Raw genomic sequence first — 72,089 nt, forward strand, 5'->3', positions numbered from 1 at the left:
GGTGGAATAGGATAATTAATTAGTATCATTGGATATATATTTTTTATTTATAGGCATATTTTAGATTTACTTTAAAATTTCAAAATAAATAACAATTATTAAAATCTCTTGAAACATAGCTAAAATCGAAAGTTTTATTTTCCTCCCAACGAGCAAAGAACAGGCCGCAGGAGTGTCACGGGGTGTCCGTGTCGGACACGCCGTGATATTTTGGAGAGTCAACGCTTCTATAAACTAATTAAAACAACAAAAACAAAAACAAAAACAACAACGGAGAATTGAAGATTGTTATTGATACCAATTTCTTTGGCCACCTTCTTTGAAATCAGCATCGACGCGTCGTTTTTTCTCTTCGCCAAACTTGGTCAGCTTAGACGAAGAAAAAAAGAACACAAGCAGCAAAGCTCCGTACCTTTTATATAAAAGAAATAAACACTTTCTTAGGAAACAAACAGAATCTAAACTGTTTTATTAAAAATAAAAAGGGAAAACTAGAATGAAAAGAAAAAGGCTGACCTGTATCCAACAGCAATGTGAAGGGTCATAACAATGAAACCAGCAAGAACTCCGGAAAGGTCAAGGGATTTTCTTCTGTAAGCTCTAATTGCAATTAAGGAGGAGATTAAAGCTGCGATTAAAGGTTGAATCAGGATTTTTTCCATTTTTGCCCCTGTATTATTGGATGGGTAATGTTTTTTTTTTTTTTTTTTTTAAGGTTGGTTTTTTTTTTTGTTCAGTTTTTTCAGTTCTTAGTTTTCAAAGCATAATCGAATGTGGGAATTGAAGGTGGTTAGGTTAGGGTTAGGGTTAGGGTAGCAGAATTTAGAAGTGAGAAGCCGACGATGTAATATGATATGTTGTGACACTATTGTGAACTTATCGGGCTTTTATTGAGTAGTGAGTAGTGAGTTTTGACTTTCTTGAAAATGATGAAATTTTGCACCGTTGGAAAATGCTAAAAGCCTAAAAGATGTGTGCGTGATTGCTTCTTTATTTTTATTTTCTTTTTCTTTTTGCTTCTTTATTTTTATTTTCTTTTTCTTTTTCTGTTGAACAAAGTTTCTCTTCAAAAATTTCTTGAAAATGATGACATTTTATATTGTTGAAAAATGCTAAAAGCCTAAAAGATGCGTGCGTGATTGCTTCTTTCTTTTTCTTTTTCTTTTGAATAAAATTTATCTCCAAACTAATTAGAGATAATCTTTTCAAACTTCTTATATATCTTTTTTTTTTTTTAATTTTTAAAATCTAACCGTTAAATTTCATATTCCTTATGTTCTTAACTTGTATATCAAATTTCGTTCAAATTGGATATTATTTACTATTCGATCAATAAACTTATTTTTTATACACAATTTTAAATCATAAAAATTTGAAATTTTAACATTTGTTTGATGAGATAGCAATTGATCTTTGATCTTCTTGAAATTTTACATGCATAAAAAATATAATAAGAACATGTAATCTAACGGTTAGATTTTCAAAATCTATACTCAATATAGAGATATATGAGGAGTTTGTAGAGTCTCTCTCCAAACTAGTTTGGGAAGAAACATTGTTCTTTTTTTTTTTTTTTGCTACTATTTCCTATCAGATCGTGGCATTAACCAATGTGCGGCATGCAGGATCGTGTCCTTCATACTTTATATAAAGGGTCCAGTTAATGTGTACCCATAGAGCATACATTCATCATCCATTTTGAGAAAGCTTTTACAAGAAATTGAAAAACTTGTAAAAACAATTATTTACTTTTTCGTTTTTTCATAAAAATTTTCCTAAATTGGTTTACTATTGTGTACCCTAAGGGCACACATTAGTAAATCCTTTATATAAATTTGGAGTATCCAAAAAGAATTATTAATTTATTAAAAGATGATTAAAGCGAGTGGATGAAAATGAAATGAAATCTATTGGGCATAATTTCAAATCTCAACTTTTATAAAAAGGAATTGGGAAAAGGTAACACTATGCCTAAAGGTACTGCCTTAGAAATTTTTTATAGAAAAATTAAAAAAAATTATTAATTTTTTCAACAGATTTTTATATTTCTTATAAAAGTGGTATTAAAATTTGTTCAAAATAGTTTATTAACAAATTTTCCTATGGTACCTATTAACTGTTGTACCCGACCCAAAGAAATAATTTTAATGAGCACCTAACTGATAAGTCTACTTGTAGCTCAACTAATTAGTATCTTTTAGTATTTCTAATAGAGACATTCAATATTCAAATCTCCTCACCCCAACTATTAAATTATTAAAAATATAAATAAGTCTACTAGTCTAGTCTAGTAAGGAATAAAATTTTATAGTTTTTTCTTCATAATTTTTTTTTTAATACAAGATAGAATTTCTATTTTAGCCTAATTTAAGTGTATATGTGTGTGAAGCTCCCTCCTGGATACTTGAACCCCGGTCTTTACCTCTCACACCCTACAAACATTTATACTTGTGGAGTGACCACCGCACCAAGGGTGCACGGCGATTTTTTCATAATTTTTGAAGTCACTTGTAATTGCAAAGCAATAAATGTGATGTTACTAGTGAATTCATGTGAACATGGAGAGAGAATTTGAACCTAAATGTCTTTGTTGAAATACTAGGAGTCATGAAGTGCTAACTATTTGAGTTACAAGACTCTAAGAGCATCTCCAACAATTTCAGCAAATATTTTTGGAGAATGAACAGTGACATTTAGCTTTTACCTACCCACTTTTTCAAATACACTTCCAACAGATTCTCTATCCCATTCTCTATCTCATTTAAATATTATTTCTTCATTCATTGTTTATTCTTTTTTTAATCATCATTTATTCTTTTTTTAACAACTATATTTTTCAATGAAAAATGTTATGTTCACAACATTTTACGTAATACTTTCACAACAAAATTTATGTGGAAAGTTGTTACTAATTCTAATTTGAACCTACCACTGAAATTATTTTTTTACTCGCCAATATTAATTAATAACAATCTGTTACTTAAAATTTATTGTGAAAATATTGTGGTAATATTTTTCTATTAGGATTTTTTTATTTTTTATATTATTTTTCTTCCAACCATTTCATTTTCATCCACGGTTCCTTTCATTTTTTCTTTTTTCTTTTTCTTGTTTTTCTCCTCCACACAAGTGTCCAGCCCTCTTCTTTTTATTTTCTTTTTCACCTCATCAAGAACATTCCAGCATCTCTTTGCTTCACATGAGAGAGAGAGAGAGAGAGAGACAGAGAGAGAGAGAGAGAGAGAGAGAGATCGGCTTGTCGTCCTCCAGCCACTCCAGCCGCCGCTCCAGCCACTGCTCCAGCATCTCCACCGCTGCTGGGTCAGATCAGCTTGTTCTTTCTTTTCTTTTCTTTTTTTTCTTTTTTCATATTTGCTTGTTCTGATTCAACTTTATTTTAAGAATTGGATTTTGTTTTGCGTTTGGATTAATTCTTTTGCTCATGAACAGGTCTCTCTTTTTTTTTTTTTTTGATGATTTCATTTGGTTTATGAGAAAAAAAGAAGCAACAGCAACAGAGTGAATGAGAGAATGAGAGAGAAAAAAAGAAAGGAAGAAGCAACGGAGAGAATGAAAGAGAAAAAGAAATCTGGAGGAGAGCGAAAGAATTAATATAATAAGTAGTTGTTCTAATATTTTATTCAAGAAATTCAATAGCTAATGAACAGTAGCCCATTAGGTCTGATGGGCTACTGTTCATTAGCAAAAAAAAAAAAATTTGAGGAATAGAGAAGCTGTTGGAGCATGAACAGTAGAGATTTGGAGCAAATCTTCTCTATATTTTGGCTATGCATTGACTGTTGGAGATGCTCTAAGTTATGTGAAAGTAATATGTAATATCGTATTAATCACAACTTGTCATTTTAATAGTGATTATAATGGGCTAGACCTAAGATAGGGTCAAATCAAAGGTGCACTGTCTTACCTCATTCCCTATTTGTGCTAGAAAATTTTTGCAGAAAGTAAAGGGTGAAGTAGGTTACAAATATTTTGTTATCCATAATAAGATGATTTTAACATTGAAAAGAATAAGTGGTCATATGAGTGCTAAGAAACTGATAAATAAAAAATAAAAACTGAGTGTTTTGACTTTTGATGTTAAGAAAATACGCATAAAAATATAAAATTATATATAAATAATTTAAACATATTTTTTTGTTATTCTATATATTTGGAGTAGGGTGGGGTAAGACAAAGAGGGGCAATAAAACCTATTCTTGTTCCATAATATTTTCATGTTAGAGAAAACCATATTAGGTAGAGTGAATTTTTGTCTCAATATTTCTCGCAATTAAGTTTTTATTTTATTTATTTTAAAGAGAAAGTTTCAACTTATGGTGCCTGCTTTTGATTATACCTCTTTTATCATTAGATCAAGATACCAATTGGTTTTTTGTTGTAGGTGGGGATTGAATCTTAGATCTCTTATTCAATCATCAAGTATTTTACCAGTTAAGTTAACTAGAACCCACATGCTCGCAATTAAGTTAATTGTTCATTCCTACTAAAAATGTTTCTTGTACGAAATGGTAAATTCACCTATTATGTTAAATTTTCTTATGAATTGCACAAGTTATAGACTTTTTCTTTTTCTTTTTTCTTTTTTTCTTACATTTGCAATCAAACTTACAACTTTTATATACCTTTGGGAGTTAGGAAGATGATAAAATCTCTTTTATTTTCGTTTTACATGTGCAACCAAACTTGATAGCTTTTATAAACCTTTTGGAGTTTAGGAAGATGACAAAATCTCTTTAATTTTCGTTTTACATGTGCAACAACTTGACAGCTTCGTGGGCATATGTGTGTCCATATACTTCCAAGAAAAATTTTCCAATGTTGTTATTCCATTTACTTCCCTCCCGTCTGTGTCCTTTTTACAGGAAATTAATTTTAGTCATTTCGTCAAATTCTAAAATTCGTTTTCTAAAAATAAAATACCAGTATTTCAAAATTTTCCAACTTTCCTAACCTTTCCTGCATTTTCTCAACAATCAAACAGGGAGACATCAAAGTATGAATTCTTTATCTTTATTTTCCTTCAATTCTCATACCAATGAAAAATATAAAATTCAATACCTTTGACTTTTCTTTAATTTTCCTAAATTTTCTCAATGAAACCAAACTACACATTTTAGTTTGGATAAAAATGCATTTAGATCCTCCTAAACTTTAGTTTTACATGTGAAATGAAATGGATCCTCCCATCTCACTGCCAAAAACTAAACGACCGAAATACGTGACATCCACGTGGGACTGATAAAGAGATTGCTTTCTTTACAACTGGGAGAAACACTGATTCCCCACCAGGTCATGTGTTTCATGTGTTTCATGCTGCAAATATGAAACCAGAACTTTTATGCGCAGGGCTTGTATTTGCAGCATGAAACACATGATATTCTTTTCTTTTCTTTTCTTTTTGTCCATGCCCAATAAGGATAGATACGACAGTCATTTCTGTATGATTGATAAGAAACAAATCAGAAAAAGTTAAATTCCTTCCTGATTCTTCAAAAGGGTACTGTAACTGTGTAAGTCTTTACCGAACAATCAAATATGAGGGTAGCGATAGAAGAGAAAATTTCAAGATTTTAACACGTTCAGGACCTCGCTACTGACACTCGAATAAATACACATTGCTAACGCAAAAAATTATAATTACCAAAAAACCACAAAAGTTACTATACACACAATGACACAAAAGATGCTATGAGGATATAGATAATACAGAGAGTAAGGATAGAAAGTCAACCAAATCTTCTTCACCTTCCCCTTCCCCTTCCCCTTCCCCGTCCCCTTCCTCTCCCTCGTCCTGTACCACGAGACCTATCATCATCTCTTTCATAATTAAACATACTCATAAGCAAGTTATCAGCCCCTGCTTCATGACCGCCTCTTTGTACCTGAAAAACAATTTGAAAAATAATTGTATCAAACATTGGAAGAAAACTCAGAGCCCAAAATGAAAATACTACACTGAAAATCTATTACTTAACAACAGAAACAAGACTAAATTATAGAAAGATGCTGACATGAGAATCTTCTAAATCAAATTGGTTTTGAAGCTGCCATGCAAGATCCTCATCACGACTAATGTTTGGAAACCCATCTCTTGTTACAGGCTTTGTCTGTCCTCTTCCCTTTTCCCATTCATCTAGAGTGTAAACAACTGGCTCTTCTTCTTGTTTCCCCTTCCCCCTATGTTTTCTACCTTTATATTGTCGCCCATCCTGGTTTTGGTTGCTCATTTTCTGGCGGAGTTTCTGTGCAGCTGCTTGATTTTGAACAGGGATATATTCCACAACTGTTATAAGACACAAATATTTACATTAGTATGACATACAAAATTTTAAATGCACAAAATGGTCCATTTTCTTCCCATTAGGTAGACGATGTGTCTATTTGCTTTCTTTATGATAAGTTCAATTGAGATTTCAAGACACTATCTCAGTTTTCAGTTCTATTTTATTCTGTAGTTCAGGTAATGAGTCCGTAATATATGATGACCACACAGTAAATGTAGACCATGAGGATCAGAAATTTGGTTTCCTCTACTGCCATATTATTATCAATTTGTAAAACATGACCCTTCCAAACCCAATGACCCTTTTCATCTTCTCATTTATAATAAACTGAATGCATAATGAAACTGCAATCCAAGAGTCCTAAAAAATTGAAGTCACACCTTCTTTGGCTCTTATTTCAGAGCTGCTTGGATTTTCTTCAGCTCTCTCTGTAATGGAAGCCGCATTTGGATTATTATCTGCACTGGTTGCTTTATCAAGGTTTCGCTGCTTTCCAGTTGGCCTAATATTAGTATTTCCAACACCATTAGGCCCAAAGCTTTTGGAAGTAGACCCAGTGTATTCTGCAAAGCAGAATTTTTTTCACCATGAGTTCATATGCAATATGTCTAGCAACTAAAAACAAATTGTAAAGTGTAAACATGGTTTTCAATAATCCATCTAAAGAGTAAATCATTACAACATCAATAATCTAACCAATGTTATACCATACCAGTGGTTGTTTCAGCACTACCTCTCTCTGTAATTGAAGCTGCATTTGGATTATCATGTACACTAGTTGCTTTATCAAGGTTTTGCTGCCTTCCAGTTGGCCTAATATTAGAATTTCTAGCACCATTAGGCCCAAAGCTTTTGGAAGTAGACCCAGTGTATTCTGCAAAGCATAATTTTTTCACCATGAGTTCACATGCAATATGTCTAGCAACTAAAAACAAATTGTAAAGTGAAAACATGGTTTTCAATAATCCATCTAAATAATAAATCATTACAACATCAATAATCTAAACCAGTGGTCGTTTCAGCACTACCTCTCTCTGTAATTGAAGCTGCATTTGGATTATTAGCTGCACTGGTTGCTTTATCAAGGTTTTGCTGCCTTCCTGTTGGCCTAGTATTAGTATTTCTAGCACCATTAGGCCCAAAGCTTTTGGAAGTAGACTCAGCGTATTCTGCAAATCATAATTTTTTCACCATATGTTCATATGCAATATGTCTAGCAACTAAAAACAAATTGTAAAGCGTAAACATGGTTTTCGGTAATCTATCTAAAGAGTAAATCATTACAACAATAATAATCCCAATGTTATACCATAACTGTGGTTGTTTCAGCATTAGCTCTCTCTCTCTCTCTCTCTCTCTCTCTCTCTCTATATATATATATATATATATTTAAGAATACTAGCATATGACTCCAGCCAAATTCACACCTAACATAAAAAACGCAGTTAACACTTATAGTCATGTGAAGGAGAAGGGAAGAAGAATCAATTTGATTTGACTATTAAAAAAATTTTAATTAATTTTCCACTCTGTCAGACCTTCAAAGACGATAGCCAATTCCATCTGCCCACACACAAAACTTGGAAATAGATTACCAGTTTTCAATTTCTCTCTTCCACTTCCCGTAAACCATGTGACTCGAAATCAATCTCTCTCTCTCTCTCTCTCTCTCACCTACCTATGGTGTCTCTCCTCTGAACTCACCTCCGGGGGCACAAGGAGCAGAGAAAGCAATTGAAGAAAGGGAAAAAAAAAACTGAAGAAAATGAAGAAGAATGGTGTTGCTGATCCAGCGAGCTCAAGTTCGATGGTGCTCACTGTAATCTTTTAAGAAATTTCAAACAAATATTGTACTGATCAAGATAACTTTAATGTGTGAAGCACCCCAGAATTAAAACCAATACATTTCCAGTGGTAGATCACACCAGTTCAGGTATGGCATAAAATTTATAACTTTGGTAAGATCCCCTCCCATTGAATCCACCAATTTCCTCCAATTTTTATTGACATGTTGAAGGCCCATGCAATGCATTGCACGGTTTCAATCATAAAATTATAAAATCCAATTTTTATAACTTTGATCTAACCTGGAGGACATGTTTAACATAACTTAACAGCATGTTCGTTTTAAAATCCATAAAATACTCTTTCTTTAGCTTCCACTTCATTTACGTATTTTCATGGAGAACTTTCTTGTTTCAAATTAACATTTTGTCAAGTACACAAGTATAAGCATAATTGATACAACCAACACAAAAGAATGGAACTAAGGCTTACTTCAGTAGAATTTGTTGCATATTTGGTTGCAGCATTACACAAATCAGCCTAACAAAATAACACAAGCCACAAAACATCATAGCACTAGAATTTCATCATACCTCAAGTAATTTTCTTGATTGATTGATGCAATAGACTATTCTTAAAATGTGACGCATTATATTTTCTAGCTAATAACAGAACTTGTGTTCAAATACGAGTTTTGAGCAGATACTTTTCTTGCATACATACTTAAATTTTACCAAACCCTTAGCAAAAAAAAAAAAAAAAATTAATTAATTAATTAATTTAATTTAATTTAACAAACCATAATGGTAAAAGAAATAACTGTGGTAGGGTGGTTCGACTCTACAGTGACTCTATAATGCCAAAAACAAATAACACTTAAATCTGGGACAACCCTTCAAAATACTGGAACAATTCCTAAAAAGTCCAAATTCAAAACTAACTAATAGGTTTTTTCTTACTAGAACTAGGAGAGAAGTACATAAAAAAATCTATTATAAAAATGCTTTGGACACTGACCAGAAGATTTTCCTTGCTGAGCAAATCGATGTGAGGGTGCCCCAATTTGCAACTTCTCAAATGGAGGAGGACCTCCTGTACCACTCTCCTGTGATAGCCTCAATGATGAGCGGGAAAGACCTGAATATTTTTGGCTCATCTTCCATTCTTCATAGAGTGGTTGAACAAGTCCTCCTAATAGAGTTAACACTTTAGGATTCAAGCATACTATACCATTACGTACTACAGCTTTATTTTCCAAACGGACCTGCCAAATAAATTGCAAAAGAAGAGTTAAAACTTGAAATACAATGACCAATTGAAAAAATGTTTCTTGAGTACATATGAACTACTCAATAAAAAAACAGAGATGCTTAACCGTCAAATTAAAATTGGGAACATCAATTGAGACATGTGAGGCCTCAACAAGTAAGGAAATGCCACCTATTCAACAACTTGAACAAGTAATGTCATCAGTGTCTCAACCAATAAGACTAAAACCTTGATCTCACCTTTTTCTCTTGCAAGCAAACAAATCATGTCTATACCATGGCATGATACATGAATCTCTCTCTGCCAAGAATTTCTCAACACCATAATTAAATCCAATCCAGCAGCAAATAAACAAAAACAAACATTAAAATAAGACTCAATTCAACTTTCAACAGACTAAGCAAGGCCCTAAAGAGAGCTCTCCATCAGCCGCAAAATCCCAAATTAGTGCTTGGACACTAGAACTAGCTTTCCATTGCCTATTATAAGTCTTTAAAGGGAGGTTCCAGTTCCATTCCCCATCAACTAGCTCTAGTTAAGGTTAGAGTGCCTGTCAAAATCTTATTCAGCCAAATAATCCAAAATCCATGATCACTAATACATCCATCCACCATTTCTTATCACCATTAGAAATATATTACAAATGTACATGCACAACTTGTACTATTTTACTTCAGTACTTGTCTGGCACAATGTTATGTTCCTCCTCCCTGATGGGCTCATTGTAAAACAACAATTTTTTTTTCCTGATAGCTCATTGTAAACATGTAGTGCTTAAGGCTTTCCATTGTGAACTTAAGCAATCAGACTGAATCACATTAATTCATTCGTGCTTCCACTTTCTCTATTTCCCTCTCCTCTATCACTCTAATTCGCAACATCAATTCTAGCAGTATATAAGGCCCTCTACTTCATCATAAAATCTAATATCACCGAGTCATTCCATAATTGTCACTTGCTTCATCTTCCATAATCACTAATAAACTATGAATTACAACAAGGAATTACTAGTGGACTAGCAGCTAACCAATGAACACAAGTCGGGACAAAACTAGCAAGTTTAGTGCCAATAAAATTTCATGATTTTAGTAAATGTCAGATATATCAATACAGGCTCAATGTAGATGCACACAACTTGTGCTATTGTACCACAGTACTTGTCCAGCATCCTAACGTATACTACAGCTTAAGGTCCCCCAACCGGCTCATTGTAACTTGTAAGTCATCAGGCCAAGCCACATTAATTCATGTGTACTTCCACTCTCTTCTCTCCCTCTCATTCCCAACATCAGGCTTAGCAATATATAAGGCCCTCTACTTCTTCATTATTCCATAATTGTCACTTACATCAATATAAATCTCGCCACAATAATGGGTTGGAAAAGATAGCTCCAAACTTTATCCTTACAACAATGAAATTTACTAGTGGTCTAGCAGATAGCCAAATGAACACAATTAGGTGCCAATAAAATTTAATAATTTAAGTAAAGAATAAAACTGAGAGATTACCTTAGTGCCAGGAACAACGTCGTCGGGGATCGAAGGGATATGAGAGAACTCTATAGCAGTTATCTCAGCGTGTCCATCTGTGAGCCCTAGCCTTAGAAGCCGCTTACTATTTGAACTATGCGAAAATTCCTCAATTGTGCTTTTCGCTATGTCTCTCACTGAAGATATCTGCTCAAATTTCACCAAAATCAAAGCATCAGATTCAGAAATCAATTAACCAAGGTCCTGTTTGGTTTCCGAGAAAACGAGGCTAAAAAAGAAAAATAAATAGTAAAAAAAGAAAAAAAAAAAAAAAAGCGAGTTGCCTGAAGGACTTTGGGACCGAGAATATGAGAGGGCTTGCGAGGGAGAGTCGGGTCGGGTAGGGACTTGGCTCCGAAGGATTTGAGATCCATGTTGGTGAGCTCGGACTCGACTGAATCCACAACCGTAGACATGTCGTCGGCCAAGGCGGAGTGGATCATGATTATAGCTTTCAATTGGTCGATGTCGCCGAGACACCATCCTCGACTTCTTAGCGTTTCTAAAATGATCGAATCCGAATCGGTGGTGGTGGTGGCGGAGGTGGAGGCGGCGGCCGTGGTGGTGTTCTCTTCCATTTTTGTTCTTTTAGCGCCTGCCTGTGCGCTGCGATCCTGGGAATTTGAATCGGAATGTGAAAAGCAGAAAAGGCAAATTCCGTTTGCGAGAAAAAAGTTGTTGTTGGGCTGGGCCGAAGGGAGGTTGATATAGTTTGGGTTTCGAAAAAGGCCCAGATCTGGTTGCTTCATGCAATAGTGCATTAACGAGTGGAATTTGAAAGTTAAAAATTCTTTTATTTCGCTTAGCATGAAATATAATTGTTTTTAAAATTTTATAGAAAATAACTCTATCTCATGTGAACCTAAATAATACAAACAAGTTGCAAACCCGTGCTACGCACGGGAACCTACCATGTTGCGTGGTAGACTCATCTGACTTCAATTTGTATTACAATTTAATGACAAAGTTATTGCTTGAACGTGTAATGACTTATAAAAAATAACTCAAAAATTCAAATATTAAAACTTCTGAAATGACATCTTAGAAATCATTTAAACAAAACAAAATATATATGATCATACGATAAAGAAATATAAGAGAAAGAATGGTTCAATTTAAAAGAATAATTCATGACTATAACAGTAGTGGTACACTCATGCTTATGCCAAGCGCTTATAAGGCATGAGTGGGGTGCTTCTCTTATTGATGTAGGATTGCACTCAAAGTCTTCTCATGTCACATGCAGAACAAAACCATGCGGACTTGGCTCCCCAAAGCGGACAAACAGCTTGTGTGAGAAATTACCCCACAATAACTATTGAAATCTACTGGATAGTTTTTGATATTGCAAAAAAAAGGATCTAAAAAAATATGGATTTTCAAAAATTCCAAAAGGTATAAATTTTTTATAAAAAAATCAAAAGATTCAGAACTTACAAATTATAGAAAAAAAAAAGTATATATGTGACTACATAATAGGAAAATATAATAGAAAGATGTGTTATCCTCAAAAGAATAATTCATGACTATAGTTATTGAAATTTGTCAAATAATTTTAGATATTACAAAATAATAACTAAAAAAATCTAGATGTTAAAACTTTTGTAAGGCCAAAGAATCATAAGATTCACTTCTTACTACTATTGTGTTTTTTTTTTTTTTAATAAAAAGTTTTTCAAAGCATTTCCTAAAAAAAGGTATTTATTATTATTTTTTTAAAATTTTTAGACTACTATTATGTTTTTTTTTTTTTAATAAAAAGTTTTTAAAAGCATTTCTTTAAAAAAAAGACCAATTCCGTTTAAACAAAATACTTGAACCATAAACGACAAAGAATAAATGGCTAAGTAATTGTTTTTAGCTTAAAATAAATAAATAAAATAAAATAAAAAAACCACTTCGGATGCTTGACTATAGTCACATTAAACTTTTTTTATTATAAAAAAACAATGAAAATACACACACACACACACACACACACACACACACACACACATATATATATATATATATATATTTATATTTATATAAAAGTGAAGAGACAAATTTTTTTTAATGGGATACTTCCACACAACAACATGACTAGGAGTAAATGCCAAAACAGAGAGCTAGCAATAGCAACAGTAGTGAATAGAAATGACTTGTATAGTACAAGACGAGGAAAAAATGGCCAATTCGTGCAAGGGAGGTGATGGCAGAGAGCAATTTATTGTACAGTCCAAACTTCCAAGACTTCAGCTTTTCAAAGTTTTTGGGAGTTCCAAACAATGACCAAAGACTTGTGAAATGTTAACAATAAGTCTACTAATCTAAACCACACGTTAACAGTTGTATTTTTGTTTTCTCCCATACAAATTGATGGTATATATCTTTTATTCAACCACCATGTGTTTCATTAAGTCTTTTGGTCTTTGCTGGGAACTTCCACAAGACTTGGGAAGCTATAGTCTTTGTCTTTAACTAGTGTGCGTTTTCAAGGTTGATGAATGATTGCGAAAGCAACGAACAAGAAACTGAAAAGAGAAATAAGAGAGTTTGGGAAGTGAAGAGGAAACTAAGAAGCAAGAGACATTTAGACTAAAAAAATAGAGAATCAATTGAATAAATTCATCTTAGTACAAATACATTATTTATACATAAGAGCTAGGCTTAACTGCTTGCTTCTTAGTTTGAATCTAAAGTTAATTAATAAAAATTTTAATTTACTTTGGATTATGAGGAAACCCTTGATCAAGAAGCAAGCAACATGCTTGCTTCTCGATCATGTGCTTGCTTCTCAATCATGTGTTCCCTCATAAACCCTTTTTTCTAGTTTTATGAATTGCACATCACACTTACCATGGTGAAGTTCTATTTTTCGTTCATAATTGTTCATTATTTGTGAATTTTAATGCATAAAATTGTTTATTAAAAAAAAACTATCATCATTTTAAAAGGAGAAAAAAAACAGTTCATGTAGATCTTGAGGATCGAGAGCTAAACTAAAAATAACTTCATTATATGTTCACTAAATTGATATTTAATTTATTTTTTACTTAAGAAAATATTGTAACATAGAAAATTAATAATTGATAATGACGCTCAATTGCAAAGTCATCTTGTTGAGGACCAAAAAAAAAACCACTAAACAATCTTTTAGATGGAGTTGGACAACACATACCCAAATATTGAAATCCGAAACTTTAATTTTGTAGTAAATAAGCAACAAGCCAAATTCTCAAACCAAATACATAGTTATAATGTATAACCAAATATAATTTAAGTGGTCACTTCAATGTTTGAGTTTTTAAGGACAAATTTCAATTTTCAGAGTTGATTTTTAATTTTTGGGGGGCCAAGAATTTTTTGAAACAAAATTCTCAAATATTACCTATTAATATGTAGAACTATTTTTTTTTTTTTTCTATAAAAAAGTAAAAAAGTAAAAAATAATCCTAGTGCCCTTGGCCCCTTCCGAGTTCCACCACTGATTATTAATGGTATTTTAAAACTAACATAAGTACATTACTGTCCTCAAATATGGAGTTTATTCGACTTTGGTCACTCCACCTTTAAAATATCGATTTTTGTCCCTCTAAAGTCTATTTCAAGTGTAACAATTTAATCTCTTATTTATTTTTCCATCTACGTAACTATTGAATGCAAAAGTACCCCTTATTTTGAGGGGGCTAAAATCGAACTGGCCTCTTATTATAGGGACCAAAGATGCAAGCAAGAAATGTATGGAAAATAGTCATACTGACAAAATTTCCTTTACTAAATTTATAAGATTGGTTTAATTTACCCTAAAAATCAACAATACCGTCTTCGCTGGTAGGATCTGTGACATAACTGTGCACAATTTGAATAGGAATCCTAGTTAAAATGAAATGTTCCCTTAGTTAAGTTAGAGTTTGAGAAAGTATGGACATCATTGTTGTATTTATTCAAACCTCAAAAGGGGAATGCCATTTCATAAAATGTTTCAGAGATATCTTTTCATGAAATATCAAGCCGGCCCCCCCCCCCAACACACCAATAAATAAATAAAAAAGAATGGGAATATCCCCAAAACTCACAAAAGAAAAAAGGATGTGATTTACACCAAGGTCAATCTCGAAGAAAATATAAGCCTAGGCCTCATATGCAGTCTCGCTAAACAAAGCATTGTAAACAACTGTTTGGTATGGCATATTAAGCAACATTTTTCTGTTTTTAAACAATATTACACGTATTTCCACATACTTTTTCATTTACACGTATTTCTAAGAAATACAAACAATTTTACTAGAACAACGTTATCAAACGAGCTCTAATATCTGAAATGATACCATGCTATTTGTGCAAGTTTAACATATCAAAACCTTTTGAGGTCCTGCTTCCAAATCAAGACCAAACACAATGAAGATTCCATCTATATGGAATAGCATACCATGAGGAAGGTTTTACTCTAGAATTACATTCAAGTCCCTTGCCGAGTTTGAACACCTTTCTCACCTCATCTTGAATTTAAAGAAATAGGATTGAATTAAAGAATAAAAATGATAGAAAAAGAACCATTTTGTATACCTGACCAGCTACATTCATGGCCCTCATGACCTCATTCAGACTTTAAAACTACCTTACAAAAACTGCATTGAGATCCGAGAATAGCAGCACCCAAAAGCACAGACTTGTTCCCTCATGGAACAATTATAAGGCAACCTACAACAATCATGAATAAGTAGGCCAATACTTCATATGTATAGATTAATGCTTAAGAGAAGCTAAAATAATGCATCCAAACCTTTCTCATGAATTTCTTCATTTGTTTATTAAACAGAAAATTCTGTATCAGTAGGTCATTTAACTTTGGGACTAAGGCTCGGTGGTTGTTGTCACTAGTGTGGTGGAGAAGGAATTGCAGTCTTTTAATTTATTTAGATTTTGAATTATTACCATTATTATTATTTTGGTGTGTGTATATGCTTATAGGACCACATGTAATATCTCATGTAGGGTTTTCTTACAGCCCTAAGTGTGCTTTCTTGGTCTTTAAGTTAATAGCTCTATTAGGTAATTATAGATTTTGGTTTGATTTCCCATTTTGTCTTGTCTACAATCTACATTTAGGAGAGTTTTACTTGGCAAGCAAGTCTTTTTGACTTAAACAATTGGGAGAGATTAACTCATTTGAGTATTTTAAAGACACATTTGCCTAGGGTTTCTCTAGTCTCTTCTTCTCTTTCTTGCTTGTGGCACTGTTTCTTTTCTCTTCCTAAACTTTTTTCTCAACACACTATTCTTATTGCTACACACTACTATTCTCTGCACGTTGATCTTGTTTACCATTCAACTAAAACTAAACATTGAAATGCCCATACAATCCTATCCATTGAATTTTCCAACAACTATGAATCATCCAATCAACTCTTGTGCAAGTCAAGCTTTTTATTCAGAAATCATTTAGGATAGTTCTGCCAACTTTTTTTTCTTTTTATTAGTAGATTACCCGTGCACCAAATGGGTCTTGAACCCACAAACTCACCCTCCAACTTGTTATAACAAGAGAAGGAACTATCATTGGAGGTAGAACTCACTAGCATGTGCCATGCCAACTTTATCCTCTTTTTGATCACCAATCTCCAAAGTTCAACTTTTTTTTCCAGGAGCACCATAGTGTAATGTTGGCCCAATTAATTGAATAGCTACATCAGGGTCCATTTGGAAGATAAAAGTTAAAGCAACAAAAAGTGTTTTCCCTTCATAATCTCTTTCTAATCCTCCCCACCCCCCCCCCCCCCCCGGACGGCTCCTTTTTCTATTGGTTAAGTTACACACACACTTGGTGGGTCATCAACCCTTGCACTTACAAGGGAAGGAGTTGCTATTTGAGCTATAATTCATTGGCAATTTCCTTCTCAAGCCCTTGCCATATTTCAAGCAAGAGGGAGGACCAAAAGCAGATTAAGGGCTTGTTTGGTTAAGAGGTGTTTAGAGTGATATGATCCAAAACTCATAATTGAGTTATCAAAAAACGTGGGACCCACACAATTTTTTTTGTTTGGCTTGATTTCCTAATCTTGTTTTCATCACTCAAACTCAAAAATTTTGAGTGAGAGTGATGAAAACCGAAAACACCAAATTGGTGTTTTCAGTTTCTGAGATACATAACTCAGTGGCAAGATTGTAAATTTTTTACGTCTGTGGGCCCATATGCATTGATGGCGTTACCTCTCTCTTACTTTATCCTCTCTCTTTCTTCTCCCACTTTTTTCTTTTTCTTTCTTTCTTCGGCTTCTCACTCTCTCTATTTTTTCTTTCTTTCTTCCTTTCTCTGGTTCAGCCTAGTTCCATCACCACCATCAAAGCGAGAGCCTCGAAACACCAAGACCATGATCGCTGGTGTTGGGTTTTGATTTTGTCCCATCAAGTAACGTCTCTTTCCAACCCAGAGATCAAGCTTCGCCGGTGAATCAAATTGAGCCCAGGCCGGATCGTTAGACCTGATGCTTCATAGAGATCAGAAGCTTCACTAGCAAATCGGACTAAGCCAAGACCAGAGATCAAGCTTCGCTGGTGAATCGGACCCAGAGCTCCCCTTTTTTTTTTTCCATCAAACACATTTGGTTGAGGGTTGTTGGTGGGTTTGGATTTTTTATTCATTCGGATTTTTTGGTGGAGGTTGTGGTTGTGTTGAGGGCTGTTGGTGGCGGTGGTTGTGGTTGTGGATTTTTGGGTTTGCCATTGGTGGTGGTGGAGCTGGGTTTGAAGAGCAAAAAAAAAAAAAAAAAAAAAAAAAAAAGAGAGGAACGCGGGTAGCAACCATATTCTTCTGTGTAGTGTCAATGGGTGGGTCCATTATTTTGGCAAAAAGTGAAGTTAAAAACTGAGATACATGATTGAGTTTTGTGACCAAACAAAAGTGTTGGATTTTTTGAGTGATAGTGGAGTTTGAGTTATGAGTTATGGGTTTTGAGTTTGAGTTATGAAAATTGAGACACCTCTAAACCAAACGGGCCCTAGGTCATTCACTTCAGGCTTTAAACTTTCAGATCTTTTAACTTTCTTTAGGACAGGAGCCCAGCCTCCACCTGGCCGAGGGAGTTTCAAAATCATGTTGATGCTTCTGTGGGTTCTATTTCTCTCATAAGTCTAACAATGATGTGATGGAAGGAACTTCCAAAAGAGAAAAAACAAAATTCTAAATTGACTAATGCAGTGCTGCTGTCAATAACTTAATGAGAGATTAGTTGATAAGGTTTGCACTTATGCCAGTCGTTGTAGTTTTGGAATGTGTAACAGGAAATGGACTGCAGCAGCATAACAAGTAAAGGATGACCGACTTTCGACAAGTTAGCCCCAAAATCCTAGGTTCTGGAGAATGGTGATAATGATCTGGAGAGGGATGGGCTTAGATTGCCTGTTAGATCCCAATCTCACATTGGCAATTTTAAAAAATCTTAAAATAAAACTGCACATACCACTCCATCTTCATTTGACTCATTCTTTCTTGAACTTTATTGCTTCTTGAATTTAGAATGTAACTGTTTCAAGGCTACTTTGTATGCCCAAGGTTGATACTTTCCGCTTATTTTTCTAAAAATGTTTTTATTACTTAATTACTTTTTAAGTAATGCAAAATACATGTAAAAGATTAGTCGCCTCAACAATGATGCTTCAGCCTGTCAAATTTTAAACAACACATTATGATCCAAATTCCATAAGATAAATGCTGAACATAAGTTCCAGAAGTGTACCAGACCAGAACGGTCCCCTGACCCCTGGAATGAATAACTTGCTCCTTGATATGGCCATATGGCAGGTAGAAGTTCCACAGACTAACACCATGTGGTGGCATATAGCTTCCATATCACACTCTGAAAATATCATTGTTATAAGAAACATATTACACAAAGTTAAGCTACTAAATCATGCTAATAAGAAATTTTTTTGATAAGCCATGATAACCTTTAGCTTCAGAATCCAAATGTGGCACACTTTCCATTACCCCCACGCCACCAGCATGAGCATCAATCAGTGAAGTTTCAAAATGAATTCCTGCTACAAGACCCAGTTCCTGGAAATTTAAATCACTTATATACATAAGAAATTAGCTACAAATAGGTGTCAATACTAGTATCAAGTTAAATCACCCACCAAAGGCCAGGAAAATAGTGTGACTCATATTTTCTTGCAACTAAATAAATATGTTTTTTTGCTAATGGACCTCAAGTCATGCCACTGTAAATCAATGTGAAATCTTCAGTACGAAATTTCTTGCCTTCACGGCAGCTGGAGTAAGACCAGAACCCAAAAGATGGTCAGGAAAAGCTCCACAGTCCTGTTGACATTATTCATTACCAAGTCACAAACTGCAGCAGAAAATGCAAAGGGTAGAATAAATAATTAAAATTGAAATTTAAAATTTAAAAATAAATTTTTTTATAATGACCAGGCAATAAAAGATTATTGCTATTAATTACTACACTCAAAATTTATGTATAAATTTTTAAAAATCAAGAAAGAAGACCCATTCAAGAAAATCATTATATTATATATATGCTACATGTTATGCTGTCCTGAACTCCCATCACCAAAGAAAATAAGCAAAATGTAAATTAATAAGTAGCCAACAGGCATACCTATCTTAGCATGATGCCCATCTAAAAGATCGCCTAATCCAATCTACTCCCAGAAGCCATCATCCCATCCACAAGCTTCCATATCTCAGGAATCTTTTTCATTAACTTTCTGCATATATCCCTGACCAAGATATGTCCATTTGCACACCATGGTGCACAGACTAAAAGTATCATCTCCTTTTGCCCTAGAATAATCAAAACAAATCCCGATTATCATCAAGTTAAATTCCAAATTGACTTGTACTTAAGAAAGATACCTGAATTTAAAGAAGATTTACTCATGACTGGTAGATTTGAAGTACCTGTATGACAGCCAATCACCCAATTCCATCCAACAAAACACCATTGACCAAGATACTTGCAAATTTTCTTTCACCTATAGAAGCTGAAATATTAGTCTGTATCAGAAAATGTTTAATAGAGAGACATAGAAACAATAAAGAAACCGCAATTAAGCACAATGATTATGGACATGACTTGGGAATGGAAAGTTAGATCTGTTGATAAGCTTATTTTGCAAAAATAACAATGACAAACTGCTTAAGTGACATCTCTTTCAGGAGGCATGCAACAAGAGAATGCATACTCTGCTCCATATTACAAAATAACATAAAAGATGGTCAGTCAAATGCACATGATGTCCAATCAATGCAAGAACAGCATGTAAAATACAGACTGCTTTGCCATTGTCACCCTATCATCATCGTCTCCATGCCTCCAATAACCAAGAGAACCATACGAAACCCAATGAAGATTTCGAGGCTTAAGTAAAATTAAATCAAAGGTTTTTTTTTTTTTTTTTTTTTGTTATGGTCCAGCTAGAGGGTAAAAGAAAATTTTGAGACTGCTATAAGAACAGCTATTAAATAGAACATGATATATATATATATATATATATATGTCAATTAAGGAGGTAACAAAAAATATGATTTTGGATGGGATAGAATGTCGGAAAAGAATAGATGTAATCAACCCTGATTAATGCGTTGAGATCCGTAGCAAATTCCAAAAAGTTTTAGGACTAAGGCAGGCTTGGCTGTTGTTGTATAATTTGAAAGGTTTGTTATCCCCTGCCCTACATCATGTAAAGTTTAGTTGTCAAGTGGCACAACAATGAGCTATTGAAGGGATAATATAAAGCCGAGCAAGAAGAAAAAATTTCTAAATGATACTTCAAATAGTTCTATGACATCAAATTTCAGCCCACTTAAAGAAATGTAATAGGTTGTTGCAAATCAACTTTAAAACCCTAAACATGAAGCAGAGCAGTTGCTAATAGAAATCAAACTACCGTGCAATTTAATAAGAGGCCATAACACAGGACTGTATATTAGGAATTGCATAATATGATTAGTTAGTACCTTTGGTAGACGCTGCCAATTAACTCCGCCTTGTGTTCCCATCAAGAGCGGCAAGCCTCAGTCCCCAGTGTAAAACACAATCTTTGGTACCGTGTTTAAATGGAATTTCAGATGCTTGTCCTGTGTCTCCCATTAAGTCTTCTGGGCAATAAGTACGTTATTCTTCGGCATTAATCTTCTTCTTTTGCTCCTCATCCTTAGCTTAGAGGAATAAAGTAAAGATTTGCAAAGTCAAATAGGAAAACAAAGATTAGAGGAATAAAGCAAAGGTCTTCAAAGTCAAATAGGAAAATAAAGATGGCTTGTGTAGGTTAGCCTGCGGATTGGGAATGGGAAAACAAAGATGACTTGCGTAGGGAAGAGTTCTAGGGAAAGAAGAAGATTTGTCATATAACTGAGGAGAAAGAAAGGAGGTCTGCGTTTAATGAGATTGAGGCTTTTGTATTATCGGTTTTTAAAAGAAAGAAAATCAAAATTTTGATTTATTTTTGTAAAATATTGTTGACTTGAAAAACTGTGGAATTTTTTGAAACTTTGGTTATATATATATATATATATATTTTTTTTTTTTGATAACTCTATCATACACGAAATTAGATAAAGGAAGTTAAAAAATAGTTTTTTAATTTATTTTAAGATTACTATCAAACATAAGAAAGTAAGATAGTTTTTTAGAAAATGCTTTATGAAAAATTATTCATTTTTCATATATATATAAACAAATGAATTGGTTTCTTTGTATTGATACCACTATGATCATGCCAAAATCATGAAATATTAACTATCATATTGGCATGTTAGATGTATTTCATGCAAAAAAAGGCACATTGCTGTGAAGATTTTTCATATGTGTATAGTATTTAAAATATCAAATAATAAGTTTTAAAAATTTGTAAATTCTCAATGGTTTCATTTCTATTGAATACCTCAATTTAGTTTCAAACATAGTCTAGGGTAGATTCAACCAGATGCAAATGTCAAATGTATTATTACATAATACATTGATTGTATTATATATTTTTATCAATACTACTAATAACAAGATTTCCTGTTTGGATTTCATCATTTAGTTAAATAATTCTTAAACTCACTAAAATACCCATATTTTTTAGTTAATTAATTTTAAATTTAAAAACACAATCTAGTTGAAAGATAAATTTACTATTTTTTAAAAAGTTCATAAGTTTTAGGTTTTTTCCTTTTTATGTACAAATAACTAAGAAAAAGAAAACCTCATGTAGAGAAAGATCTTAAGAATTAGGACACTACCTCTATCTTATTTTTAAACATTCACTAAACAGTCTAAACCCAAAATAATAAAAAAATAAAATATAAAAAAGAGTCTCATTGCATGTGTGATGAGGCTAGTATATTTATAATAGGAGCACCCCTACTTTAGAACAAATCTACCATAGTGGCCTAATTGCACTATGCTTCACTCACTCAGCTTATAAGACCTCAAAGAGACTCTATAGAAAACAACTCTCTCTATGACATCACGAACTCTCTCTAGAGAGGAAGAAGCTGAGCTCGCCCGGAGCAACAAAAAGGTTAAAGATTTTAGTCATGCGGAGTTTAACGGCGGATCTCGGGCTTCCTCGCCCACGTTAGAAAACCAAGCCAGAGGCCTCAATACCAAACCATCTTTTAAGGACAAACTGGTGGGGGAAATACCAGGTGCCTTTGCTCAAGCTATCGACTTGACTGACCAAATGGAGGAGGACATAGACTCCGATGATGAGTGTGGAGAGGCCTCCACCCCCGTCCGTGAAGGGCAGGTGAGAATCATGTTGTCTAAAGAACTAAGAAGCACATTCGTGGCCCCTGGTCCAAGGCTGTCAAAGTGAAACTGATTGGGAAAACTATGGGTCTCAACTATATGCAAAGCAGATTGGCGCAACTTTGGAGACCTGAAGGGAGAATGGATTGCATTGATCTCACTTATGGCTTCTTTTTAGTCAAATTCTACTCCAAGGATGATTTAGAGAGGGTGATCAAGAGGGGCCCGTGGTTCATCGGAGACCACTTCCTTTCATTGAGACCGTGGGAGCCGTTTTTCAAGCCGGCGACGGCAAACGTTTCTCTAGTTGCTGCTTGGATCAGGCTTAATGCGCTTCCCATCGAGCTATACGAAACAGAGGTTCTTAAGGAAATTGGTGACTCCATTGGCAAGGTGCTACGGATTGATTCGCATACTGCATTGGAGGCGCGTGGTAGATATGCTAGACTGTGTATCCAAATCGATATCAACAAGCCGCTTGTTAACAACATTCTGATTGGCTGGTTTGAGCAAGTGGTTACTTATGAGGGAATCCATAAGTTGTGTTTTTTGTGTGGCAGAGTTGGGCACAAGATTGAAGCTTGCCCATACACTATTCGCAAGGATAAGGAAAAGGAACCAGAAGCTCCTAGGAAGGAAACCGCAGATGAAGGTAGCGCCGATCTGCAGAATTTGCACGGCGCTGTCACGCACAATGCATGTGAGGCGACGGACGTGGAGGAGCACTACGGTCCGTGGATGTTGGTGAGTAGGAAAGGAAACGGACAGAAAGGGAAAAGGACAGAAAATGGTACTGGGCGTGGGTCAGGAATTTCTGGCAACTCGGCATGGTTTTCCTCTAACCAACTGCCTCCAGTTTTTGCGGAAGGTATGTGCATGCCCGTTGGTGATCATTCATCAAGCAAGAACTTATCGCGTAGGCTTGCCAATCCTAAGTTTGGGGCTGGGTCCAAGAATGGGACGAAATCGTGGGCTTCAAATTCTATTGAAGTTTTGAATTTTAAGGATAGGCCCACTTCTAGTTCAAGCCCAAATTCGGCTAAACTTTCTGTGGATAGTTTTAAGGCAGCAGTGGCTTGTTTAAAGCAAGATAATAGCCCATGTCAGGCTCCCCGTGTTCCCTTAGCCCACCCGTCCTCAATGAAAAGCAAGAAACATTTGGCTAGAAAACTAGCCTCTGTAACTTTACCTATCACAGCCGCCTCTCCATGTGTGGAAAGTTCAGAGAAGAAAATCACTAACCCGCCCCTCACCCAGCCGTCCGCTTCTTGTTTTGTTTCCAACATTATCGTCGGCACCACTTTTGAATTCTCAGCGACTACCAATGTCGAGACCGGATCTTTTGTTAGTAGAGAAAATGATCGGAATCTGCAAATCCAAGCTATCGGAGAGAAGAGTCACGCCGATGAGCACATGGAGTCCGATGAAGGAGTCCAAATTTCTTCCCAGAGCTCAGATAGTAAGTTGGGAGCCTTGTTGAAGTTCATATGGTGTCCGATGGTGGAGGCCTTGCTGAAGATCACATGGTGTCCGATAAGGGAAATGGGGCTGCTCCATTTCTCTAAAATTTGTTCTGTTGTCCTTTTCCTCCAACCCTCCATGAATTTTATTATTTGGAACAGTAGAGGTGTCCTGAAGCCTTATTTTCAGGATCATATCCGTAATTTAGTCCAAGAGCATAATCCGGCAATTCTTGTGGTTATGGAGACGAAGCTAGGGGGTGATAGAGCGAAGGCAATCACTGATAGGTTGCCGTTTGACGGTGCCATCCACACAAATACCATTGGACTCTCTAGTGGTCTATGGCTTCTTTGGAATGCTGACTTAGTAGAAGTGGAATTACTTGCAAAGACAGAGCAGGAAATTCACGTTGAAGTTAAGGTACGAGCTTCTAGACTTACTTGGTTATTTTCTGCTATTTATGCCAGTCCTAAGAGTGAGGAGAGATGTATATTGTGGGAGAATTTAACTAAAGTTGCAGATTTGCATAAGTTGCCATGGGTCATTACTGGTGATTTTAATGAGCAGTTAATTGATGAGGATAAATTCGGAGGTAGAGGCGTTAATATTAATCGATCTCTAGCTTTTAAGGATTGCCTTGATAGATGTAGTATGGTAGATATGGGATTTTCGGGTCCCAAATATACTTGGTCTAATAAGAGAGATATCAGTAAGTTAATTCTTGAAAGGATAGATAGATTTTTTATGAACCCGGATTGGTGCGTCGTTTACCCGAATGCCAGAGTAACCCACCTCCCTAGGTGTCACTTTGATCATTGCCCAGTTCTCATGTAAGACGCACCAGCCAGTATAATCAAGCTCATCAGGCCGTTTCGGTTTCAAGAATTTTGGCTTTCTGACACCTCCTTTCCCAACATTGTTTCCAAAGCTTGGAATGGGAATAGAGATTTATCAGAGTCCATCGATTGTTTCTCTAAAGATGCTTCTGTGTGGAACAAAAACCACTTTGGCAACATCCATCTGAGGAAAAGGAGAATTTTGGCTAGAATTTATGGCACTCAGAAGGCGCTGTCCAATAATCCTAGCTCCTCTCTTATTTGTCTTGAGAAGCGGCTCCTTAGTGAATTGGAAACTATTTTGGACCAAGAGCGTGATATTTGGCTGTTGAAGTCTAGGTTGAACTGGATGATCCAAGGGGATAGGAACATCTCCTTTTACCATGTTTCTACCTTTGCTCGGAGGAAAAGAAATCACATTGCGGCAGTCAAAGATGATAGGGAGGTGTGGCTCACTGAGGATAGGGAGGTTATGGAGCATTTTAGGGCAGGGTTCCATACTTTGTACACCACTGCTCAAGAGATGGTCTCTTGGACCCCCCCTTGTCTATAGTAGTGGCATGTTAAGCTGTCAGAGGAGGTTAAGCAGTCGATTGATGTCATGGTTTCCACATAAGAAATTAAGGAGGCTCTCTGGTCTATGAAACCTTACAAGGCCCCGGGTCCGGATGGGTTACATGCTGGCTTCTACCAAAGGTTTTGGCTTATTGTGGGGGAGTCAGTGAGGAAGGAGGTTGAAAAAGTCTTCACTACTAGGAAAGTTCCCGAGTATCTCAACAACACTCATATTGTTCTCATTCCTAAGATTCAAGGTCCGGAAACTATTGGGAACTACAGACCAATTAGTTTATGCAACTCAGTCTACAAGATAATCACCAAGATTTTAGTTGCCAGAATCAGACCTCATCTAGACAAGCTTGTTTCGCCTTACCAGACTGCTTTCGTCCCAGGAAGGAGAGGTGTTGATATTGTTATTATTGTCCAAGAATTAATTCACACCATTAGGAGAACCAAAGGAAATAGAGGGATCATGGCCATCAAGATCGATTTGGAAAAAGCCTATGATAGAATTGAGTGGAGCTTTATTAGGGAGATGCTCACTCGTTTCAATTTCCCAGAAAACCTCATTAAGCTTATTATGAGTTGTGTTACCACTGTGTCCACTTCCCTGCTCTTGAATGGTGGCAGTCTTGACCCTTTCTTACCCTTAAGAGGTATTAGGCAAGGGGATCCTCTCTCCCTCTACCTATTCATCCTTTGCATGGAGTTTTTGGGGCGTTTAATAGAGGATAAATGTGCTGCCAAGTTATGGACCTCTGTTAAAGCTTCTAGAAGTGGGCCGACTTTTTCACACCTTTTCTTTGCTGACGACTTGGTCCTTTTTGCCAGTGCGACTCTTGAAAATTGTGCTGCCATCAATTCTGTCCTTCAAGATTTTTGCAATAAATCTGGGCAAAAAGTCAGTGAAGCTAAATTCCGTGTTTTCTTTTCTCCTAATATCAACCCGGATCAAAGAGATGTTTTATCTGGCATTTTGGGATTCAGTGCTACTACCAACTTAGGCAAGTATTTGGGTTTTCCTATAAATCACTAAGGGAGGCAGAGGCATGATTTTGGGTTCATTTTGGATAGGGTTAAAAAGAAGCTTGCTGGTTAGAAGGCCAATCTGCTCTCCATGGCGGGTAGAATGGTTCTTATCCAAGCATCAACTTCAGCCATCCCTAGCTATGTAATGTAGAGTAATTATTTACCCAACAAAATCCTCAATGGCATAGATAGAGTCAATAGGAATTTCCTTTGGGGGAGCTTTGAGCACAAAAGGAAAATGCACTGGGTAAACTGGGAAGTAGTTACCAAACCCAAAGAATCAGGTGGTTTGGGGCTTCAATCTGCAAAAGGGAGAAACACGGCTCTCCTAGCTAAACTTAATTGGAGGTTTCACACCGAGAAGGATGCTCTATGGGCCAAAGTTCTCAGATTCAAGTATGGATCAAGGCAGCTGTTAATTTCTAGAAATGAGGCAAAGCTTCCAAGCTCCTCTACCTGGAAAGGCTTGAGAAAAGGTATGGTTGTATTCAAAAAATGGGCTAAATGGGTTCCGGGGTATGAGAGCAGCCTTAATTTTTGGTCGGATTGTTGGTTGAATAGTGGCCCCATCAGTTCTAGCATTCATGGCCCCCTCCCTCTTGATTTGGCTAGCCTCACTTTGAAAGACCTGCGTACTCCATATGGTTGGGATTGGGCTGCCATTCCTTTTGATTTTCCCCCAGATATTAAAGCTGAGATCCAAGCAGTTTCAGTGCCGGTAGCCGCTAGAAGTTGTGATAAGTTGGCTTGGAAATTTTCTGCTAAGGGAAGTTTTGACATGAAGAGTGCTTACCTCTTAGCCACAGATCAAATGGTTGCTGGTTCCTTTTTGGGTTCTTGGAATTGGAAGATTCAAACCTTGCCTAAAATCCAGATGTTCATCTGGAGGTGTATGCATAATAGTGTTGGTGTCAAGGAGTGCTTAGCCAAAAGAGGTATGTCATTAGACATTTTGTGCCCTTTGTGTTTGGAGCATCCTGAATCTATTTCCCAAGCTCTTCGTGATTGTCGCCTTGTGATACCGGTATGGCATCAGTTGGGGTCTCACCACTTAAATACTAATTTCTTTTCTCAAGACTTTAATCTTTGGCTGTCTTCCAATGCTTGTTTAAAGTCTTCTCACACTGTCAAAGGTATTCCTTGGTTCTCCCTTTTTTCTTTTGCCATATGGGCTTTGTGGAAACAGAGGAATTAAGTGGTCTTCAACAACAAAGGTGTCAACCCAAACATCTCTAATGTGATTTTTATGCAAGCCATGGAGTTTGTGCACTGTGTAACTTAACCAAGGTGCAGGAATCGAATGATAGTCAGACAAATCAAATGGGAAAAGCCAGACACGGGTTGGGTCAAGCTCAATACTGATGGGGCTACGGATGTTGCTGCAAGGTCGGCTGGAGGAGGAGGGCTGATTAGGGATGATCAAGGCAATTGGATCATAGGGTTCACTAGAAAAATCGGAAAAGCCAGCAGCTTCTTGGCTGAAACATGGGCTTTGCGTGATGGCTTAATCCTTTGTAAGCAGCTAAAGTTGAATGCTGTTATGGTGGAGCTTGATGCCAAAACTCTTGTTGATGCTCTAAAAAATCCCTCATATGCTAATACTATAGTTTCCTCGCTTTTTGATGACTGTAAACAGCTAGCTTCTCAGATTCCCCATCTCAGTTTCAAGCATATCTATCGCGAAGCTAATAGATGTGCGGATAGATTAGCTTACTTAGGTAGCTGTCAATGTTTAGATTTTAATTCCTTCTTTTGTCCGCCTGTGGACTTGGTGCCTCTTGTTTTGGCTGATTGCCAAGGGATGGTTGTAAACAGGTTTTGTCTTGATCTTTTGTTTTCTCCTTAGTCTTTTAATGAAATTCCTTTTCACCAAAAAAAAAAATATATATATATATATATATTTATATTAGGAAAATGCTAGAACTACAAATTATTTTACAACATTTTTTTACAAACTGCTGATGTAGGTAGTGGTTATTGATAAGTCAAAATATGATGTTAGTGGTAGACTTAGATGAGAACCAATAAGAATTGAAAATATTAATAATTTGTAAAAATATTGTAAAATAATTTGTGGTAGCATTACTCTTTATAAAATGCATTTTAAAATTTTTAATTCTAAAATTATAAGTGGTAATCAATATCAGAACAAATTTCATATTTTAGATGCTCACTGTCTTTTTTGGCAATATTGTACTTCTTTTATTGAATAATGGATTTCAGTGATAAATTTGTCTAAAAAACTATTAATTCTAATTTTAATTTTGATATAGAGAAAAAAGAAGAGTAAAATTTTTACACTCTTAAACTATTAAAAACACAGTAAAACGTATTAATAAAATCTTGAACATTCGAAAAGAGTATAATATTTTAAAAACAATTTTTATTTATTAAAAGTTTGGGCCTTAATTAAATTTGTTATATCTTAATGCATTCTGTCGCCAATCAAATGTCTTTTTTTATAATAAAAAAATTTTAAATGAGAAGCCTTACTTTTTTTATTACAAAATTATTTTGTGCTATATTATAAGACAAATAGATTTAATATATTATATTTGAGGGGGCTTCTTTTATTTGTGATACTTATGTCATTGCCTAAAGGCCCTAAACGACCTAATGGTTGAGCCGCCCCTGGCAATTTGATATGTTTTTGTGGATTTTTATCTTTTTGGGTTATTGAGTTTTGATTTTTGTGGGTTCTATTTGATTTGTGTTTGATGATCTTTGATTAATGGGTTTGAAATTGTGGGTCTGCTGATCTTTCGATATATGGGTTTGATTCTTTGATCTGTGAGTTGGTTGAGTGAGTCTTTGATTTGTGGAGAAAAATTGATTGCCCTGCACCACACCAGTAGAGAAAAACCGCATCGCTGTAGGTTGGAAAACCAACCTGTGTGCAATAGTGCTGATTTTGGGAAAACCAATCCCAACGGTTCAATGAAAATTTTGGGCAAAATCTGAACCAATCGAACTATGCACACCTTCAATCACAATGCTATTAGGTAGGCAACCAAGGCTGCAAATTTCCAATCCACAATCCATGACACTTGCAATCTTCTATTTATTTGCAATCCACAATCCATGGACTAGTTCACAACTTATTACGCTAGGCCTCTTTTTGTATGACCCTGGGGACCCAAACCCATCAACCTCATCCCTCTCTGGGCCTTTGTTGATGCTTATGGACAAGTTCCTCTTGTTCTCCCTTCTATTATGTGATTTTGTTTCAAGTTTCAACAGATTTATCCTTCTTTACCCAAAAAAATCACAAAATGTTATCACTGATGCACAGTTAAAATATATATATATATATATAGAGAGATTTATTAACGTGTGTCCTTAGGACATATATTAATAATCTATTTTAGAGAATTTTTTATAAAAAAACGAAAAAATAATTCACTAATTTAACAATTTTTTCAATTTTTCATGAAAACATTTGCAAAATAAATGCCAGACATATATATATATATATATATATATTTTTAATGAATGAATGTACTACGGAAGGGTCAAGAGATAAAATGGTTTTTTTTTTTTAATGAGTATTTTTATTATTATTATTTTTATAATGAATTAAAATGGCCATTATCTACTTTTTATATTGCCGACAGTGTTATCTAGTTTTTATTATCTACTATTACGAGTTACGACGGTCACATCCGAAATCGGTAGATGGGATGATGGGACAGACATTTCCGAATGGTCACATCAGAATTTGATAAAATTATAATTTAGAAGTAATGTTAGGAATATTGGTACAAATTTGTTCCACAACTCAGTATAATGATTGATAAGAATGTGTTCTATATGATCCACTGATATGTTTTTATTAATCATAACCCATTATGCGGCGATTTATGTCACAAAATTATTTCAAAAGGGATGCTCCTGCCATTATTCATAATTTAGATTAGCCCGATATCATAACTGCTAGTACTTTATTGTTTTGGTGGGGGTACGTATGTTACGTATGAATCATACTACGAACTAATTTATTATTATTTTTTTGAGAGTTTACTAATATTATTATTAATTAGCCTACGTATGCTAATTATGATACTATAATATAGTATATTATTTATTAGCCTAGGTATGTTAATTATGAATTATGATACTATATTAATCAGACTAATTTTTTTATGAGATAAGGGTCCATTTAGATTCAATTTATTTTGTAGAAAATTGAAAACTGAAAACTAAAAACATTATAACAAAATAATTTTTAAATGTGTTAATAGTAACGTGAGATCTATTTATAATTTTTTTTTCCTGAATAAAGTACTTGTGGGCACGGGACCCATTGAATAGTGATTTATGTCTCCTGAAATGCGTGCATTAAAAAAAAAAAAAGAGGAAACGCCAAACGTGAAACGCGCAGACACAATTAGCTGAATCCAAACATATACTAGGTGTGCGTTTGGCTCCAGCTTAAAAAACTAGCTTATTTTACTATTCAGCTTATTTTTGCTACTATTCATGGGCCTCCATGACACTTTTTGGTACTATTCATGAGTCTCACGGTACTATTCATGAGTCTCACTGTACTATTTCAGTTAACTTTTAGTTTTATGTACAATACTTTCAGTAAAAAGTTTTCAGTTTTAACAAAATAAGCGAATCCCAAACAGACCCTAGGTGTGCGTTTGACATGAATTATTTTTGTCAACTTATTTTTGCTATTATTTATGGGTCTTACTGCATTTTTTGGTACTATTCATGGGTTCCACTATACTATTTCAGCTAATTTTTACCTTTATACAGTATTTTCAGCAAAAAATTTTCAATTTCAACAAAATAAACGGATCCCAAACGAACACTAGATATGAGTAGAGCATTGCCGATATCTTTAAACTATTCTATTTAACAATCTCAAAAGCTAATTTATCTATTATAATGTTACCATACCATTTTATAATTTATCAAACATTCCAACTTTTATTTTACTATACCACACGGGAGTGAGTGGGACTGTGAAAGATAGAGGAGAGAGGGTGAGTAATAAAAAAAATGAAATTTAAGTTTAGAATTGGTGAATAATAACTTCTTCTTCTTTTTTTGAGTAAAGGTGAATAATGACCTGTATATGTAGAAGTCTACTGTAGCAGTATTGTAAAAGTTTTAGCAAATATATATCTAGGTAATGCATATATTTTGTGTCACAATGCTAAAAAATAGGATATCCTACACCTCCTGATACTAATGCTCTAATTAATTAGCCTCAATATGTAGACTTTCTCGTGAAAAATCAATTTGGATTTGCTATTTTGTAAGAGCATTAGCATTGGAGAATGCTAATGCTATATCTAAGACCAATTTGACATTTTAAGCTCTAAAATCCTTTGCATCAGACAATGCTAAACTCAACTATTGCAAATTTTTTTGCAATAGTGCTACAGTACAATTCTAAAGTTAGAATTGTACTGTAGCAAGTATTCTAAAAAAAAAATACTTTTTTATTGCCTTATGCCCAACGGACCCTCCTTCAACAACAGGACTTCCTACTATCCAACAAAATCACAGAAAATTCCAGACCATGCCCAACGGACCCTCCCTCAACAACACTGCTGGACTTCCTACTGTCCAACAAAATCACAGAAAATTCCAGACCAAACTCGCTGCCTCTCTCTCTCTCTCATGAAACCAACATAAAACCCCACTCTCTCAACCCAACTCCATCACAAACAACCCAAATCAATAACCAACGTCCTCCACTGCGAGCTCCGCCACAAACCCAACTTCAGCTTCAAGCACAGAACCCAATCATCGATGAAACCAACGTTTAAGGCTCAAGCACCAAACCCAATCGCACCACCAAGCACCACAGTGGCTCAGTTTTTCCGGTGGGTTGCAATCCGGCGGTTCTGTGGTTGCTTTTTTTTTTTTTTGGCGTGGCAGACGGCGTGGGTCACTGTGATGGTTGTGGTTTTTCTTTTTTTTTTTTTTTTTTTGCTGTGACAGGTGCCTAAAGGGGTTGTGGGTCATGGTTGGGTCCGGTGATGATTTTTTTTAATGGGTTTGCTCCGATGGGTTTCAAATTGGTGGCATGGGCTGATGGGTTTTTGGTGCCGTGGCTGTGGTTGTTGATGGGTTGAGGTGCTGATGGGTTGAGGTGCCGTGGCTGTGGTTGTTGATGGGTTGAGGTGCTGATGGGTTGAGGTGCCGTGGCTGTGGTTGTTGATTGATTGATCGGTGGCTTGGGTTTTTGGTGCCGTGGATCGGTGGCTTGAGTTGATCAGTGGCTTGTGTGTTGCTAGAGGTTGAGGGAGAAGTAGAGGAAAAAAAAAATGGTTGGAAAGCCTAGGAAATATGGGTCTGAAAAAAATTGGCAGTTATAAAGAAATAATAAAGAAATATTAAAAATTAATATTTTAATAGAAATAGAGTTTTGGGATGTAGAAGTATTGTAAAATAAGATGGTATAATGATAAAGTAAGTTTTTAGAATGGTAAAATAGAATAGCATTAGCATTTTCCAATGCTAATGCTCTAAGGAATAGCTTGCTATTTTATGAGGACCAGCTGGTCTTAGATGTAGCTTGTCAAAAGTCATTCCGAAATTAAACAAGCCTCACCAACCACTTGAACACAACGGTCTAACGCATGGTTCATATTATTTCTGAACTCAACGAGGGAGGCTACGGTATACTGAGAAAAATATTTAGTCAAATCTATTTTGATTGTTTTCTTGATTGGGGCAGGTCGAATTCAAGTAACACTGTATGCAACCCTACTAAGCATCTCCAACATGAGAGCTAAACACAAAATGCTCTCTACTTTAGAGAGTAAACCCACAAAATAGGTTACTGTTCATTCTCCAATGGACTCTCTATATCCTTAATTTTTTTTGGCTCATGAATAGTAGCTTATCAAGTCTGATGGGCTACTGTTCATTCTTTATATATTTTTTTTTCTATTATAATAATAAGGTATTGAATAAAAAAATATTAGAAGATGTTTAGTTGTTAAAAAAATAATAAATAATAAATGAAAAAATAATATTTAAATGAGATAGAGAATCTATTAGAAAGTGTATTTGAAAAAGTTGGTAGTTAAAAGGGAAAAGTCACTGTTCATTCTCCAAACAGTATAAAAATTTGTCTAATCTGCTAGAAATGCTTAAGTTTTAGAGAATTGTTTTTGTAGCTGTAGTGTCTGTTTGGTCAAGAGGAAATGTAACACAGCCGCTTATGCTGCAGCTAAATTTGCCATTTTGTCTGTTCAGTCTTTTTATTTCAATACTCCAAAAAAAAAAAAAAAGAGTTTTTCTATTTCAATAAACTCAGTCTTTCAAATGTTTTAAAGACCACTCGTGAGGTTGACTGTAGTTCCCTGTTTTAATTTTTTATTTCAATAATATTGAAATTTATAAATAAATAAATACATAAGTCAAATTGAAGTCCCCCATGTACTATTAAGTAATAACAACAATAAACCTAAAAGAAAATGAGAAAATCTATTGATATAAGAAAATGCCATAACATTGTCACAACATTCTTCTTTTTTCTTTTTTTCTTTATTTTTTATTTATTTATAAAAAAAAACATTCTTATTTAAGTTTTAATACATGTTCCAAAAAACAAATTATATAATATATATTATAATGCTTATGTGGAAAAATTAAAACTTTCTAAAGCTTTACATGCTAATAATTATATAAAAAAAATGCTAATAATTAAGTTGCTATAAACAATTGAACACTTTCATTTCAACATTTTTAGTCATTAATTCATGTGAATGTGATACACACACAAAAAGAAGTGTGTATAGATTTTTTATTTTTTATTTTTTTATGGATATAAGATTGATTTCAGGTCTTTTGTTTTTGAATTTGATAAACAAAACTATATAATGCTTTATTTTTCATTGAGGGACCTTCAGCATTAAGTTGCAATTAATGTTCCCAACGTGGTGCTAAACATTCAATTGGTAAGTGCAGTTACCACCGCATACCTTTGGTGTAATGGTCACTCCACAAGTATAAATACTTGTAGAGTGTAGGGGATAAGGACCGGGGTTCAAGTCCCCAGGAGAGAACTTCACACATATATACACTTAGATTAGGTTAGAGTAAAGTTCAATCTAGTATCAAAAAAAAAAAAAAAATTGGTAAGTGCAATTACCATCGCACACATTTGGTGCGATGGTCACTCCACAAGTTTAAGTGCTTGTGGGGTGTGGGGATCAGGGTTTAAGTCTCTAAGAGGGAACTTCATACACATATACATCTAGATTAGGTTAGAGTAGAATTTCTATCTTGTATAAAAAAAAAAAAAAATGGTAAGTACAGTTATCACTTGCTGAGTTCCCGGCCGATAAAGAGAAAAAGTTATAGTAAAATTCAATATGCTCACACTGTTTAGCCAAAGTTCCTTTGGACGGAAGTCATCAAAAGAATGAGGAGGGTAAAGAGAAAAAGGAGAGGGAAATCAGGAAAAGAAAGGTTATAGATTTTCCCTTCAATTATTATGTATTTGAAAAAGATCATTAATTTGGACCCCTTTAATTTACATATTATGCAGCGAATTAATTACAATTAGCCAATTAATCATATAATAAGATGCTCTTTATGTCATTTTTAAATATTTTTCTAATACTTACTTCACTTTGCAAGATCAGTTTGATATACAGGGAGACCCTGTACATGTAAAGAAATCACTAAATACTAAGTGTGGAAGATTATTGAGTAACCACTCCAATAAGTTGTATTCCAAATATAAAAAAAAACTTATAAAGGATCAAGGAGAGATGTATGCAAGAAACCACCCGCCAAATAACGCCACACTAAAGCAATGGATTGTACTTATTAATGGGAAGTGGAGTGACAAAGATTGACAGATAATTGTAATATTGTCAAAATTTTAATTACAAGTAAAGTATGTCCTCCCCTTTCATCTAAGAATTATTACCTACATATGCATTGGATTAATATTTTATGTAGATCTTTTTATTGTTTCATGTCTACTAGATTATGCTATCAAATTCATTGGATTAATACTTATTTGAAGGGGAAAGTTGGTATATATCGTAAGATTCATAATCGAATACAAATTTTAAATATTTTATTGTTCTTTATTCTTTATAGGAAATTTCATTGAAAAACATCGAAAACATAAATAAAACGCATGACAAACATTCTCATAGATGTGGAGCAAAGTCACTTGTAGTTAGTGTAGTTGAGGAGGTGTGATATTTCAATTTTTCAAAGCTTAATATATTACTTGTTGTACTTAATTAACTATTATCTAACATCGGAAAGTAAATTAACCAGAGACATAAAAATGAAGGTCATATTCCTAAAGTGGCAAAAATCTACTGCGATACCCACTTCAATTCAAAGACAAATAAGTGGGTACACCTTGATTGTGAAAATACATATGTACGTATATCACTACGTGCATATTATGTTTTTAAAACTAGAACATATGTATTTATATTCTAATTGATTGTTTCTATTCTTTGAAATGAGATGTTGAGAGTACGGATGAGCATTGTAGCATTCTTAATATAGAGCATTTGACCAAAAATGAGATATCTATAATGGTTCTTAAGCCGAGATCTAGCTACGTAGAGTGACTTTGCATGAGGCATTCCTCATCTCTAAAGGCTATTGCCTCATCTTCTTCCTCAACTCAATATATCCAATAACTAGAGGGTTAGATAGACGAGCTCAAAGATACAAACATAAGGTAAAAGGAGAAGATAGATCAACTCAAGGATGCAAACTTAAGGCAGGATGAGAAGATAGACTTGCAAAATATTCAAATAGTTGGTATCATACAATTTTTGAGGACCAAGGGATTTAATAACACTTTTTGGGAGTGGGGGGAGCGCTCATATACTAGTTAGAAGATATCTTGGTTATTGTTTTTTCCCCCCTAATAAATAGTGTTTACCCACCTCTCATTGTCTTAGATATTTGTGTCTAATTAGTAATAAATATTATCCATAGTAATGCAACACCATCTTATAACTGATATCTTATTAGGAAATCCAATATGTAAGGTCACATGAACATAAATTTACCTTGCTTTGGTTATAACAAGTGTGCTTCACTTTTGAGTTTGTAAAAATTGGCTAAACCATTTTAATAAGTTTTATTGCTCCTTCAAATTAAATCTATAATTACTGAATTTGATCCAACATGGGTTCTTGTAAGGCAAATATTTTGTAAAAGTTTTATGATGCAGATAAAGAAATATGTGAAGAATGTAAGTTTTACCTTTCTTGATCATGCTGCAATTTTCTCAAAGTGATTAGCATGATAATGCTAGAGTTTGATGTTTCCTAGACTTTAATTTTTTTTTTTTTTTTTGGATGCCTTTAGTGCATCAAATTGTTGGAGCATGCTTGAAATCTTTGAAGGCATTAATGATGACTTTTGATGAGAAAGTTTCATTATTATGATGTGTAACATATATTAATGAAACTTTCTATAACACTTATCAAATATATATGAAGTCTGTGAACTTATTGAAGCAATTCATAATATTAGACCATGCAAAGTTAGCTTATTTTTTCTCGCGGGGAGGGGGTTGGAATGTGACTTTGGTCTCTGGGGGCCACATGTGAGCTACACAAACACCACCCTTAGGTCCAATAACACCAATAGGACTTACGGTTAGAGAGTTAGACATAAGCCTAGTTAGTAATTATGCGTACAGTACATATATGTATGTAATATTTAAAAAAAAAAACTTTCGTCTTCTTGAGTTTCAATTTATGGCGTCCGCTACTGATAATAACTCTTTATTATCAGACTAAGACACCAATAAGTTTTTTGGTATAAACTTTACCAGTTGAGTTAACTAGAATCCACGTGTCTTTTTTTTTTTTTTTTTTAATTGAATATAATTTGTTAGTATCACTAGTATTGACTATCTTACAAATTTCAGAATTTATAAATTTAAGAGAAATAATACCATATGTATAATTTTTTTATAACAAACTTTACAATAGTTGATATGATCAACTATGAGTGGTGAAAAAAATGGTAAATTTAAGTGTCAATTGTGTCTACGACCGGGAACCAATTCAACAATTGTAAATTTATTATGAAAAAATTGTCCCTATAACATTATTGATTAAAGAAATAAATAGTAATTAGTTCAACTAGAGAATAATTAAAAAAATACTAGCAAAAAAGTTTATAATATTATTTTATCTAATGACTATCTTATTTCAAACTTATTTGTATTTAATTCTAATAACGTAATTTTCTTTATATATTTATTATAAAGAAAATAAATATGGTTGGAAATTAAGATCACTTCGGGGAGTATGTTGGATTATTGTATTTATCTTCATAAAAATATATGATAAATATTTCCGTATTTTTGTTACGAAAATTTTAAATATAAACGTTTTATAAACATACTATACATGTACTGTTATTTTTTCGTTTTCGTATTTTTCTACTGAATATTTAAATGTAAATTTCTTAAATATGCCGAATTATATCCGTCCGTATACTTACCGTATTGTACACATATCATATTTTTCTAACTACGGACATAAATGTGCATTATGTAATATTTGAAAATATATCTTTGTTTTATACAACTTAGCTTTTTTTGAGTTGTGGTGACTTAAATGCAATGGTGACATAATATTTTTAACATATTGCTAAAAATGTTTCTTATATTACTAACATAATTAATATTTTTCTTGATGGTATTCATGTATTTTTCTTTATATTTGTGCAGATACAAGATTGGTGATAAAAAGACATTTTTTTATGGCGCTACTTGAACTCAATTATATTTTTGTAATGTATGGAAGACATCTTTCATCTATATATTGTTGTAATTACTTTGTAAACAACTTACTTCAATGGTTTTAATAGTACAATGGCTTTTCATTTACTTTTTAGATTGTATGGATGATTTGTTTATAGATGTGGTTGAAAATGAATTGATGATTTGTTTATGGATGTGGTTGGAAATGAACAAGTTAGTGTAATGTAATGGCAAGTTAATTAAAAGAACATTAATAAATTAAAAAAATGGTGATGAAAATTTTTGTCACCAATAGGTTGAATTAACAATTAAAAAAAAAAACGGTGACAACCTATTTCGTACCAAAATGTTAAATATAAAAAAAGAAAAAAAGAAATTGGTGGTGAAATATTTGTCTCTGAATATAATGTTTAGCGACGAAAATAATGGGTGACGAAAAAATTTCTTCACCTATGATTTTATTTTAATTAAAAAAATTAGATATATTAGTAACGAAAATTTTTGTCACCAAGATATTCGATGACCGAGATTATGCAACGAATGATGTTTCGTCACCATATGTCTTAGGTGACAAAATAAGGACATTTCGTGATGAAAATTTTCATCACTATAGGTCTTATTTGTTGTAGTGGTGATTTTTATGAGGAAGATGGTTGTTTGGTTTATGAGAAAGTGATGTAATCAAAGAGAGAGATGGATAAAAAAAATAGCACATGAAAAAAGAACAATTGATGTGAAGTGTATTGTCAAATTAATACTATATTAAAGTATAAAAATTAATTTTTCGTGTGTTAAAATAAGAATGGGATACAACACTGCTCTAATAAGGATTGTAATGCCTTTATAAATGTTATCCAAACAAAAAAATTGCCTTTATAAAGGTCAAGATTTAAGGCATGCAACTCTCTATTCTCAATGGGGGTAAAGAGTTCATGGAATATCCAAATATGTTGGTGCTCAATCCTGTGTGGTCTATTTCATTGTTTTATTGTTGTATTGTCCCACATGGAGGTCAAGGTCATGACGCCAGTCTCTTTAACAGCCTTTAAAGTCATCTTCATCTATAATATGGCACGTTAAGATGATATTTACCTTACCATTTATATACATGTATGTAGTGAAGGAGCGAAGTTTATTAGAGACACACGGACGCATATGTGAATATTTAAGACCAATTTGAATAAATAAAAACCATTCATGTAAATAGTAAACAATATTTTAATACGAAGAAAATCCAAAAAAAGACATATTTGTTATATATTTTGTATCTATCATTTTATGAATTTTTAAAGTCAAAATTGAACTTATGATGAAAGGATTTTAGTAGATAGACAAACCTTGATTATAGCTCATGTAAATTTTGATTTGGTTAATTATATAGGCCAATAAAAAATATATATAAACTCAAAAAATGATCAGATTATAACATTTTTGAAAAAAATAAATTATGAACATTTACATGCTTGAATTTTAAGAGTTAACTTTAAAATAATATTTAATTTTAGAGTATATCATGTAATCATCATTATATTTTTATTACTTATAGAAATTTACATAAAAAATAAATTATAACATCAAGAAATTGAGCTTCTTGATCATTTTTAATTACTTTTGAAAGGTAAAAATAATTTTTTTTTCCCATTTTAGATCAAATCTCTTGCCTTTTCAGAATGGTAGAGCTAGGAAATTTTATTCGGGAGGGCTGCAGTTAAACCTTAATCTTACACACACAAGAAGGTGTATGTATGTATTATAAATTCAATCTAATTACTTTATATCTAAAAAGAATAAATATCACAAAACTACAATTTTAAGAAAAAATTATGTCCTTATCATTTATATGTAGAATAATTTGAAGAATTCTTTTTTATATTTTATGTTTTTATATTTTGAATTTTTACGCAAAAGAATATTATATAAAGGGTGTGTGTGTTCTCAAATCACATGTCATGTGCTCAATAATTGATTACGCCATATGATAATTATATGAAACACTTTCTTTTAATAGTTTGGTAATAGTATATGAGTAGGGCTGTCACCCGATCACTTCGGTAGGGAGGCAATTTAAACCCACACCCGCAGATACCCGCCTCACCCACTCTTAATGGACAAGTTTTACCCGCCCCGCATAACAAATGGGGCAGGGATGGGGGTTAACATTTTTTCCCCGCACTTGCCTTACACCCACCCCGTTTATATTTTAATAATTAAAAAAAAATATTCTTATAGGTTTTTATAAGACATATATGTCTGTGTGTGTGTTTTTAGCCTTCTAACTTCAAATTTATGACTTTTTTTATATTGTATTATTGAATTTATACTTTTATGTTTTAATATTTACGTTGTTTATATTTTTTAATTGTTGCATTGCTATGTTTGAATTATTTTTGTATTTCTTTTTACTTGAATTTTTGTATTGTTATGCTTTGAGAAGGTTTTGAAATGTTAGAACTAGTTTTTTTTTTTTAATGTTTTATGTGTTTTAATTTAATGCGTTCAAAATAAACTTTTAAAAAATTATATATATATATATATATATATAATTTGAGTGTGGGCCGCGGGGTGGGGGAAAAAAACCCACCCCAAAGCAAAAGTGGGGTGGGGTGGGGAATTGGAAACCCGCCCCATATGCGCCCTGTTGCCATTTCTACATTTTGGGTCTCCTATACCTGGACCCACTACTGACCGGTAAAAGGAGTCAATTTAGGTGATCAAACTTCCTCAGGTACTAGTCAGTCCTTGGTCGAAGTTGGACTATGAGAAACTCTGTCGGTTTAGCCAAAAGCAACCGAATTTGGCGAGATATGGTCGAATCTCGAAGAGATCTCAGTGGATCTTGAAGAGATCAAGACAAATCTGGATGAGATCCGGCTGAATCTCGATGAGATTTCGCCAAGTCTTGATAGATCGAATAAAAAATACCTACGAATCACTATTATCGATGGAGGACGGTGACTTTCCGATGTGTAGACAGTTGGGTCGGTTGAAAATCGGCTTCTCATGCTTAGACCCGCCAACCAACCCTCTGCCACTGTCATTGGCGTCGAGTCGACCAATTCTTGATTTGGATCAGACATGATGGGCTGGTGGATTGGGTCACGAGTTTGGTTGGACACCCCTATATATGAGACTAAAATTGTGATTAAATTAATTATAAATCATAAATACATGAAAACAAATGAAAATTAAATGGCATGATTAAAAAAAAAAAGAATCAAGGGTAGAGAAATATTATTACATTTTACACAAAACCTATTTATGTTAAATTTATAACCTATCATATATATATATATATATATAATTGTCACTGGACATATATATATATATATATATTTTGTGAGGATTATGATATACTTTGTTATTTGAGTATTAATTGTCTATAAGTATGCTTACACTAACAAGAATATAAACAATTTAAAAAAATTAGGGGTAAAAAAAACTATAATTATATTACAAAGAAAAATAAAAGAATGTTCAAAATTTTTGGGGACTTGGCCCTCGTTAGTCTACAAGTGGCTCAGCAATTGCTTCTTAATTTAAATATATATATATATATAACCTTTTATAGGCTATTGATAAAATATAAAAAAATTTCCTTTAAATTTCAAATGAAGTTTAACACGTAAAAGAAATACTAATAGAGAACGAACTTTGATATGGTTTGGAATTTTTGGCCAGACCAGGTGCGCAATTCCTCTTCCCTTGCATGCATGTTAAGTGTAGTAAAAAAATTTTATTGTTTGGATTTTGGTTCCCAAAACCAATAACTATTCCTGAACACACCAAATCCATTAAATAAATTGATTCTCTCTATATTGCTCAGCCATCAAACACACTTTATTCTCACCAATATTCCAAGATGTGTGTGACAAATTCCAACTTTCACCGCAATTAATTACTTATGGGATAGAATATAGATATATGGTTAGAACTAATCTTGACCCAACAAGTAATCTGCCCCATAGTGCAAAGGCATTAAAGGTGTAAAATATTGGTTGGATGTGATAGTCAGAAAGGTTTCAGAAACCTTAATTGTAAATTGTCAAGCTACAAATCTCGATTGTCGGATGGAATAATAATAATAATAATTAATAAAGGTGATAGCTACTTTTTTTTTTTTTTTTTTTGAGAGTGAAGGTGATAGCTAGTTGGTCAGTCGTCATTGTAAATGAAAATGACGGGTGCAGAGTTTTCTTTTTTTTTTTTTTTTGGTTAATTCAGAGTTTTCACGTAAATGACAAAATTGCAGCTGTATTTTGCGCTAGGGTTACACTACTAATTAATTGGTCCTTAATCACATGTGATGTTTTTGGAACCAATAAAGCAGTCACTATGACGAAATGAGATAAGACAACACAATGATTAGGTGGCTTTAAATTCGATTTCATTCTCATTGGCACGGCGCAGTGAGAGGCAAGCTTAAAGATTTGTTAGTTGTTTCGTAAAGACTTCTCTGCATACATTGTGTGGTAAAGAGTGGTTGTACTTACTATATACAGATAAATTTCACCTTCATTCACCCTCGTAGTTTACACAAGTAAGTTTCACAAAGAAAACGTATATACACTCGATTAGCTGTAATCCGAGTCTCTTTTGCTTCACACGATAGAAAACGTAAAAACTTAAATCTAAATGACATATAGGTTCTTCTCAAAAAAAAAAAAAAAAAAAAAAAATGAAGAAGAAAGACATATAGGTAAATTTATTAAAACATTTATTTTATCTTGAATATGCATAGTTTAAAAAGTTTAAAATTGTTTTTCCTTTCATATAATTTTATTTTATTTTCTTGGAAACGTTACAAAGTGTTTTGTATGAGTGGAGGTAGTAGGCTCTGTGGCTCTGATACTACTTTGTTGGGCCAAACTACTGTCTGTGTGTGTGAATTAATTAACTTAAATAATCCTAAGTACATGACATATAAAATAAAAGGCATGCAAGACAGAAAAAACCAACCACGCATAAACAAACCAAATATATGGGAAAAATTCTTCGATATAAGGCAGGGACGGACCTAGGACCTAAGATTTTAAACTAACGGGGGACGGAGTAAAAAAAAAAAAAAAACTCCAAATAGGCATTCATATATTATTAAAAAATTATAAATACACAAAATCTTTATTTCTAAATACATTAAGATGTAATTATCTACTAACAAAGACAAACAAAAACAAAAACAAAATAATGTTTTTTTTAATACTAGGCTGGCTAGGATTTTTTTGTTTGTTTGTTGAAGTTAGAGCATTCATAGTGGTAGTGCTAAAAATTTTAGCTTTTAGCATCTTAAAAAGCTACTTTATCTATTTTACCACCTCACTTTACAATACACCCAATATCAATTTTTTTTTAGCATTTCATTTAAAATAATATAAACAACTCATTAAAATAATAAAGGAAGAGAGAGAATTTGAGTTTTTTAATTGAAGAAAGAGATCTAATCTTTATAAAATATTGTATTTTATTTTTAACAACTTGCTACAATCAACTAGTATTTATATCAGTTTACTGTAGTTGCAAAAAATTTAGTTTTAGCTTCTCTTATAACATATGATTTTTTGGTGGTAAAATAGTTTTTTTGCTAAAATGCAATCACTATTGTGAATGTTTTTATTATTTTTATTAAGTTTTTGAGTTGGATAGTTACTATTTAGGTTAGACTAGTTAGGCTGATTGGGGAAAAGGGGGGTCTAAAGTTTTGGAAGGGGGTACCAACTACAAAAATAAAATATATAATAACTATATATATAATTGGACCCCGGGGGGGCCTTGGGACCCCACTTGGGTCCATCCTTGATATAAAGGGAAAATACTCATCATAAATCTGATCAATATCCTATAATAAAATAGAGATTATAATCTCAAGTTTATGCTTAAAACTTAAGTTCACAATAAATTGAGAAAAAATAATAAAAAAATATTAAATTTATAAGGTATAATACAATCTCACTGTAAAAAAAAATCAAAATTTGGTGAAACCAACAATGAATTAAGATAAAAGATATCCAATCATATTAATACTTCATCTTTTTGTGATTGTAGCACCCAAATTTTCTTCCTAGAGAAAATACCCAAGTTTATCTTCCTAGTGAGACATGAATTTTTGTTTTTCCCCTCTTGCCATGCGCGGTATGTTGGTTACATGAAACTGTTTACTCTCACTGTAATGGACATGAACGGTCTTAATTAGACAACTTTTTGATAAGAACAGAGCATTTATATTAGGCTCAATTAAGTAGGGGTGGCAATTCGTGTTCGTGGGTCGGGTTCGTGTTGTGTTGAGCCATATGTACTCTGCTATATGAGTTGACCCGAACCCGACTATTTTAGTAAACGTGTCAAGAGTCCTCAACCCTAACCCAACTTGTTTATTAAATAGGTTGACGCGACACAACACGTTTAACCCGTTTAATTAATAAGTCACGTAAAAGTCAATACAAATAACCCGTTTAATAACCTGTCATACGTTACCTAAATAATCTATTATCAATTTCCATATATTTAAAATTAAAATACAATTACAACCATAAATATAGTAATAAACATATGATTACAAACAAAAATTAAGCAATAATAACAAAATTTAATACCTTTATTATCTAAATGGGTTAAACAGGTTCACATGTTGAACACGAACACGACCCGTTTATTAAACAGGTTAGCTGTGTCGACCCGAATATAATCCAACCCGTTTAGCCTCAACCTATGACCTGTTTATAAATGAGTTAGTCGTGTCAAGTCCACGAGTCATGTCAGATTTTGACACCCTTACAATTAAGTTTTGGCCAAAATTTAGCTAAAACCCATAGCTTTTCTATTTTTGCTAAGCTATTATTCCCATGCAGATGCATCAAACTTTTCTTTCAAAGAAATTGTCACGTGGCTTAAGAAAGCAAACTCATATTATTTTAATCCAATGATCTCCATGAAAATGCCCCAGAAAACCCGTTGTTTAAATACAAGTACTTCAAGTCAGACACTCTTCCAAAGGGGTGATTGAGGGATGTTTAGCAATAAATGTGAGAAATTTATTATGTAAAAGTAGTTGACTTGGCTAATAATAACTCTAAATTAATGATATAGGAAGTAGTAATTTATCTCGACTAGATTTAATGAGAATTTACCATCTAAAAAGAGTGTAATTCTTAACAAGCTACAGTATGTATAATTTGAATCCATTTATTGTCTAAATATTACTGTAGGGGTGATAGGCCCAGGAGTACATATCTATATATATTGGGCCAGGGGCTCAATCCGAGGACATGAATTGTCCGAGGATGGGTAAACACCTTCCTAAGAATCCATATTGGTAAGTAAAGACGTAAGGTCTAATCATAACCATCCGAGAAGGCTGTCTGAGGAGGAATACTTCCTCAGCTGAGCAAAGCCGAGGTCAGAAGGTGTGGTCTGACACCAGGAGCAACGTTCTAGGCGATTCCACTGATGAAAATAAGTATTCAGAAGGAACAGGACAAAGGGAGGCTATGAAATATCTCAAGGGAAAGCTGCTACCACTGCATTAAATGTTTTGCAGCTAATTTTCTTACTACATTAATGTGGAGAAGACCCCTAAACAGTGCTGTATTGGCTGCCCTAATGCACAAAGGGCTTGAGAGGGTGTCTGATGGGACAAGCACTCAAGTAGTGACTTGGATGATCAACAAGTGGAGGGTCAAGATTGTTTAAAGAGAACTATATAATTTAAGAGACCCTCTATGGAGGAAGGGGGGAGAGAAAAACACTGTAGCAATCAAGAACTAAACTTGTAATCAAATTTGAGAATCAATATATAAGAACTGATCTCTTCGGACTAAGCCGAGGACGATTTTCTTTAGTTTAAATTCGTCTATCTTCATTTTCTTGTCATCCAAACCTACTTTGCCTGTTATCTGATTCATTAGAGCCCAGTTTTCTGACCCACTTTCTATAAATTCATTATTTTGGGCCTTTTGGGCCTAAGTCCATCCACCTTTTGGGTTAGAAACTTAAATCTGGTCCTTACAATTGGCATCGTCTATGGGAAATTCTAGTGTTGTAGTGAGTCTAATATCCAACCATGGTAGGTTCAGGTCCAAACCAAGCAAAATTTACGGGGTCCCAACGTGAAGACCATTTTGTCAATCTTGATCAAAGAAGGGACCGGGAGGTTAGTGTACATACCACCCACACTAGCATGAGCCAATCATGAAATGGGAGCCACCTTTCTCATGAGGAGGATACTAGGGCCTTGCAACTGGAAATTGATCATCTAAAGAGAAAGTTACGCCACGAACGGCGAAAGCAAACTCCCTCCAACTCTGACTCCTCTTTTAACAACGAAGAGGATCGTAGTTATAGACGCAGATCAAGGACTCCTCCTAGTGAGTCTTTCTCGTTTGATAAGGACTTCCATCATGAGCGCAGAAACAAAAATTCAACTTCCAAAGGCTTAGGAAATGATACGATGAGTAGAGTACTCAACCAAATTTTCAGATCATCTTTCACGTGCAGAATCGAAGGAGGGAGACTTCCTCGACGGTTCACTCAGCCAATATTCACCATGTACAATGGTGGAACAGACCATGTGGAGCATATGAGCCACTTCAACTAGAGAATGGTTGTGCATTCCAAGAATGAGACCTTCATGTGCAAGGTATTCCCCTCCAGTTTAGGGCCCGTGGTCATGAGGTGGTTTGATGGCTTACGAGCAAGTTCCATTGATTCCTTTAAGGAACTCACTTAGGCATTTGGATTTCGCTTTATTACGTGCAGCAGGGTTCCTCGACTCTTAGATTCCTTGTTGTTTCTATCCATAAGGGAAGGGAAGACCCTAAAAACATATTCAGACAGATACTGGGAGATGTTCAATGAGATAAACGGTGACTTTGATGACGTAGCCATCAGAACTTTCAAGGTCGGCCTACCTGCTGAGCATGACTTGAGGAAGTCTCTGATTAGGAAACCTGCTACCAGTGTACGCTAGCTCATGAATCAGATAGATAAGTGTAAACGGGTCGAGGAGGACCAACAACAAGGCAAGGGGAAGGGTAAGGTTATCCCTCAGGAGAGAAGGGATTTCAATTCGGACCACTACAATAATAACAAACCCCAAAAGGATTTTGCTGGGCAATCTGGACCTATGGCTCTTTAGATGGTTAATACGGTGTTCCGAGAACCAGTACATCAAGTCTTGGAGAAGATCAAGAGCGAGCCATACTTCAAATGGCCAAGCAAGATGGGAGGAGACCCCATGAGGCGCAACCAAAGTCTTCATTGCCAGTACCACCAGGAACGAGGACACACCACCGAGGACTGTAGAACTCTGTGGAACCATTTGAAGCAATTGGTCAGAGATGGAAGGCTGCAACAGTTTTTGTATCGACCCAATGGGCAAGGAGACCAAGCAGGGTCGAGGGCTCAAGGGAACGCTTCTTCAAGACCCCCTTTAAGCATAATTAATGTCATCTTTGCGGCCCTAGGAAGAACCGAGTCTCACCCCTTCAAGGTGATGTTTGTAGCCCGACTACCTGCTGAGGACTCAAAACCTGAGCTGAAGAGGGCTAGAGTGAAGAACCGGCCAGCAATGAGTTTTTCTGAGGAAGATAAGGCAAAACCATACAGCCGCACGATGATGCCCTAGTAGTCACTCTTAGGATAGGGGAGTATGATGTTAAGAGGATGATGGTGGATCAAGGCAGTGAAGTAGAGATTATGTACCCCGATTTATATAACGGGCTGAGCTTGAAGTTTAAGGACTTGACGACTTATGATTCGCCTCTAGTAAGCTTCGACGGGGAAGTTGTTATTTCTAAGGGCCAGATTCGACTGCCCGTACAAGCAGGATCAGAGGTGGTGGAGGTGAACTTCATTGTAGTGGATGCCTATTCCCCCTACACGGCCATTGTGGCGAGACCTTGGCTTCATGCCTTGGGGGCCGTTTCCTCTACTCTACATTTGAAAGTAAAATATATGTCTAGGGACCGGATTGAGGAGCTGGTTGAGAGCTAGTCCTTGGCAAGGCAGTGCTTGATCGCTGCAATCACACATCAGCCAGAAGTGGAGTCCTCGGCCTTTGCTAAGAGGAGGTTATAGCAATCAAAGACTCCGATGTTACCCATGGAAGGGACATCCAGGCAGTGAAGTAGAGATTATGTACCCCGATTTATACAACGGGCTGGGCTTGAAACCTGAGGACTTGACGACTTATGATTCGCCTCTAGTAAGCTTCGACGGGAAAGTTGTTATTCCTAAGGGCCAGATTCGACTGCCCGTACAAGCAGGATTAGAGGTGGTGAAGGTGAACTTCATTGTAGTGGATGCCTATTCCCCCTACACGGCCATTGTGGCGAGACCCTAGCTTCATGCCTTGAGGGCTGTTTCCTCTACTCTACATTTGAAAGGAAAATATTTGTCTAGGGACCAGATTGAGGAGCTAGTTGGGAGCTAGTCCTTGGCAAGGCAGTGCTTGATCGCTGCGATCACACATCAGCCAGGAGTGGAGTCCTCGGCCTCTGCTAAGAGGAGCTTATAGCAGTCAAAGACTCCGATGTTACCCATGGAAGGGATATCCGAGGGGGTGAAATGTGAGGACTTGGAGACAATTGTTGTAGGTGATGATCCAGAGAAGTTTTTTCAGGTCAGAGCTTAGCTACCTCCTCAAGAGAAGGAAGAACTGATAGAGTTTCTCAGAAGGAACCTTGACGTGTTTGCATGGAGTGCTTACGAAGCTCCTGGGGTGGATCCGAGCTTCATCTGTCATCATTTGAATGTCAATCCATCTGTCACCCAAAAAAAAACCACTTCGGCACTCATCTAAGGACCACTTTGATGCTGTCAAAGACGAGGTGATGAAGTTTAAGTAGGCTGGGGCTATAGAGGAGGTGTTTTACCCTAAGTGGTTGATCAATACAGTAGTGGTAAAAAAGAAGAATAGGAAGTGGCGAGTGTGTGTAAACTTCACCGATTTAAATAAGATCTATCCAAAAGACCCTTTTCTTATGCCTCGGATAGACCAGCTGGTAGATACAACTATCAGCCATCCTCGGATGAACTTTTTGGACGCCTTCCAAGGATACCTTCGGATACCACTGGCCTTAGGTGATCAAGAGAAGATAGGTTTTGTCACCCCTACTGGAAATTACCACTATAAGGTTATGCCTTTTGGTTTGAAGAATGCAGGGTCTACCTATCAGAGGATGATGACTAAGATGTTCGAGTCACGATTGGGCAAGAATATTAAAGTCTATATAGATGATATGGTGGTAAAGAGTAAGTTGGTGTCTGAGCATGTGGGAGACCTCAGGGATATTTTTAAAATACTGAGGAAACACAAGTTGTGCCTTAATGCTTCCAAGTGCTCTTTTGGCATGGGATCAGGTAAGTTTTTAGGCTATATGGTTACTCACCATGGAATTGAGGTTAATCTTGATCAGGTTAAGGCAATTAATAGTCTACAACTACCTTGGAATCCCAAAGAGGTCTAGAAGCTAACAGGGATGACGGCAGCCCTGAATCAGTTTATCTCTTGATCAGCGGACAGATACAGACCCTTCTTCCAGTTGTTAAATAAGTGGAAGAGATTTGAGTGGACCGAGGAGTGTGTCTTGGCCTTTCAGCAGCTTAAAGAGTACCTTTCCCGGCCACCTATCATGTCCAGGCCTGAGGTGAACGAGGTCTTGTTTGCCTACATTGCTATGGCAACTTATGTTGTAAGCTTGGTGCTGATCCGAGTTAATGATGGTGTGCAGAGACCAGTTTACTATGTGAGCAAGTCATTACATGAGACAAAAGTTCGTTATCTACCATTAGAGAAGGCTATTTTGGCAGTGTACATGCCACACGTAAACTCCCCCACTACTTCTAATCCTACACAGTTGTTTTAACCCAATTTCCACTTCGATCCCTACTTTGGAGTGCTGACTTCACAGGGAGGATTGCCAAATTGGGTACAATCCTAAGGGCTTTTGACATTAAGTACATGTCTCGCACCTCTGTCAAGGGTCAGGTCCTTGTAAATTTTGTGGCCGAGTTCGCTGAATCTCTAGCAGAATAAGAGGTGAAAAAGCAAGGCATGGATGGAAAATTAGTTAGCACGGTCTCCTCGCGGGAGCCTTTATCCTGGAGGGTATATGTTGATGGCGCAGCAAATCAAAGGGGTTCCAGACTGGGGCTAGTTCTGGTATCTCCTGAGAAGGTCACTATTGAAAAATCCTTATGACTGGGCTTCTCAGCCACAAACAACGAGGCCGAGTATGAGGCTCTATTGGTAGGGATGACCATTGTTCAAAAAATAGGCGAAAAGGCAGTAGAGATATTCTCGGATTTAAGATTGGTCGTAGGCCAGGTAAAGGGGGAGTTAGAGGCTAGGGACGTGAGAATGCAAGATTATTTGAATCAAGTTAGGCGTTTGCAATCAGCGTTTGAGTCTTTCAGTTTGCTGCATATCCCTAGGAATGGAAACACACATGCTAACTCTCTAGCCATTCTTGCAACCTCCTTAACATAGGGTTTACCTCGAGTTATCCTTGTTGAAGTCTTATGCAAGCCTACCGAGGGGGAAAGGGAAATGGTCCATATCCATCAAAATAGGGTAGAGCCTAGCTGGATGGACCCTATAATGCTATTCCTTAAGAAAGATATCTTGCTCGAGGATAAGTCAAAAGTTGACAAGTTGCGAAGAAAGACTCCTTGATTTTGGCTGTCCGAGGATCAAAAATTGTACAAACGCTCTTTCTCCAGGCTGTACTTGTTGTGCATACACCTTGAGGTATCAAAGCTACTTTTGAAGGAGTTACATGAAGGGATTTATAGAAGCCACACAAGAGGCAGATCCTTCTCTCATAGAGTCCTTACGCAGTAATATTGGTGGTCAAACATGCAAAAGGAAGCACAATAATATGTGAAGAAGTGTGACCAGTGCCAAAGATTTGCCCCAAATATTCATTAACCAGGAGGGGTCTTTAATCCTCTGTCCAGCCCTTGACCCTTTGCTCAATGGGGCTTGGATATTGTTGGACTTTTTCCTAAGGTAGTAGGGAATAAGAGATATTTACTAGTCGGCACAGATTACTTCACCAAGTGGGTTGAAGTTGAACCATTGGCAAGTATCAGGGACATGGATGCCAAGAGATTTGTTTAGAAAAACATGGTCACTTGGTCTGGGATCCCTCATACATTCATCTTGAACAACAAACTTCAGTTTGATAGCAAGGCCTTCAGGAGGTATTGTTGTGACCTAGGAATTATGAATAATTATTCCACCATAGCTTACCCTCAAGGGAATGGATAGGCCGAGGCTGTTAATAAGGTCATAGTGGGTGGACTCAAGAAGAGTTTAGATGATGCGAAGGGAAAATGGGTGGAAGAGCTACCACACGTCCTTTGGACATATCGAACTACGCCTCGCAGATCAATAGGAGAGACACCCTTCCCAATAACATTTGGAGCCGAGGCTGTTATTCCTCTAGAAACTGGATTTCCAACTCTGAGAATGAGTTCTTTCACCCCGAGCAACAAAGATGGGTTATTGGAGAAGAGTTTAGACTTAATTGAAGAACGAAAAGAAAATACCATGGTCCAATTGGCCTATTATCAACACAAACACAAGCTCAAGTAAGGGTTTGATGCCAACATGAAGCTAAGACCATTAGCATCAGGAGACTTGGTGTTAAGAAAGGTTTTAGGTACTACAAAGAACCCAGCATGGAAAAAGTTAAGGCCCAACTGGGAGGGGCCATATTGCATCACATCAGTGGTTGGAATAGGTGCATTTTATCTTGAAGATCTAGAGGAAAGGGTTGTACCAAGCTCTTGGAATGTAAATAACTTGAGAATGTATTATTATTAATGAAATTTTTCTTTACCACATTTGGGTTCATTATATTGTTTGTCATGCGTTCTACTATTTACGTGAATATCAAACAGAACATTGGTCATACCTAACTCCTCGGACCACATACCTTAGGTAAATTGATATTTTAAAAATTTCTATCTAAGTATTAAACAGAACCTTAGCTATGTCTGGCTCCTCGGACCACATGTTTTGGGTAAATTAATACTTCCTAACATCTATCTAAGTATCAAACAGAACCTTGGTCATGTTTAGCTCCTCGGACCACATACGTTAGGTAAATTAATATTTTTAAAACATCTAAGTATTAAACAGAACCTTAGCTATGCCTGACTCCTCGGACCACATGTTTTGGGTAAATTAATACTTCCTGACATCTATCTAAGTGTCAAACAGAACCTTGGTCATGCCTGGTTTCCCGAACCACATACCTTTGGTAAATTGATGCTCTAAGCTATCTTCCTAAGTATTAAACAGAACCTTAACTATGCTTGACTCCTTGGACCACATGTTTTGTGTAAATTAATACTTTCTGACATTTATCTAAGTGTCAAACAGAACCTTGGTTATGCCTGGTTCCTTGAACCACATACCTTGGGTAAATTGATGCTCTAAGCTATCTTCCTAAGTATTAAACAGAACCTTAATTATGTCTGACTCCTCGGACCACATGCTTTGGGTAAATTAATACTTCTTGGTATTTTTCTAAGTGTCAAATAGAATCTCGGTCATGCCTGGTTACTTGAACCACATACCTAGGGTAAATTGATGCTTTAAGCTATTTTCCTAAGTGTTAAACAGAATCTTAGCTATGCCTGGCTCTTCGGACCACATGCTTTGAGTAAATTAATATTTCATGGTATTTTTCTAAGTGTTAAAAAGAACTTCGGTCATGCCTGGTTCCCCAAACCATATACATTGGGTAAATTGATGCTCTAAGCTACTTTCTTAAGTGTTAAACAGAATCTTAGCTATGCCTGACTCCTCGGACCATATGTTTTGATTAAATTAATACTTCTTGGTATTTTCCTAAGTATCAACAGAAGCTTAGTCATGCCTGAATCCTCGAGCCACATACCTTGTGTAAATTAATATCTTTTAATCATTTTTCTAAGTGTTAAATGAAACCTTAGTTATGTCTGGTTCATCGGATCATTTACTTTGGAAAAATTAATACTTCATGGTATTTTTCTAAGTATCAAAACAAAGCCATAGCCATATCTGGCTCCTCAGACTACATGCCTGAGGTAAGTTAGCACTACTTATTAAGTATCTGAATGTCTGATGGGGTCAGCCACTCTACATGGCAAAGGCCTTCATTGTGGTAACAAGTTTAAAAGAAAAAGATATGCCCATGCGCATCACTTAAAGCATTGCTGGAATACCTATATCTGTTTGAGAGTTAATTGCTCCTTTAGTCCTTTAAGCTTGCTAATGAGTGGAAGATTGAGTAAAGTTAAACCTATACGTATACTACATCAATGTGTATGTTTTTAAAGTTAAAACTATACTTTACTCCTTTATTCCAATTGGGCAGTTAAAAAGGCATCTTCGTAGTCAAAGGTGGTATACGATGAACATAGAGAAACTATAGTGACATCGAAATCCTCCTTTCTTCTTGAGGAGCCAGAAAGAAGAATCTTGAGAGGCTATTGTAGGGGTGATAGGCCTAGGAGTACTTATTAAGTATCTGAATGTCTGATGGGGCCAACCACTATACATGGCAAAGGCCTTCATTGTGGTAACAAGTTTAAAAGAAAAAGACATGCCCATGAGCATCACTTAAAGCATTTGCTGGAATACCTATATCTGTTTGAGTGTTAATTGCTCCTTTAGTCCTTTAAGCTTACTAATGAGTGGAAGATTGAGTAAAGTTAAACCTATACGTATACTACATCAATGTGTAAGTTTTTAAAGTTAAAACTATACTTTGCTCCTTTATTCCAATTGGGCAGTTAAAAAGGCATCTTCGTAGTCAGAGGTGGTATACGATGAACATAGAGAAACTATAGTGACATCGAAATCCTCCTTTCTTCCTGAGGAGTCAGAAAGAAGAATCTCGAGAGGCTATTGTAGGGGTGATAGGCCTAGGAGTACATATCTATGTATATATTGGGCCAAGGGCCCAATTCGAGGACATGAATAGTCCGAGGATGGGTAAACACCTTCCTAAGAATCCATATTGGTAAGTAAAGAGGTAAGGTCTGATCATAACCATCTGAGAAGGCTGTCCGAGGAGGAATACTTCCTTGGCTGAGCGAAGTCGAGGTCAGAATGTGTGGTCTGACACTAGGAGCAACGTTCCGGGTGATTCCACTTATGAGGATAAGTATCTAGAAGGAACAGGATAGAGGGAGGCTATGAAATATCTCTAGGGAAAGCTGTTATCACCGCATTAAATACTATGTAGCTAACTTTTTGGCTGCATTAATGTGGAGAAGACCCCTGAACAGTGTTGCATTGGCTGCCCCAACATACAGAAGACCTGAGAGGGTGTTCGATGAGACAAGCACTCAAGTAGTGGCTTGGATGATTAACAAGTGGAGGGTCAAGATCGTCTAAAGAGAACTATATAATGTAAGAGACCCTCCATGGAGGAAGGGGGAGGGGGGGGAGAGAAAAATACTGTAGCAATCAAAAACTGAACTTGTAATCAAATTTGAGAATCAATATATAAGAACTGATCTCCTCGGACTGAGCCAAGGACGATTTTCTTTGGTTTAAATTTGTCTGTCTTCATTTTCTTGTCATCCAAACCTACTTTGCATGTTGTTTGATTCATTAGAGCCCAGTTTACCAACCCACTCTCTACAAATTCATTGTTTTGGGCTTTTTGGACCTAAGTCCATCTACCTTTTGGGCTAGGAACTCAAATCTGATACTTACAATTACTATTATTTTTAAGTACAAAGTTTGGCTACAAACTTAATTGTAGCCTAAAACTACAACTCCTACTAAAAAATTTAACAATGCTACATATTTTGAAAATAATTGTTGGATTAAATTTTGTTTTTTTTTTAAATATTCTTAACACACGTGTCAAATTTTGTATCAATAATGTTATTTACTTTTGATCCATAATCTTATTTTTTATGCATAATTTTATACCACAAAAATTTCAAGATTTAAACATTTGATGAGTTATTGCTAGAACTAAGTTTATTACCAAACTTTCTCATAATATTTTTAATTATCACCTGTTCTGTAATTGTAATCTCGACATTCTCTTGCCCCATCGCTCAACCGACCCAATGGTCATCAAAGACATTGCTGACGGCGAAGAAAGTCCATCCCATAAACCAAATAACAGAGAGCGAAGAAAACCCAACATCATGTTTATGGGGTTTTGCCGTTTTGGTTGGCAACGTCGTAGGATTTTCAAGGCGTATGGTGTAAGAAAGCTGATAGTCGTCAAAGATTGGTGGGCTTTTATTCCACGATGTTCCTATGGCGTTGGTTTTTAGGTGGTGGTTGTTGTTGTTGTATTGTTTTTTTTTTAATTGAAACTTTTGGGTTGATTTGGTTTATATGTTATAATTGTGAAGTGGATTAGCCAGTAGCCAAGGATCAATGAAGATTGGTAAATATGGAATAATTTTTTTAAATGAATGCAATTCATATAGTTTTCACAATTCTTGGCTAGCTACATGGGTGTTTTTGGATTGGGATAATTATATGGTTAAGAAGACAAGTCAAGTTTTCTTATTTCGGCCAAGAACCTTGTGGCATGACTACCATCCTTTATTAGAAAAATCATTGCTTAAATCCCTATTTACCCACTTATAAGTTGTGCGTCTAACAACTGATTATAAGTTACTTGTTGCTTAAATTATTTACAGTTTATGGGTCTTATACTGTTTTTTTCTCTGTTTTATTTTAAATAATATAAGTGTTTTTTTCCCCCACAAAAATAAGTGCTTTTTTTTTAAAATATATTAGTTTTTAATTTTTTATCTTATATTATATAAAAAAATTATCAAAAATAAACCATTCTTAAATAAACAAGCGTATACGTGGGCTTTGCGTGGACGCGCAACTGTTCAAATACTAATTACTTTGATTTTGTTTTTCCCCGGTTAGTTGAAATGCTATAACTCGACCAATGTGGCAATTGGCGATTTATCCGTAGTACAACTGTTGACTTGAGCAATCAGAATTCAGAAGTAGTCTATAATACTCGGTAAAATGAAAAAAGAAAGAAGGGGCAAAAAAAAAAAAAAGCCGCCATATTAGGTAGGAGTAGGTTTTAGTTGAAATCTTGAAGATATGAAACAAGTCCAATTTTCCCTAGATAGTTGAGGCCGTGACTTATTCAATTACTATAGAAAAAAAGGGTACTGCATTGAATTTGAGTCTATTCAAATGACTGACAGAGCGGGAAGAACTTTTATTATTCCTACTTTGTTTGTTCAGTTTGAAAAGTCAATTTTTTTAAGAAAATATTATTTATTGTCTTGTTTATCTTTTAAAAATATATAAATTTTCAAAACTACCTTTAAATAAATTTATCAAAAAATTAAATTAGTAAATTAATAGGGGTATAATAGGAACATTAGTAAATTAATGACTTTTATTTTTAGAAACATGATAATATTTTGGGACATTCAAAAATAGAATAAAGGACAAACAAAGTGAGATAGAGGGAGTATATAAGTTTAAATGTTGTGCAAGAAATCTTTTTTTTTTTTTTTTTGGTAAAATTGCATTAAATCTTTTAAATGTTTAGCATTAAACCTTAACATTGTATTATACTTAAAACAAAATTTAGGTATGTATAACTTCTCAGGAAAAATGCTAGTGCCATAAAAAAATCACAATTTTTATCATAATTTGCTAAGTGGCGAGTTGTGAGTGGTGAAAAAAAAATAGTGGATCCACATCTTCACACCTCACAACTTACCACGTAATGTGGCAAAATTTGTGATATTTTTTGTGGCACTATCATTTTTCAATTTCTTAGGCATTCTATCTTTAGTTCCACAATTAAAATTCCTTTTAAAAGTTTCTAAAAAAAAAAAAAAAAAATCCTTTTAAAAAAACCTCAATTAAACTCAGTCATGTAGATTTAACTAATGAACCACGAAGTTGCATTTAATTTTCCATAAGAGAAGAAAACACATATTATGCTCATTAGTCAATACAATCATATAATTAAATATAATAAAGAAAAAGATAGAAGATCTAAGAAACCTTACTTAAATATTTTCCTTATACTTTTTATCATTCTTTCGTGCTTATTATTTTTCTTTTATATATTTTAATAATTACTCGTCAAGATTAAAATTATTTTTTCAATATATAGTAAACAAATCTTTTATCCCTACAATTCCTAAACCCATGGTAATTATAAAAGTCATTAGCAAATTAAAATTTTTGATTGAGTAAATTATATTTTAAACCCTATAATATATTGATGGTTTTAATTTAAATTCCACACTTTTAGAAAATTTCAGTGTATGTTTGAAAATTCGAATGGGACCGTTTTCAAAAATATATGGCGTAATTTGAAAATTTTGAAGAATGATTTACTTTCAAACCATCCATATTATGTAATTAATTTTTTTTCTTCAGTAAATTAATATTTCTTGGATTCATTGTTTTTTTAATATTAAAAATTAGACCTTTGGATTCTTATTAAGACTTACGGAAGTTAATATCTCAAAAATTATCAAACACTTATTCTTGTAGAGTGATCATCATACCAAAGACGTTTGATAGTACCTCAAATCCTTGTTATCCCAATTATCAAATTGTCCAAAAAAAAAAAAAAACTCCAAAATTGATTACTACGTGAAAACAATTGTTACCACCCCCCCCCCCCCCCCTCTCCCTCTTTGATGTTAAAGTTAGAAAGTTAACTTTTACTTTCGAGAAAGGATATGTTCATAACATTTGAATTAATAACAATTAATCACTTCTAATTTGTTGTAAAAATATTATAAAAAAGTAATTTTAATGTTGGGTTCGAATTTGAACTAATAACAACTAACCACCACTTATAAAAAAAAAAAAAAAAAACTAATCACTTATAATTTGTTGTAAAAATATTATATAAATATTATGAATATAGCAACTTTTATTTCAAAAAATAGCATGTCCACGATATTTTTACAACGTATCTATTTTGAAATGACATCAACAGGGAATAAAAAGTAAAAACTACTTGAAGGACAATTTTGCAATTACCCAATCAAGTAAAACAGTTAAAAAAAAAAAAAATTGAAGCCGTTCCAATTCAAATACCGCCGTAAATTCCACCCACACTCGCCCACTCCCGTCGAATTAAGTCTCAACTAACTAATAATCTAAACGACCAGAAATACCCTTTTTCAACACGTGATACACCCGCTAAAGCGAGTGACTAAAATAACTCAAACGAGCGCGAGTACGCATTCGCAACGCACCCGCCATACTTGTCTTTCCCGCGGCCATTAAATGGTCCCTTCTGGCTTCTGCATCCAAACCGTATCACACTTTGAACAGACCTCTCACACCACAACATTCAAAGAGAGAGAAAGAAAGAGATAGAGAGCTCAAAAGTGAAACCAAACGCATAGACTTAAATTCGGCGAAAGAGGCATTAATGCTATAGCTCAACTACCGTTGTGATCCATTACTACTAGAAAAGTAGTAGTACTGATATTTCTCCTATTTCGTACTCACCACGCTCAACTGCCAAACTTTTCACACATTTTTAAACCCTACTTACTGCATTAGCATTGTTAAAAAAAACTCTCTAGTGTTCATTTTTAGAAAAAGTTTGTGTGTGCGTGTGCGTGTGTGTGTGTGAGAGAGAGAGAGAGGTTGATTTGGATCTGGATGTGGAACTCGGCGGAGAATGCGTTTGCGAGGACGGCGTCGTTTAGGGAGGATGGAGAGGACGAGGAGGAGCTCCGGTGGGCCGCGCTGGAGAGGCTGCCTACCTACACTCGCGTACGGAGAGGGATCTTCAAGAACATGGTTGGAGATCACATGGAGATTGAGGTCACTGAGCTCCAAGCTCAGGAGCAGAAGCTCGTGCTTGATCGACTCGTTACCTCCGTCGATGACGACCCTGAGCGATTCTTCCAACGCATGAGAAGCCGATTTGACGCGTAATAAACTTTTTTTTTTTCTTCTCTTTTATCTCTTAAGAAATTTCGTGTAATGGCTGTGTTTGATTGTTGAGGAAGTGTAGGAAAGGAAAAGAAAAGTTTGGAGTTGTGTGTGGCTCTGTTTAGTTAACTGAGTGTAGTTGAACAATTTGTGAGGATTATGATCGGTTGAGTTTCTGATCTTTTGGAAGCTGAATTTGATGTTTTTTAGTTTCTCTGTTTTACTTGCTGTCTGTGTGTGTGAAATTATATATTACTATTTGGCTCTGTTTGGTTGCTGAGAAAATGTAGGGAAGGAAATAGAAAGTTTGAAGTTGCATGGCTCTGTTTAGTTAACTGAGCGTAATTGGACAGAATGTGTGGATTATGCTCGGTTAAGTTTCTGATCTTTTGGAAACTGAAATTCTCTGTTTCTCAGCAACGAACAGAGGATTGGTTTTGATGGCTTAATTATTCTTTTTATTTTTATTTTTTTATTTGAATTTTTTTTTCTTGCGTATGATCTGAATTATTTGGCCTTTTACCATTCTCAATTCTGATTTAACTTCCATCCTGCATTATTTCGAAATTTGGATCAGTAATTTTTTTTTTTTCTCTCTGTTTCACTATGATTTCTTTGTCGATGTGCCATTGCTTTTCTTAGTGCATTTCCTGTGAGTATGTATTATCTTCAAGCTGAATTTTCTTCTAAATTGCACATTTTATTGTGGTTAATACTTAATAGTTTTTGGTTTTTATTCCTCTCTCCCAAATTTGGTGTTACAGAGTAGATTTGGAGTTTCCAAAGATTGAGGTTCGATTTCAGAATTTTACAGTTGAATCATTCGTCCACGTTGGAAGCAGAGCACTGCCAACAATTCCCAATTATGTTACTAACATGGCTGAGGTAGAATTTTACTTGATGAATAATCATTTTATGAGGACCCAAGTTTTTCCCAATTTCTGATTGTGTTTCAATTTCATTTTGTGAAAAAATGTCAATTTAGGCATTTTTAAGGCAGTTGCGTCTATACCGGCGACAGAGAAGCAAGTTGACAATTTTAGACGGTATTAGTGGGTTAATTAGACCATCAAGGTGAATTTTGGAGATTCGATCAGAACCCAGTTGTTCAATGTTTGTTCAGTTTGTCTGTGTTTAATAAGGGGCTGTGTTATCTTGTAGATTGACATTGCTATTGGGTCCTCCAAGCTCCGGAAAGACAACTCTAATGTTGGCTCTTGCAGGTCGCCTTGGAACTGATTTGCAGGTACCAAAATCATGACCCTAAATATGATGTGTATGTGCCTTACTTCTTGGTAATCACGCCTTTTGGTTCTAGCGTAAAAAGTTTTGCAGTGTCATGTTAACACTGACCCTCTGCAGGAAAGAGCTATTAGGTTTCTCAATTTTGAGGACTAATTTAATCGCCATAAGCTGTTGTGTTTTATGCATTTCCTATCTGTACTTTTTTTATCTGTTCTACCATAGTGAATAGTAATAATAGTAGAATGATGGTGAATGAAATAGATAAAAAAAGATATTCATAAAAGAATATATAGTAAGATGCATTGATTTGTCCAATGTTGTGGGTTTGGATCACATCACTCATCTTTGTTCATTAGGATTTGACAATCACAGTATTATGAGAAATTTAAAAGATGTATTTATTCTAATTTAAGTGATCGCTTTGCTGATTAAATGGAAATTTTTTGCTACTAATCTCCCTATTGGATTCTTCATTTCCTCTTTGCTACTGATACTTTGATCCCCTCTGAAGACGTCAGGTAGGATCACATATAATGGACATGGCCTGAATGAATTTGTTCCTCAGAGGACAGCTGCTTATGTTAGCCAACAGGATTGGCATGTGGCCGAAATGACTGTAAGGGAAACTCTTGAGTTTGCAGGACGCTGTCAAGGTGTTGGGTTCAAATATGGTAAGCTTCGGTTAACTTTTGTGTGTATGAATTGTGCTTATTTAGATGCTGACTTCTGTATACTTCTGCTCAGATATGCTAACTGAACTTGCAAGAAGAGAAAAGAATGCTGGCATAAAACCTGATGAAGATCTTGATATATTCATGAAGGTACTTTGCACTTGTTAGATGTTTGTCTGTTGTGGCATCCTTTTTTTTTGGCAGATAGTTTATAACTGCTAAGAATCTTTGTTGACATAATTTCTTTCTCTAGTCGTTAGCTCTTGGGGGACAGGAGACAAGCCTTGTAGTGGAGTACATTATAAAGGTATTCTCTTGATGCTGGTTACCATTGGATGCATATAACTGACGTCATTACGACATCAGAAATTAAGAAACTCATTTGATATTTTCACTTCATGAAGGACCAATTAAAAATTAAATGGATTAAGTGTTGCTTAAGTCTAGAGTTAACAATTAAATGGATACAACCATAGAAAGGAAAAAAAAAAAACACAAGTATATCACCTCAATCCAAAACAATAAAAGAACACAAGAATTTGGTGATGAGTGGAAAGTCTTTGAAGAACTCTTCAAAAGAAAAACTACTCTAGGGTAATCTACCAACAAGAAAATTTTCTTTTTTGGTGAACTACCAACAAGAAATTCCACTATAGAAAAAGTGAAAAACTGTTGCAATAGCCTAAACTTATAAAACCTTGGAAAATGCTCTCTATGCAACTTCCACAAATGACCTGTTCGCCTCCCACTACAGTTACCCCAGAACTTTGGAAATCCCGTATGAAACTTCTTCCAAACAAGCCCATCTGCAACCATTGGAACTCGAGTACTCCAAAGGACTCTTAAAATGGATACACTAATGAACTCATTGATAAAGGGTATGCAACTATGTTATTTGAATGAGAAACTCTCCAAGAGAACCTCTAGAAGGAACTCACAAGAACACTCAAGGGAAAGGGTTTTCTGAAGGTTTGGCTCAGCAGAGTTAGGTTCACATATGGCGGTCTTTCTCCTCAGGAATTTGTATAAGGTTTTATATAGACAAAAAGTAAGTCATAATGTGGTTTCAACCAAGTAGTTTTATTGATTATTGCAATCTCAAGTTTTAGATGAGAAATGAAGTTTTTCGAGCATGTCTTTTGAAACTTGATTTCTCCAAATTGCTTCTTCACTTGACTTAATACAACCGAATTAGTTGAATACAACTAAGAACTTGTTTTGACACAATAAGTAGCTAGCATATCTCTCCCTTTGTCAATTCTGTGACAAAACCATACTTTAGCTGAATGAATTTATACCACCCTCAAAGAAACCCTTACCCAATACAATCCCAATATACCCTATAAGACCAGGGACGGAGCTAGAAATTTTGGTTTGGGGGGGCCAAGTTGTGATACTAATATATTAGTTAAGACAAACCTCTACACACACACATGTATATAAATTAATTTACTAAGAGAATTTATCATTTTCTAAATTTTAATGAGTATATAAAAGTCATGTATTTCTTCTATTAGACATGTACAAAAATTTATCATTTTCTACATAGTTTAATTTGTTAAACCTCTTAAATTATATGATTTTAATATAATTTTTTTTTTTTTAAGAGCACCATTGAAATAACTCAAAATTTGGGGGGGGGGAACTTCAATTTTTACATGCTACATTTTTTAAAATGTAAATAATATACATACTATAAATTAATTTTTTTAAATTTTGGGGGGGCCTTGGCCCCCCCACCTTTGTGTGTGGCTCCGTCACCTAAGGCCTCTAAACATCAGTGTTACTTTCTCATTCAGAATATGAGATAATATCTCCAACAAGCTTAAATCCTCCATCCCCCTTATGAATACACAAATTCTGATTTCAAAAACACTATCTCCCCCAACTGAAAGCCTGGTCTAATTTCAAAACATCTGTAGAACAATATTTTTAGGGAAAATAAATAAAAAAAATTCCTTGAAAGGCATGAGAGTTTACATGGAATAATAATATTCTCTCTTTTATTTCACATGTTAACGTGTCTTGTGAAATCAAATCAATCTTAAAAGTAGAAAAAGTTATGAAATCAAACATCATTAAAAATTATAAGGTTTTCAAATCAACCATTTTTATTTTAATTAAGTTCCACTTTTTTTTTTTTTTCATTTTCCTTCTCTCTCTCTCTCTCTCTCTCTCTCTCTCTCTCTCTCTCTCTCTCTCTATATATATATATATATATATATATCCTTTTCTTTTTCTGTTTCATAAGATTTTTCTTGGCCACCCTATTTCTTCACATTCACTTATTTTACTTTGAATACCGGCTTTCACCCTATTGAAATAGGCATCTCTCTATGAATCATAGTGGCTTTGCACTGAATCAGAGGTAGTTATTTCCACTATCTTTTTATTAAAAAAAAGCTTATCTGAACAAAAACAATAATTTCATCACTCATTTCATGCTTGACTAAAAAACTCATGGTTTTCAAAGAATGTTCAACTCATCACTTAACCCACCAGTGAGTTTAACTAAGAGTAAACAAGTGTACATGTGATAAAATAGAAATCTAGGGCATACATGACTTTTACACATTAATAATATAAATTTTCATTATTATTAAATATTCATGCACTACGTATGCACACATAATTTCCAAGTTTCATCACAATTTCAAGTTTGTTTTATGTCAAAAGATATATTTATATTCATGCAACATAAGACTTTCAAAACAGAAGACAAAGAAAAACATTTCAGAAATTTATTTTTTCTTTTTGAAAAATTTCAATGTTATTGGATTTTTTTTTAGTAATCACGAATTGAAAATAAAACACACCAAAAACCAAAAGAAAAGAATCGGGCATTAAACTCAAAAGATTTTTTCCCTTGAAAGATTGAAGTATTAGTGCAAGGATGGATTGAGATAGCTCTAAATGGCTGAGATTAAGTGTTGAAAAATTAACTTTGAACCTTAAGCTGAATCAGAAAAGTTTTAACTACTTAACTTTTCTGATACAAGGGCTGCGATTGGAATTAAATTTTTAACTCTCGATCTTAGCAATTGATATGCTATTGCATGGGATCCAATCCATGCAAGGAAAATGTGAATGAATGCTTATTTCAAAGAATCTATACTCACCCAAACAACGTAAATTTTTGGCTTTGTAGGTGAAGAGATAAGAACATTGGAGTGTTTATGAAAGGAATTGAAATTATTTGAGATTATGACAAGTTCAATACTTGTTTTCCAAAATTCATCAAGTTAATGCTTATTACTTGAAATTGTTTGAGGATATCCAAATAAATGGGACTTTTACCATGAGGTGGTGTTTTCTCCTTCCTAAGCTATGGATAAGTTTTTTTATTGTGGCATTTTGTTTTGCAAACATTGCACACACTCCATTAAGATTTTTAGCATTCATAGGTTTTGGTTCATTTTTCTTGGTCATCTAAATTTTGTGGCTTTTTGATAAACTTGGTTCCTGAAGAGGAAGTCTGAGAAGCGTTAAAGCCAATACCACTCTTGTTACTTTCAAGCCTCTGAGATTTAAGCATTTCATCAAGTTTTTCACTAGTGAACTTTTTTGGTAGAGTTTTTTATTTATCAAGTTCATCATCTAGGAATTTATTATGCATGTTAAATTATCCCAAAAGCTTACGAGACAATCAGTAATTTAATATGGTATCAGAGCAGGAGATCCTAAGTTCGATCCCTGTCTTCACTCTACCTCTCATTTAAAATGTTAAATTCTCACTTGTTGGGTCCCCACTTATTAAGGGAAAGTTTAGTCCCACAAGTAAGGGGGAGTGTTAGAATTATGGTTAAGTGATTAAACTCACCACTTCCTAATAGCTTAAGCTTTTAGGACAGTCGGTAATTTAACAATGCACAACCTTATTAAGTTTTCAAGGGATTTCTTAACAAATTTCTTCAATTTAGTGTATTCCTTAAAAAGCTTATTATAGGCCATTTGAAGATCATCTTCTTCACCCGAATCATTGTGAGAGGATTCCCCATGTTCAAGTGTGTCATAATCACTGGACTCATTTATACTTCCTATAAAGCCAGCAAAGGCCAGGAAGTTTACATTCTTGTTGATACAATCATCAAACTCTTCATTGTCTGATTCATCACTTGGGGTTACCTTTCTGGCTTTTCCTTTTGACTTCTTGTAGTTTGGACATTCTGCATGAACATGTCCAAAACCTGAGAACTCATGGTCATGAAATTGGATAGCTTGAGGCCTTTTTGCTTTCTTACAATTAGAGTCTTTTCTATTTTAGGAATTCTCACTGGATTCACTATTGGGATTTTTTAGCAAATTTGGGAGTATTTTCACCCTTTGTTTGAGAAATTTTCTAAAACTTTTTGGCAAGTAATGTCATGTCATCTTCCAAAAATTCCTCGTCAGAAGAATCATTAGCCTCTTTTTTTTTCACTATTTTCAAAGCTATGGACTTCTTCTTAGGTCTAGGCAAGGTTAGTTCATAGTTTCTAGAGCTAGGTTTCAAGAATTTGTGACTCTTGACTAGAGCCTGGTATTGCATGCTGTCAAATGAACTCTTGAATTGTTCACACATTCTTTCTTTTACCTTTTTCATTTAATTTATATTTTTTTTGGAAAGTCTTGTCTCTATGTTTCTTTTCAAGTTTGAAGTGATACCAAAAACTATGTCTAAACCTTTGGCAACTGGTTTGTTCATTTCAAATGATTTTGAGATGTTTCTGCTACATACAAGGCTATGTGTTTCACAATATAGGCGTTTTGAAGACCTGTTATTTGGCAAACTTGTTTTTGAGCATTAAAAAGGTGTTAGTTTTGACTAAGAAGATTGAAAAGAACTGGTTTTAACAGGTTCCAATATAATATTGAGGGCAGGACCCTTTGAAAAAGGGCCATGAAATGACATTTATTCAGATTTGCTTGAGTTTCAATTCTTGTAGGTTTGTTGATGTGCTACAAGCCACTGGGATAGAAATTATGCTTGAATACTAATATATTCTGACAAAGATTTTAGGGTTGGACATCTGTGCTGACACATTGGTGGGAGATGAAATGCTCAAGGGAATCTCTGGGGGCCAAAAGAAGCGGCTTACAACAGGTGATTACTCTGTATTATTTTGTTTATGGTGTACTAGTAAACTGAATGTATTTATTTATGCTGATTGGGCATATATGTGATTTCCAGGTGAATTACTAGTTGGTCCTGCGAGAGTGCTATTCATGGATGAAATATCAAATGGGCTTGATAGTTCCACTACTTATCAAATAATCAAATATCTTAAGCATTCAACTCATGCACTTGATTCCACCACTGTAATTTCTCTGCTCCAACCAGCTCCTGAGACGTACGAATTGTTTGATGACGTTATACTTTTGTGTGAGGGCCAGATTGTATACCAGGGATCTCGTGATGCTGCTCTTGATTTTTTCACATATATGGGATTTAGTTGCCCTGAGCGAAAGAATGTGGCAGACTTCTTGCAAGAAGTAAGTAGTAAGGAGCTTGAGATGTGAATTTCTGCTCTATTATTTTGTTTTTGACAGTCATTAATGATTTTTCTGCTTTATTATGCGGTATCTTTGTTAAATTTTTGTACACAGGTGACATCAAAGAAGGACCAAGAGCAGTACTGGTCTGTTCTGGACAGCCCTTACCGGTACATACCTCCTGGAAAGTTTGCTGAAGCTTTTCGTTCATATCCTGCCGGGAAGAATTTGTCTGAGGAACTGGCTGTTCCTTTTGATAAACGCTATAATCATCGAGCAGCCTTGGCAACATATCGCTATGGAGTGAAAAGGCGTGAACTTCTCAGGACCAACTTTCACTGGCAGAGGCTACTCATGAAACGAAATTCATTTATTTACGTCTTCAAGTTCATTCAGGTGGTACAACTTATTAACTGTTGGCAAAATCTAATTTATATCCTAGGATTCAGCAGTGTTTTTGGTGATATGTCAACTTGAGTTTTGTTATTTTTTTTGTAGCCAATGCAGGTTATAAACCACTTAACTTCCAACTTTTATTTTAAAATATTTAGTTTGGCTTTGTGTCATTTATCTAAAATATTTAGCCAATACGTGAAAGAAGGAATTGTTTCTAGTGCTGATTTGCAAGTATTATTTACTGTTCTCCAGCTTCTTTTTGTTGCTTTGATCACAATGAGTGTGTTTTTCCGGACAACAATGCACCGTGATACGATTGATGATGGAGGGATATATCTTGGGTCACTATACTTTTCTATGGTTATTATTCTTTTTAATGGCTTTACCGAGGTGTCAATGTTGGTGGCCAAGCTTCCAGTGATTTACAAGCATAGGGACTTGCACTTCTACCCAAGCTGGGCTTATACTCTTCCTGCTTGGGTTTTAAGTATTCCAACTTCACTCATAGAGGCTGGTTTCTGGGTGGCAGTCACATACTATGTGATTGGATATGATCCTGCAATTACTAGGTAAATCTTATGTTCTTATGAAGTTCTAAATGTATCCTGACAGTAGTCTTGGGATGGATTTTTATATTAATTATTGAATATGCAGGTTTTTTCGGCAGTTCTTTTTGTACTTCTTTCTACACCAAATGTCAATAGGACTCTTCCGTCTTATGGGATCCTTGGGCAGGAACATGATAGTTGCCAACACCTTTGGATCATTTGCTATGCTGGTTGTCATGGCTCTTGGAGGGTACATCATTTCAAGAGGTCAAACAGAAATTCTTTCATTGTTTGCATGTTTTATTTTTCATTTCATATGTTTATTCATTTTCTTGTTACATTGTAACAGATGATATACCAAGTTGGTGGATCTGGGGATTCTGGTTTTCTCCTTTGATGTATGCTCAAATTGCAGCATCTGACAATGAATTCCTTGGACATTCCTGGGATAAGGTAATACCAATATATCATCTTACATTCCATCCCAATTGGTAGCTTTGGGTTTTACTAGTATGTGTGTGTATTATGTGACACTTTGGGATTTTTCTATTCTGGTGAGGATATGATGACATAATATAGAGACAGTTAAAACAAACAGCACTATCACTAAAGGATGTTCAGGCCAAGTTAAGATGCATCTGATGTGTTATCCTTTCAACTGAGTTTTGTTAATTAATTATCAACAACATAATTAACATCCTTTAGTGTTACTGGGTGAAGGTTATATTAAGATGTTGTAAGAAATTTTGCCTATATCAACTACCAAGTTGTCTGTAAAATCTTCTGTAGCGTAATAGAAGCAATTTACAAGTAATACGTTTAAGTTGAGTTACTGATCTAGCAGATTGCTTCTATCTTGAAACTTATAATTGTTTGTTACGTTATTTATGTAGAGAGTTGAGAACAACTCGAACTCTGGGTTGGGTGAGGCATTACTAAGAGCACGCAGTTTATTTCCAGAGAGCTACTGGTATTGGATTGGTGTTGGTGCTATGATTGGATACACAGTTTTACTCAACATGCTGTTCACATTATTTCTAGCTTACCTTAACCGTAAGTCATTTCTTTCTGCTAAAAAAGTTTACTAATAATTTCCTTCTGGTACTGTATATTGCCAAACAAGAGTAAACATGAAATAAAGGCTAATCAAGTTCATTCTTTTATATGCCTTCAGCTTTGGGTAAGCAACAAGCTGTGGTCTCTAAGGAAGAGCTGCAGGAGAGAGAGAGGAGAAGGAAAGGCGAACCTACTATTGTTGAACTGAGGTACTACTTCCAGCAGTCAGGGAGTGGTACGTAGAATACATATTGTATTGACTTTCTTTCCATAATTATTTTTCAGTTATTATATCAAAGTCCAACCAAATGTTTAATTTAGCATTAACTTCTTGGCAGCAAAAAATTTTAAGCAGAAAGGCATGGTTCTCCCATTCCAACCACTCTCTATGACTTTCAGCAATATGAATTACTATGTGGATGTCCCTGTGGTGGGTATATAACTCCATTCCTTCATGTCATTTTGGGAAACGACTACTCAATTTTCTGATCAAAGTGTCACTTCAGGAATTGAAGCAACAAGGAATAGTGGAAGATAGATTGCAGCTGTTGGTTGATGTTACTGGAGCATTTAGGCCTGGTGTCCTTACAGCATTGGTTGGAGTCAGTGGTGCTGGGAAAACCACCCTCATGGATGTATTAGCTGGTAGAAAAACTGGTGGGGTCATTGAAGGGAACATACGTATTTCTGGTTATCCCAAAAGGCAGGAAACTTTCGCAAGAATTTCTGGTTACTGTGAGCAGACTGACATTCATTCCCCTTGCTTGACTGTTCTGGAATCACTTCTGTTCTCTGCTTGGCTTCGGTTACCATCAGATGTTACCTTGGAGATTCAACGGGTAGATATAAATTGTATTTTGTAATTTTTGTGTGACTTGGGCACAATGTGATTACCGTAGGGTATTTTGCAGGCCTTTGTTGAGGAGGTGATGGAACTTGTAGAGCTCACTCCACTGAGTGGGGCATTGGTTGGTCTACCTGGAGTTGATGGTTTGTCAACAGAACAGCGGAAAAGATTAACGATTGCTGTGGAACTTGTTGCCAACCCTTCTATAGTGTTCATGGATGAGCCCACATCAGGTTTGGATGCAAGGGCTGCAGCCATTGTGATGAGGACTGTAAGGAATATTGTAAATACTGGACGAACAATAGTGTGCACAATCCATCAGCCCAGCATAGACATTTTTGAATCCTTTGATGAGGTATGTATTTTTTATTTTTCATAAATATTTGCTACACAGTTTCTTTTGCAAGTTAGTCTTTTCTGAAATATTAAATGCCAGCAATCAGAATTTCTTCTCACCAATAGCATCACAGTCTACAAAAGTATACACATATCTTCTAAGTTTGTATATATTTTTATTAAAACTCCTTAGCAGTTCCAGCTGGTGCGCTCTCCCTGTCTCACAAAGATATGCCCATGACAGAATAATTACAGTATTGAATAATAATTTGTTTCTATATTGTTATGATCTCTTCATTCATCCTCCCCTAATCTCATCTGTCAATGCAGCTTTTGTTTCTGAAGCGCGGAGGAGAGCTCATATATGCTGGTCCACTTGGCCCCAAGTCTAGCGAGCTCATCAAATATTTTGAGGTCCGGTCATGCATGTTTATATCTCTTATAATATGTCATCTTACTTGAAGTGGTTTTGATTCTGTCCTCAGTTATCTTTATGCTATAAAAATTGGCTTCTGCAGGCAGTTGAAGGAGTGCCAAAAATCAGGCCTGGATATAATCCTGCTACATGGATGCTTGAGGTTACTTCTGCTGCTGAAGAGAATCGTCTCGGAGTGGACTTTGCAGAAATTTACCGAAAATCAAATCTATTTCTGTATGTGCAGCATCCATAAATTCTGCCTATTAATTTTGCTTTTGAGAGAGCTATCCCTTTTCTTATATAGCTTGGCTGTCTTCTTCCATTTCAGACTTAATAGAGAGTTGGTTGAAAGCCTAAGCAAGCCGAATAGTAATTCAAAGGAATTGAACTTCCCCACCAAGTATTCAAAGTCATTCTTTTACCAGTTGTTGGCTTGTCTTTGGAAGCAAAATCTTTCTTATTGGCGAAACCCACAATACACTGCAGTTCGCTTCTTCTATACTGTCATCATCTCATTGATGCTTGGAACAATATGCTGGAGATTTGGTGCTAAAAGGTTTTCTTTTAATTTTCTTAATTTTTAAATTTTTTTAACTCTACAATTGCATAAACTCAAGTAATTGCTGTTTTTTCCATCACCCAATCTACAGAAATCTTCTTTTGATACTTTGTTCCTCGACAATTGAGTGCATTAGTACCACAATTCACTTTATCACATGCTCCCAATTAATAGGTTGTGTCACATTTTTGTGACTTGGAAGTTGTCCAATGAGGATGCTATCTGGTCCTTTTAGTGGCAGATTGCTTGTACCAATGCCATGAACATGTACAGTGTGTTTCTCATCTGTGGATCCAATGGTGGTTGACCATTAATAAACCATAAGGCTCTTTTAGGTAGTAGCAACTGAGAACAAGATTGATTAAAAGTTAAGATGGTTTATTTGCAGCAATAAGATCAATGGCTGCATCAAGATTTGATATGGTTTGAATAAAGGTACAGCAAGAACCAAAAGGAAGGAAAAACAGAACGCGGTCAAAGCTACGCAAAGAAGCATTTTGATGGAAGCTTGTGATCTGAGAGTAGAAATGGCCAACTCTAAGATGAGATTAGATTGGATTGGTTGATCTTAAATTGGATAGTGCTTTTCACACTCTAATTCTGTCATAAACACTCTGTGAACTGATAATTGAGTATCAAAAGACTCAAAACACTAATCAAAAGTGGAGCACAAAGCACTTTTTCCTTTTAATCATAGTACACCAAATCCTATGGATCATTATTGTTTTTATTTCCCATTTTTTCCTGAAGAATATTGGGTCTAAATGTCAGTCTGTACCATCAGAATCTCTGACACTTTCGTTTTTGCACAGGGAGACCCAGCAGGATTTATTTAATGCCATGGGTTCAATGTATGCAGCCGTCCTGTTCATTGGAATCACAAATGCTACTGCTGTTCAACCTGTTGTTTCTATTGAGAGATTTGTTTCATATCGAGAGAGGGCTGCAGGGATGTATTCAGCTTTACCATTTGCATATGCTCAGGTTTTCCTTAATTCTGCTTTTTTTCCCCCTATTACACTTCTTGCTGCAAAGCACTGGCTTTGCTTAAAGTTAACCATCTTTAATCCCCCTGTGCAGGTTGTTATTGAGTTCCCCTATGTATTTGCACAGGCAATCATCTACTGCACAGTTTTCTACTCCATGGCTTCATTTGAGTGGACTGTGTTGAAATTTATGTGGTACATATTCTTTATGTATTTTACTATGCTGTACTTCACCTTTTATGGGATGATGACAACTGCTGTCACACCAAATCATAATGTGGCTGCCGTCATTGCTGCTCCATTTTATATGCTATGGAACCTTTTCAGTGGCTTTATGATTCCTCACAAGGTAATGAATTACAAAATTTCTTGCTTCTTTAG

General features: G+C 35.0%; 3 protein-coding genes and 1 long non-coding RNA gene across 11 annotated transcripts in view; 1 reads left to right on the forward strand and 3 right to left on the reverse strand.

The window, feature by feature from the left end:
• The window catches only part of LOC126715286 (protein PGR), a 3,440-nt gene extending 2,536 nt beyond the window's left edge, over nt 1–904 (reverse strand). The window contains exons 1-2 of the mRNA XM_050415825.1: nt 517–904; nt 299–412 (exon numbers count right to left, since the gene is read on the reverse strand). Of these exons, the coding sequence (XP_050271782.1) occupies nt 299–412; nt 517–662 (260 nt within the window). The 5' untranslated portion in view covers nt 663–904. The remainder of the gene's footprint in view (nt 1–298; nt 413–516) is intronic.
• Nucleotides 905–5,478: 4,574 nt separating this feature from the next.
• On the reverse strand, nt 5,479–11,545 carry LOC126715289 (uncharacterized). 4 transcript variants are annotated; one of them, XM_050415828.1, is made up of 8 exons: nt 11,174–11,545; nt 10,869–11,036; nt 9,108–9,354; nt 7,334–7,474; nt 7,039–7,179; nt 6,686–6,868; nt 6,033–6,304; nt 5,479–5,903 (listed from the first exon to the last, which is right to left on the reverse strand). In XM_050415828.1, the coding sequence occupies exons 1-8, from the start codon at nt 11,465–11,467 to the stop codon at nt 5,763–5,765; spliced, it is 1,587 nt and encodes a 528-aa protein (XP_050271785.1). In that variant the 5' UTR covers nt 11,468–11,545; the 3' UTR covers nt 5,479–5,762. The 4 variants fall into 4 exon arrangements, with proteins under 4 accessions (XP_050271785.1, XP_050271784.1, XP_050271787.1 ...); XM_050415827.1 differs by having other exon boundaries at nt 7,018–7,179; nt 11,174–11,544; XM_050415830.1 differs by lacking the exon at nt 7,039–7,179.
• A 3,605-nt stretch (nt 11,546–15,150) lies between these two features.
• Nucleotides 15,151–21,247, reverse strand: LOC126715290 (uncharacterized). 4 transcript variants are annotated; one of them, XR_007651837.1, is made up of 7 exons: nt 20,854–21,247; nt 19,795–19,868; nt 19,493–19,677; nt 19,008–19,222; nt 18,819–18,927; nt 18,608–18,727; nt 15,151–15,572 (listed from the first exon to the last, which is right to left on the reverse strand). It is a non-coding gene; the product is annotated as an uncharacterized LOC126715290 (long non-coding RNA). The 4 variants fall into 4 exon arrangements; XR_007651836.1 differs by having other exon boundaries at nt 19,008–19,191; nt 19,795–19,877; XR_007651838.1 differs by having other exon boundaries at nt 18,819–18,908; nt 19,795–19,877.
• A 37,305-nt stretch (nt 21,248–58,552) lies between these two features.
• Nucleotides 58,553–72,089, forward strand: part of LOC126715292 (ABC transporter G family member 32) — a 14,792-nt gene continuing 1,255 nt past the window's right edge. The window contains exons 1-23 of one of the 2 annotated variants that reach the window (XM_050415831.1): nt 58,553–59,173; nt 59,939–60,059; nt 60,160–60,248; nt 60,336–60,420; nt 60,931–61,090; nt 61,164–61,240; nt 61,344–61,397; nt 66,083–66,173; nt 66,261–66,562; nt 66,677–66,958; nt 67,211–67,527; nt 67,613–67,773; nt 67,856–67,959; nt 68,400–68,559; nt 68,681–68,797; nt 68,901–68,992; nt 69,069–69,401; nt 69,462–69,764; nt 70,076–70,159; nt 70,264–70,397; nt 70,492–70,719; nt 71,535–71,706; nt 71,803–72,057. In XM_050415831.1, the coding sequence (XP_050271788.1) occupies nt 58,899–59,173; nt 59,939–60,059; nt 60,160–60,248; nt 60,336–60,420; nt 60,931–61,090; nt 61,164–61,240; nt 61,344–61,397; nt 66,083–66,173; nt 66,261–66,562; nt 66,677–66,958; nt 67,211–67,527; nt 67,613–67,773; nt 67,856–67,959; nt 68,400–68,559; nt 68,681–68,797; nt 68,901–68,992; nt 69,069–69,401; nt 69,462–69,764; nt 70,076–70,159; nt 70,264–70,397; nt 70,492–70,719; nt 71,535–71,706; nt 71,803–72,057 (3,996 nt within the window). In that variant the 5' untranslated portion in view covers nt 58,553–58,898. The remainder of the gene's footprint in view (nt 59,174–59,938; nt 60,060–60,159; nt 60,249–60,335; nt 60,421–60,930; nt 61,091–61,163; nt 61,241–61,343; nt 61,398–66,082; nt 66,174–66,260; nt 66,563–66,676; nt 66,959–67,210; nt 67,528–67,612; nt 67,774–67,855; nt 67,960–68,399; nt 68,560–68,680; nt 68,798–68,900; nt 68,993–69,068; nt 69,402–69,461; nt 69,765–70,075; nt 70,160–70,263; nt 70,398–70,491; nt 70,720–71,534; nt 71,707–71,802; nt 72,058–72,089) is intronic. The other variant, XM_050415832.1, reaches the window with a different exon arrangement.

The sequence above is a fragment of the Quercus robur genome, chromosome 2 (assembly GCF_932294415.1).
Source record: "Quercus robur chromosome 2, dhQueRobu3.1, whole genome shotgun sequence".
Lineage (NCBI taxonomy): Eukaryota > Viridiplantae > Streptophyta > Magnoliopsida > Fagales > Fagaceae > Quercus > Quercus robur.

What these genes read in the sequence shown, in the direction of transcription:
- LOC126715289 (XM_050415827.1), bottom strand. Translation starts at nt 11,467, where the DNA reads ATGGAAGAGAACACCACCACGGCCGCCGCCTCCACCTCCGCCACCACC. An exon ending in TCGGTCCCAAAGTCCTTCAG is followed by an intron (nt 11,037 to 11,173) that starts GCAACTCGCTTT and finishes AAATTTGAGCAG; the next exon opens with ATATCTTCAGTGAGAGACAT. An exon ending in TGAAATAAGAGCCAAAGAAG is followed by an intron (nt 6,305 to 6,685) that starts GTGTGACTTCAA and finishes GTCTTATAACAG; the next exon opens with TTGTGGAATATATCCCTGTT.